The sequence below is a fragment of the Perissodus microlepis genome, chromosome 17 (genome assembly GCF_051167445.1).
Source record: "Perissodus microlepis isolate ML-2025 ecotype Zambia chromosome 17, ASM5116744v1, whole genome shotgun sequence".
In the NCBI taxonomy this organism is placed as follows: Eukaryota; Metazoa; Chordata; class Actinopteri; order Cichliformes; family Cichlidae; genus Perissodus; species Perissodus microlepis.
Genome location: NC_140477.1, coordinates 24,455,583 through 24,522,008, shown reverse-complemented (window position 1 = coordinate 24,522,008; position 66,426 = coordinate 24,455,583). Strand labels below are relative to the sequence as shown.

The 66,426-nt window shown below is 39.4% G+C and overlaps 1 protein-coding gene across 1 annotated transcript; it reads right to left on the bottom strand.

Moving 5' to 3' along the window:
- Positions 1 to 45,671: 45,671 nt before the first annotated feature.
- Positions 45,672 to 57,594, bottom strand: ntmt2 (N-terminal Xaa-Pro-Lys N-methyltransferase). Its single transcript, XM_084909224.1, has 4 exons — positions 57,399 to 57,594; positions 50,220 to 50,392; positions 47,044 to 47,296; positions 45,672 to 45,928 (listed from the first exon to the last, which is right to left on the bottom strand). Exons 1-4 carry the CDS (start codon positions 57,592 to 57,594, stop codon positions 45,672 to 45,674), a joined length of 879 nt encoding a protein of 292 aa, XP_084765350.1.
- Positions 57,595 to 66,426: the final 8,832 nt, after the last annotated feature.

Sequence of the window (66,426 nt, the reverse complement as noted above, 5' to 3'; positions counted from 1 at the left end):
GATCCGGGCCAGACCTGTTTTCTATGAGCCTGGGCCACATAAACCAAACCATAATCAGGCCAGATGTGGCATGCCATCACAAAAACAGAGCCATCTACGCCAGGGCTGGCCCATATCTGGATGACATAGCAGTTACCATGCCAGAAGTCAGCCAGCAGTGCCAGCTTGACACCAGATCCGGGCCAGACCTGTCTGTTATGTGGGCTGCTGCTCACTCAGCTTTTACTGTTCTGAGATCAGTTATGATCTGCGCCAAATGTGGAGACACAGCTAGCATTAACAAGTAAACAAGCTTCAGTATTTAAGCATCTTAACAGATGAGTGTCCTCTTGCTACCCACATTGGCCACCATGAGTGAGGAGAGGAGATGTTTTTAATAACTGCTTTATTAGATCAGCAAGGAAAAGTCTGATAATATTGGAGAGTGCTCTGACTATATATTATTGAAGTAACTTTATATTCAAGTAAATGAGCTCAACTCTAAACATAGGCAGTAATAATGTTAATCTATTTAACACTGATGGGGAAAATTTTTATGCAAAATATATTTTGTAACTTTTTGTAATGCAGTTTGATGTGTACTGAGGTGTGGGAAGATGGTGGGTATTGTTGCCTTTCTGTAAGTCACCAGATGGCAGTAAACTAAACCGTTACTTAAAAAGCCATCACTTCACCCAGCTATTTGGGTTTCACTTACCACCCCTTGTCTGCAATATTCCTGTGTAATATTCAGTACAATGTTTATCAATGCTGCCAAATGTAACAGTATATCTAGTACAAAACGCCACCGCTGCAACATGGCACAATATTCAATAACACCCACATTCCACGACTTCTGCTACCCACCAACAAGTGCAATATCCTTCTTTTGACAAGTGCAATATCCTTTTTTTAGCAGAACTGTATTTATGTGTGTTTATACTTTTTTTTTTGCTATCTTATTATATTTGCTATTTTATTGTATCTAATTTCGTGGATGAATGATGAGCGTAACCAAGTAAAAATGTATGTATGGTAGTCTGCTGAAACGTAAGCTCTCCTCCAGTTTTACTGTACAATACCCAAGTACCGCGACAATTTAGGAATCTTTATCTTATGTTTATCTTTAGTTATAGGCCAATCTCGAACCTCCCTTTTAATCTCAAACATTCTCTAAGAGCACTTCTCTCTCACACTGCGGGCTTACTTATAAGTAGAATGGGAGGCAGAGCCTCCAGCTTTCAGGCCCTCTTCTACTTTTAAAATTAGGCTTAAAACTTTCCTTTGTTTCTAAAGCATATGGTTAGGTCTAGATCAGTTGACCTTGAATCCTCCCTTGGTTACATTGCAATAGGCTTAGGCTGTTGCGTTGATGAGTATTTCTTCTTCACTCACCTTTTTCAGTCACTGTGTTTTATACATCACTCTGAATTTAGTCATTAATTATTATTAATCCCTCTTCAACAGTGTGTCTCTTATTCTGTCTTCCCCCCATCACTTCCAACCAGTCATGGCAGATGGCTGCCCCTCTCTGAGACTGATTCTTCTTGTTAAAGTATTTCCTTCTCGCTGTCGCTAAAGTGCTTGCTCAGAGTGGGTCGTTTGATAGTTGGTGTTTCTCTCTATCATTGCGGGGCCTTTGCCTTCAGTTTGAAGAGACTTGAGGCAACTGTTGTGATTTGGCACTATATAAATAAAAATGAACTGAATCGAATTGAATATAATATAATGAGTGAGTCCTGGTGAAGGTGAATGCAGTGGTCTGTTGACTGCAGGCAGGGCAAGAAAAGAATTTCAGAACTGCCCTTAAAAGACCTGGATCCACATTTTTGGTTTTAATTGCTTTACTGTACTCATTATCTGAATTTAACATAGTGCAGGGTTTTCCATTTAGCCAGTGTAAAGGCAGAGTTTTTTCCTTGTCATTGGTGAGGAGAAGAATGGTGTAAAAACAATGACCCCTGCCTGGCAACTAATAAAAACTGGCATTCACATCATTTTTTTCATCTGGGGGCCAATTATGTGCAAGTGAAAAGACGAAACACCTCAGGAGGGCATAAATCGCTGGCAGAGTTGAGACAGAGCTGGGTATGGAGGCCAGATGGCAAGGAGAGAATAACTTTGTGTTGGGCTGAGGATGAGACAGCCTTGGATAGCTGATTAGGAAGGAAGGACCAGATGGCTCATTACTGAGATGACCTGTAGAGGCAGTTTAAGGTTAGAGGTGGAGGAAGCATCTAAATACCTCATATGAATGGATAGTAGTGATAAAAGAGAATGGCAAATTGAGTTACCAGAATGACTTCACTCAGTTCAGAAGTTCACCATTTCAGATCTGTCGTCCACGTGTGTCAAGGTTTTCCCAGAATCTGAGAAAGTTCTTCCAGTCTATGACACAGCAAGAGGACATTAATCTGAAGTTAGTTTATACACGACTAATTACAGACAATTTATTTTCTGAGGGGAAAACAAGGCAATGAATTCTGCAAAACCTTCAAACTTGGCTACTTGCTGTAGTTGTTCCTCTAATTAATCAAAACAACAACCCATGAAATACATTTCTTCAACTTTTTTTTCATCGTACATTTTTCAAAGAAAACTGCAACTCTGGTTGAAAAAAAACATTTCTACAATCAAAACTTAAAGGTACATTTGTGTGTACACTGGAAGTAAAAGCCAATTTTAGTAAATTATAATTTCTTTCATGGCCAACACACAGTTATGTGTATTATGTGCAGTGCGTACATTTGGGGGAATTGTAATTTACAGGTTACATTTAGAAGAAACCCTGATCTTATATGTAAATGAGCCAGTTCTGAACAATACTCCAGCTTTGCCACCTGTTGTGTTCTTTATAATATGTTTGGCATTGGACAATGACATTTCTTTATTATTTTATATCTCCAACACCGTAACAATGGATTTTGAATGAAATAATTAATATGTGTGACTGATGTGCAAATCTACAGCTTTAATTCCCTGGGTTCAACAAAAGCGTTGCATTAACTGGTGTTAGGAATTACAGGGAATTCTTTAATATAGTCTCCTTTTTTGAGACGTTTAAAAGTAATTGAGCAATTGAGTGACAAGCTGTTTCATGGCCAGGTGAGGCCTGTCTTCTCGTTATTTCATTACAAATTAGAGATCTGGAGTTGATTCCATTTTTTGTCTAAATAAGAGCTTAAGGAGAGCTGGTCACTTCTTCAAGCACTCTCTGAATACTAATCCCAATCACTTACCCTTCTGCTCATCCTCTGACAGCTCCTTTCTCATTAGACACAGAGACCCGTGGACCTCCTCTCCCCCCTCTGGACAGAGGAGAAAATTGATGACGATTCTACACGCCCGTGATTGGCAGCGGCCATAGAAAGGAAAACAGTCAAATAGTCTTTTTTTATATAAAAAAATTTTTAGATAAAAATTTATATAAAAATTATTGGCCTATCACCATAAAATAAAGTCTTCTTCACAAGGTACTTATGAACACGTTTATTTCCCATATTAGCTTTATTTCGTTCTTGGCAACAAAGGCAGGGGGAGGTAGGGTCAGTCTCTGATCCTGCCTCTCCCCTCTTTATTTCATAATATGGTTTGGTACAGTCTGTACCATACAGACTGGGGGGTGGCTTTGTTAAAAGTAAAGTCTATAGTTAAAAAAAGAAGAAGAAAAGAAAAGAGAGACAGGTAAAACTGTCTAATTGTTTTTGTTTTTCTAGAAATCATTTTTTAATAATGCATTTTAACCCACATAGTTTTTGAAGAAGTGCATATTGCTCTGCATATATTTTACACACTGTATTTGATGTAAGGTGATGTAACAAAAAAAATCTGATAATATTTTTATTAAAAATATTAAAATGCAAAAAATGTCTTGAATTCAAAAACTCTGTGTGTAAGCAAAATATTCATCAGTGTCTCCAAAGTGTTATATTTTTAGGGTTGGCGTGTTTTGAAATATTGAGGTTGGCCCCAAAGTGATATTTTTTTCATGGGGCCCCAAATCCCTGGTGGCACCCCTGTCTCTAGATCTCCCCCCTGGAAAATTACAAGTAAATTCTCCTGGCTAAATTGTCTCTCTCTGGACAATCTCCAAGTATCAATTGTTCAAAAGATCATCTAGGACTAAGTCTTCCCTGTAGCTCACACTTCCTCTAAAATCTGAGTGATTTCCAACAACCCCTCTTCTCCCTCATCATCTCATACAACCCTCTGAGCATGTAAATAAAGGACTTAAAGAAAAAATAATTCTCCGTGGTCCTTGTTTGGGTTCCAGGCTTGAGTGCATTTTTTTACCACTGGTTAAGCCAGTTTATGACATCTTTATGTAGGGCTATCAATGCCAGTGTCTACAATTAAAGGAAACTCAAAGGGTTTACGCTCAAAAACAAGAATACCAGATTAGACTGTGTGAGAAGATAGCCTGTCCAGTTCTGGAAACAGAAAATCTTTGGATAGACAAAACCAATATGACCTTGTACCAGAATATGTACAGGAAAAGAAAAATATGAAGTCTGAGCGAAGCCGTGCATGGTCTGAAACATGCCACATAAGCTGTCAAATATGGTGATGGCTATGTTATAGAATAGTCATATATAGCTGGCAGTGGAACATGACCACTAGTGTTTATTGATGATGTGATTGCTGTTAGAAGCGACAATATGGATTCTGAAGTCTACAGTGTTATACGCTGCTTGGATTCAACCAAATGTGAAACTGATGGGACAGAGCTTCACAGTGCAAATGGAATATGACTCGAAACATATTGAAAAAGCAAACCAAGAGTTTCTCAAGGGAAAGGAATAGGATATTTTTCAGTGGCAAAGTCAGTCACCTGATCTTACCTCAATAGAACGTGCTTTTCAGTTATTGAGGAGAAAATTGAAGGCAGAGAGACCCAGAAACAAAAAACAATTGAAGACTGCTGCAATAAAGTCCTAGTAGAGCATCTCAAGTGAGGAATTGGATGATGTCCATTGATTCTAGACTTCAGGCAGTCATTGACCGCAAAGGATTTTTATGCCAGCATTAAAAACAATCCTTACATTTAAAATTAGTTTGTGCAACTGCTTTTGAGCCTTTGAAAATTGAGGACTATGTATAAAAATTGGTGTAATTCCTAAACTGTTACTGCAATACTTTTGCTAAACCACTTACATTAAAACAGAAAGTGGGAGAGCAGGTAGAGAGTGAGCAGGCCGGTGAGTATTTCAGGTAAATCCTTCTCTTAGGTTTCAGGTATTGTCATACTGGAGATTGAGGCAAGGCTTCTCAGAGAACCAGACAGAAAATCAGAGTTGGAATCGAGACTAAGGAAATCAGTAAGGCAGATGAAACAAGGCAGACGCCCATAAGCCTGAATTTCAACATCTCATTTGAAAAGAAAAGAAAAGAAAAGAAAAGGCAAAAAATAACCTGGGCTGCCCCAACCATGACATTGGGATGATTTCCTACAATGACATATAATTCTGTTAAAAAAGACTATCATTGAAGGGGTGTCCAAATATTTTTGGCTTCACTCTATACATAGAAGTGTAATTTGTTTTGATTGGAGGGCTGCCCGTGGCAGATAGAGCACCACGGGACACATGCAGTAAGTAATCACCTTTGCTCTGTAATGATGTCCTTAAAATCACACAAGCCGTATTGCTCAGTCAACAGAACAGGAAGTGCAGGTCTGAGTAGAATCAGAGCCTTGAAGAAACTGAGGATGATTAAAGTGTCAGGCTGTTGCCATGGTTTTGAGCTGAAAGGTGATAGAACTTCCTTCTAATTGCTGTTTATAAAAATGACATCCAGTCCACACTGATCCCTCAGTCATCTTCCCTTTTAAAATGGCTCCTCTCTCCAGCTAGCTGCTGTTCAAAATATATTAACCTAATTTCGAATCGCTGAACTTGTGGTAACATCTGCTGCCAATTTGCTAACCAAACAGCCTGATGTCATGTACACTGATTTCCTTTATCACCTTTTTAGAAAGATTGAAACACAGAATCTAAAACTCGCACAAAGACCATGACATCACCATCATCCCCATGTTTTCCAGACCTCGCTCTCAAGCCATGTTTTACCAATGTCATGGCAAGAATCGGTGACTCAAATTGGTTTTTAAGGTTTCCATCAGATGGTAGTACCTGGTACCAGGTACTTTATTAGTATCTGTTTGGCCGGGTTGACCAACGTGAGGCCATCCGAAAATGTGACGTCAACAGATTGCAGCCAATGATTGGCCAGTCAATGGTGTCACTCAATGAGTCATGAGAATGACACATTCACAAAAATCAAAACCGCCATTTTTGAAACCTGGCAAAGAGGTAAATGGGTGCACAAGAATCAACACCGTGGTCGATTAATGACTCTGACAAAAACCCATAGACCAAGCAGGAGGTATACCATCGCATTGATGTCCACCATCGTTGTGTTGTGTTTGTATCTCATAAAAATGACATCACTAGACTTTGCTATTATGACACCGTACACATTGAGGTGGTACTCAACTGTAATGGAAAACGACCAAAACCGAATGGAGTCAAGCCAAGTTGAGCTGAGTGGGCACAAGTGGAAAAGAGGCATATGTGACTATGGATTCCTTAGCTAAAAATTACAGAAATTGCTCAGTCATTGTAAGAGACTAAACTCAGCAGCTCTCTGCCTCTACAAAAAAATTCTGGTTAGTGTGAGACAGAAGTTGATGTTTGCTTTCTGTGATGAAAACAAAGCACAGTGTCAGAACAAGACTTCCAGGGAGCAACTTAAACTAATTAACTTTTAACTTTTTTTTAGTAAAGTACAACAGAATGTTAAAAACAATGAAACCTGAAATCATGCTGCCTGTGGTTCTCATGAGTGATTTTTTGTCTTACCTTTGAACCAGCCAGGATACTACCTGCAGTGTTGGGGAGTAACGGAACACATATACCAGCATTACATATTTAAAATACTAAATATGAGTAACTGTATTCCGTTACAATTACTGTTTAAAAAGGCGGTATTCAGAATACAGTTACTTTGTTGAAATGAATGGATTACACAGCGGTCTTTTCCTGTTTCATATGTTAGGCTATGCCCTCTCTACTTTTGGTAATTCCACACTGGTGGAAACCCAAACACGCATTAAGAGGCTCTAATGCCTGTGTCTCAACCTCGCGTCACTTTTACTTGCGGCCTGCATAACGACGTAAAAAAATATTTTTAAAAATTATTCAACTGTACACTGTGTTCGTGTTTTCCTCCGAAACAATAAGCCTTTCAACACCTCTCTCTGTCTCTCACTAGCAAAGTTGACCCAGACAACAAAGTAAAGCTAGTTTTCGGCTACGAGCCCGACACGGAACCCGACATACCAGCAAAAGGTCCCTTTACTATGGTTCGGAGCCACGGACCTGTTTTATATATGCGTGGAAAAGTTTTCTATACGAGATCGCTGCAAAAAGTGCAGCCTTACCTAACATCCACCCTACTGTTACTCATTTTATATTAAGATTTAAAAATCTAGTTGGTATTGGTATGGCGAGTAGCCTTCAGTAATAGTAATAAATCACACAGCAATAGTACATTCATGTAGCTGTAAAAAGGATGATAATATATTAAGTAATCCAAAGTATTTAGAATACATTACTCTCACTGAGTAATGTAACGGAATAAGTTACAAAATACATTTTGGGGCATGTATTCTGTAATCTGTAGTGGAATACATTGGAATTTGAAAAGTAACCTTTCCAACACTGACTACCTATGCATTATGTCATTGCTGACAGTCTATAGACTACTTGTTGGGGGACTGCAGGACTACAAAGATGGTCCCAAAAAGGCCCATGTCTTTCTTGAGTTATGTGATTACTGAAACTTACAGGGACTCGAGACAGTTGCGGACACAGGTAGGTTACTGACTAAGCAGAAGTGTGTTTTGACTTTGTATTGACCCCAACCAAATCTGACTAAACAGAATCAGAAAGTTTAGGACATTTTAAACAGGCAATCAGATGTGATGACAACTGATTTATCAGACCTCAAGCTTTGCCCAGAAATCCCCATAAAAAGACCTCAATCGAAGTCTTGTAGAGACTCATTAGGAGGGAAAATGTGGTCCCGCACATCAGAGCTCAAATAAAGATACAGCTGTCTCCAGCATGGCTTAGAAAAATTTGGCCGCCAATTCAGATTCTTAATCAAATTATTTTTAGCTATGGCACATTTAATCCACTGTTGTTTTATTCATTAGCCATTCCACAAATTTATTGTGGCTCTGGCGGCCTCGCTGTCTCTCATCTTAGCTGTTTCCCAACACACACACATCTGGACCTAATCAAGCAAAGGGAAAAGGAGAGAATGTCTGTTAGCAGTTTCTGGCATAGGTATACTTTGTGAATAGTGGTGCCCCATCTCCACATGAGATTCTGGTAGTCCTGCAGTATATGTAAGCTCTTGCTCTGTTTCCATGCTCTTATTACCTGATTACATTATGACGGGAAGAAAATGAATAGGAGTCATGAGCTAGGTATGGACTTTTCTGGCAGCGCTGGAGGTAAAGAAACCCTGGTGAGAGCAGAGTATAGAGATTTATAGCACAAAAATGTCAAGGCTCAGCTGAGCTAATCACATTAAATTGAAGTATGTTTTGTGTTTGTGGATATGCAAAGCAATAATGACTCCTTGTTCCAAACAAAAAAGCTGTGATAATTAGACTAATTTATGACCTCTCCTTGTTAACTCTTTTATGTTCTTCATAAACAGATTTGATTATTTCGAAAATGAAATTTTATTAGACTTACTGGTTCAGAGACATCAACAAAACAAATGTGGGTTGAAACAAGAGGTTACACGCTTTAAAGTGAACACAAAAGAGATGGACTGAAAGCATTCCTGTAAATAGACTTTCAGTAAAATATAAGTTCGTTTTTGTTTTTGTTTCTCAGACATCTGTTATAATTTTAAAGTATTTCAACTTGTTTGGATTTTTTGTGTACTGAGAATCAACAGGCAGGCAGGAGTAAAAGATCAGGAGATAACAAGACCTAAATCCAAAGAATAAATATTTTAATGTTCATGAACTCTCAACCCCCAACACCAAACCACAACCACGTACGTACACAACAATTCATTCCAAAACCCCCAATCTTAATCTAAAGCCAAGTTTAACCTTGGCTCTTTGGGCAAATGAACAATGGAAAAAAGCACCTTCATTTCCTGGAAATGCCTCCATGTTGAATAACATCTAGCAACATTTGGCAATTTGGGCAATTTGGGCTTCTGGCACCTGTTCAGCAGGGTGGGGTGGAGGGTGGGTTGGCTGCCTGATTCTGCCAGTTCTTTCTGACTTGCCTCTCTGGCTCTCTCTCCTTTCCTCTTCTCTTTTCCTTCATCTGCCCCCATCTATTGCGCTGGCCTGTTTATTGCAGTCCTGGGGTGCCTTGGGGGGTGGGCCGTGGGGCCTGGGTTGTGCTGACCGGTGCCCTGCTTAGCCTTCGGGTCTGTTTACTGTCCCTCGGCTTCTGCGCTGTTCTGGGCCATTCACTCTGGATGTCCTTACTATGTCTGCAGGACTGAGATGTGCTGGTTGATTTATACTAGATCTTGTGTGGGCTTCTGACACTGGTGCAGACTTTCATGTATGTTTCTAACACAGTACACTAGTGCTCTTGGCTTCTTGGTCTTCGCTATTGGTTGCCACTAATTTGGGCTTCTGGGCATTGTTATGATGTTTGCATTCTGTTGATTTGGGTGAGCTTGATAGGGGTGGAGATGTTCTTACAGTAGAACTTACCACATTACCTGTTCTCTATGCTAGTATGAATGTTTGGTTTCAGGGTCTCATCAGGGTGCACTTTTAGAGGTGTGGTTACTATGAAGACACAACCTCACAAATGTGCGGTTACAAATGTAAATATAGTAATAAACATAGCTCACACACTAGCTAACATAGCTCACAAACCAACAGCATTTAACTTTGATTCTTTTTTTTTTAATTCTTTCTATATTCCTGTGACAAAAGTTAGAATAACACATATTCTTTTCCATAATTTTTTTTTGGTACGTTCAGTTTAACTGTCTATATCTTTTTTTTTCCTTCTTGGATATATTTAAATCATATTGGTACTTGTAGCTTCCATAAACATCTGTCTTCCACGAATTTGTCTACTGAACAAAATCAGAGAAGGTTATCTAAGGAAATGATAAACTGAAGGAGTACATTGTAATAGAGGCACACTAATCAAGATATCCTCCCACAAACACAGAGTTAATCAGATCCAGGGCACAGAGCCATAGAGTTTTTTCCCTTCAGAAACCAACTCCATATTTTATGGCCCCATTGTAAACATCATGATGAAGTTTGCTCATAGTGACAGTTTCCTGAGCTGCATTGTCAAACCACAACAGACAAGTTGATACTGGGGAACAGAGAATGTGATGGTATTATACCATGTGAACCAATGCAGGCAAATTACACACGCTCATTTAGAATGATGCATACAATAAACCAAAGTTAAGCAGGTGCTTGGTCAGGTTATATTTTTATTGCTCATGTAAATATGCCCACAGAATAAAAGTCAAGTCAAATCTGGGATTTTTAATTTCTTTTTAGTGTTGTAATCATATTCTAGCTTTTTTAAAAGACATTTTTGGTAGCTTAATAACTTTTGAATGAATAATAATAAACTGTGGAAATTAGTTTTTTGACTACCAAAATTGTAGAATGACAGGAAAAACACAGGAGGAAGGGTACGATAAGCACAAGAGTTCATCAGCCAAGAATGTAATCGTGAATCTATTTATTGTTATATTTAGAACGAATTATAGTGTGCACATTGATATGTGATTCTGAAAAATTGACTGAATCGGGTGCTTTTAGATGGGTTTAACAATGTGTAGTATTCTTCAGCTAAAGCCTCAAAAAATAGTAATAGAAAAACAAATGCAATAAAGATGACAATAGCCAAGATGAGACTAATTGAATGATACACCTGTATTAAGTTTTATTGTCTTATTGCCTTTTATCTAGGTCTGGGTCATGTTGGCATAAATCTAAGCGGAGATTTCCAAACCAACTCAGCTGGCTCCTTTCAGTCAGGGATGTTCACACGTATTCTATGTGCCACTGCATATTAAATTAAACGCATAGTGTGAAGGCTGCAGTTAAATTTAAATTTCACTCTGGGCCTCTGGAAGATGCTGCACTGGTGCAGCCTACTACATCACCTAGATGCTCAGCTGAGCCACAAGAGCCTCCTGCATCAGCAGGATCTTGCTCCACCTGCATCTGAGGTTCAGCCCTTCCATCAAGACCAGTAGCCAGGCAGACAGCCTGAGGGATCCCATATCGTCCGTTGACGTCTGTCCTTTCAGACCACTCGATGGTCTCCGCCGCTGACGGTGACCTCTAGTCCAGTTCCTCAAAAGCTCTGCAATAAAACTGATTTTGAATTCAACCTCTGTGCTTTGGAGTCCTGCATTTGGGTTATAAACGTGCCTGCCACACATTCTGACTACAACACTATAACCATGAGCTTGGGGAGTGATTTAAATAACAAGATCGCGGATACAAACGGCAGCTGTTTGGTTTTTGTTTTTTTAAATTTAGATGAACTTAGTCATCTTAACTGTACTTAGTTGTCTTTTAAGGCAACAGGTTTGCACAATTTTTTAAAGTTTTGGGAACTAAGAAGATTTTACAGTGCATATCCTGAGTCAACATAGGCAGTTTTTTTTACTTCCCCTTTCTCAATGACAAGAAAAAAGCAGCACTCTAGGAAAAAAAACATGGAATATATCAAGTCCACACATATGGGACAAGCCCAGGTTGGGATTCAGGATCCACTTGTTTAGGAACAACAGGTATAGCCAGTGAGCTACTGCCTGTGAAACAATCTCTACTTTATGCTGTTTTTTTGTTTTGCTTTTAGTTCTTATCTATGATAAGAGCTTATCTAGTTCTTATCCTGGCTGTAAATCATTTCAGAGAAAAATTCCTGCATATCTAGTAGAATGAAAGCCTGTTTTTTTCTGTCCATACATGTTTGAAAACAAAGCTAAAAATTGTAGAAAAGAAAATCTAAATTCATCTCCATGTATGTTAACATGGCTTAGACCTTCTTCTCCACTACACCCCTGAAATCTCTCTCTTTTTTCTCACAACACACAGGTCCCATGGAGCCACATTAAGAAGCATCTGTTTCTAATTATCCCTGTAGCCACCAGTGACATAGAGGTGCCCTGGCACAGAATCACTGGCATCTAATACCCTACCTTAATTTCTGTGCTCCCTCCTAACCTACAGCACCCCACCATGCCAACCCCTGAACCAAAAATAACTTAATGAGGAGCTTTTAATGCCTTTATTATGGCAGAACTTGGCACCATGTACCAAAACTAATGCCACATTGTCCTCATCCTTAACTTTCTAACAAACTGCCAGAGGTAATGCAGTATGGGCTGCATGCCCTCAGGAATGGGGAACAATTAAAGGCTGCGTTGCCATTGTGTTTTTAATATGCTAACCTGTAACCACACACTCCTGCACGCACTCACTGTTGCAGGCATTTTGCTTGGACACAAAAAATGCATTCATGCACAAACACAGCTGTGCAATCAGGCATCCTCAGGGGCGGTGATTTAGTATCTGGGACTATTTTATTAATTTAATTACACATTTACAATCATTCTTCTCAGAGGAAAACAGGGAGAAAAGTGCTGCCTGTGTGTTTTTTTGCGGAGGCAGCCAATCTTGTTTTATTTTATGGCCAAGAGAGAAAGATGTTGTTTTATTTTATGAGTGGCCTCAAGGTTCCCTTAATGTGTTAGAAACACTAAGGGTGTGTCCTTTAAAGCAGAGAATTTTGTTTGTTTGGTTTCTTCTCTTTCCACTAGACCAATGGGGGAAACAATCACTCACTATAAAACAAACAGGGATTTATTCCCCCCCACCCCTGCACCCCCGCCCTACGCCTTCTTAATTTTAACTAATTTTAACTAAAACTGTAAGAAAATATTGTTGTGAAGGTCAAGAAAATAATACTTAATAATACTCACCTTCACACTGAATCAGGCGAGGAACTTTTGTTTTTCCCATCGTGTGGGCTGTATATTAGAGGTCTCGCTGCATGTCGAGAATAAAAATGAGTTTGGGCATAGAAAGCTGAGAGGTCAAGTCTGTCAATTCCATCTGGAAAGGGGAAAAAACTGCTAAAAAGTCATACAAACAGTGATAAAATAAAGCATTCAAATGGGTTGTTTCTGAATGTCACCATGGCTAAAACCAGGGGTGTCAAACATAAGGCCCAGAGACCAGAATCTGCCCAGCAATGACTCCAATCCAACCCACTGAACATCACTGGAAAATGTGACAGAGGGCATACATTTTGAAATTCTAACTATATTTTCACAAATTTTACAGCTTATTCTAGTGATAAAAGTCCACCAACAGCAATTAATATGATACTAAAGTAATTAAATAATAGGTAAAAAATTAAATGAAAAGAAAGGTTCCTGGTTTTCCACTATGTAGTATTGAAATGTCTATTTTTCACAGTAGATCCCCAATAAAAATAAATAGATAAAATTATATGTATCTATAATTTTATATATATATATATATATATATAAATATATATATATATATATATATATATATATATATATATATATATATATATATATATATATATATATATATATATATATATATATATATAACTAAGTTATATTGTTGAAATTGCTCTTCTTTTTTATATTGAGACATTGCAGAAATTAAATGGGCCGTTAAACTTCTTTACACTACAGAGGATTTTCACTGGTTTCACTTGAAAACAATATGAACTGTATGTGGCCCCACAAAGTAAAATGAATTTGCCTCGCTGTTATAGAGGAAACCTTTGTAACATGAAGATTTTACAAAGTTTTTTATATGAAACCCTGATTAATCAGGTTTTCACCAGAGAACATGCTTAAGGAAATAAAAATGCTGCAGGTACATAATAACTTAATGAGGATAATAGTAAAACTCAGAGCACTAAAATCTAATTGAAAACATCTCGTTGTAAAAATCGTGTACAAGATTGTGTAAGTCAAAGCCTCAAAGCTTCTCTTGTCAGGTAATCAAAAAAGAGACCAACTTTGCTTTACTTTAAAATTTCAGAAACATTGTACACCTTCAAAGCTTATAATTACTTCCTTCTTCCCCCTAAATCCTCACTTCAAGCTACTCATATTAGCGTGTACTGATATAACAACTGGATCTGACAAAAAAAAATTGTAATTGTTGAAGACACAAAAGTCTCCTGCATAAAAGAGTACAAGAGAACTTGTGGGGTATGCTTCTTATCGTCTATCCAGTTTGCTGAAATATTAACCAAAAAAGTGCAAAATTTCATTACTTCACTTGGTCATTACCCTGAGCTGAGAATTTAGTGACCTCATCACCTCTCACTGCAGAACCTAGTCAGAGTACTATTTGCACGAATGGATCTGTCATTAGCATGTGGCCTTCAGCTGTCAGTGAGATTCATCAGCAGTGGAAAACATCAGTCAGCCTCAATGTCTGACAGAGCTCATTACTGACGTTATCAGCTGACGATGGCAAGGAGCCTCAAGTTTGAGTCAAGGCATCCAGCACTGCTTGTTATTTGGGCCCTAGTGCGAGGGCAGAACACACACACACACACAGGGCTAAACACAGCCAGCGTTGACACCAGGAATGTGTTTTTGCCTTATTTCTGTTGATGCGTGAGAACAGCAAAAGTGAAGCATCTGTCTTTATTTTCCTTGAAACTCTATATATGCAGAACAAGTCTTAATTCTGTCATTACACATACTGCCTTATTGCTGCAATCCATAGCCATGAAATCTGTAATAGATATGGCTGGCAATCACTGTGTATATGTCTGATGTTGAATTGATGTTTTACATCAATTCAGTGCAATTTTGTTTTATTGACATAGCTCCAATAACAGCTGCCTCAAGGTGCTTTACGGTAAGGTAAATAGTATATAACGATATAACAGTAGCGAGAAAATCACCTCTTGCTCTATGATGGGTGGATGGATGGATGGATGGATGGACTCTTTTAAGCAATAATGATGGGAGGATGTGTAAAGAGCAAGAGAGTTTGTTAACAAATGCCAGTGATAAACGGAAAGCTGCAGTTGCCCATTGTTCATCAGTGGTGCTTCTTTCAGTCATTGTACAAAGGTACTGTTTATAAGGTTGAGGAAACCTGCAGTCAGCTCAGACTGAAGAAGTCGTTTGGATGAGTGACGAAACGTTTCTCCCACTGAAAACGCTACGTCCAGATGAACAGAATCAATTTTTTGGATTTTCATATCTAGATGATTGAGCATGCATCAAGACATTTCTGCCACAGGTGGTACAAGCCAATACATGGTCATGGAAATTTCTTTCTAGAGAAGGCCATCAAGATGAACATTTGAGCTAATTTCGAGGTGTCAAGGGAATTTTGCTGTATAGATCCAGTGAACGACCTAAGACACCACTGAAAATGAGACATACAGTTGGGGCGTGGGCGGTGGTTTAATGAGCTTAGCAGATCAGATTTTTCAGTCCTCCAGGTAACAGCTCTGATGGGACAAGAGAGTCACCTGCTTCCTGTCCTGTCAGAAAGCAGGTGATCCACTGATTGTGATCAGGATGTCTGGGATGACGGTCTTGAAAGCTGAGTTGAAGTCCATGAACAAGAACCTGGCATCCGTCCTTGGTTTTGGTTTGGTCTTGGATGCATGTTGTGGTGCTGTCCCATATTGATTGCATCACTGCCCAACCCGTTTGCCCGGTAAGCAAACTGAAGGGGTCCAGCAAAGGCCCTGTGATGTGCTTGAGACATAAGGGCAACAGGCCTGTAGTCACATAATCCTGTGATGGTAGACTTATTTGAGACTGGGTTGATAGTGGAGCAGCTCCAGAGATCTGTTAAAGATTTGGGTGAAGATGGGCGCCAGTTAGTGAGGACAGATCTGCAGGAGGGTGACAGACCATCAGGTCTTGGAGCCATCCTGGAGCCTTCCTGGTGTTCTGTCTCTAAAAGAGCAGACACACATCCTTCTCACAGATCTTTAGAGCAGACAGTGGGTCAGAAAAGAGGGGGGTGAGGGCTCCAGGTAGTGTTTATGTGTAGGTGTGAGTTGAGTGTGCGGAGATGGGAGGTGTAAATGGTGGTCTTTGTAATCTGCAGTAGAAGTTCTTAAGGTTGTCAGCCAGTTGAGGATTCACCACAGGATTGGGGGATTGACTCCTGTAGCTTGTGATGTGCTGCAAGCCTCTCCAAACTGGTGCTGAGTCGCTGGCTGAGAAGCTGTTTTCTAACTGCTCACTTTACCTCCTCTTAGCTACCCTGAGCTCCTTGCTCAGCTTGTTTCTGGTCTGTTTGTACAGGGTCCGGTCCCGCTGCTCTAGGCCTCTTCCTTGGATTGGCACAGTTTACTTAGATTAGGCTTGAACCCTGGGTTGTTATTATTGTATGCACAAAAAGACATGGTCTGCAAATAAGTCCTTACAAAAACTAATGTATGATGTCACAGTGCGAGTGAGTTAATTTAGGCAAGCGGCTGCAGCTTCAAAAAAAACTCACATCTGTGCAGTGAAAGCAGGCTTGTAATTCCTGCTTTAACTCCTTAGAAAACAAAAGGCAATTTTTGTAACTGTGGCCCGAATATTGCCCCCTCTGATAATCACAAAAATATAAATACATAGGCACACACTGAAGTAATTACACCCAAATACAAAACCTGTTAACATTCACATCGGTTAGTGTTCTTTTCTATGGCCCGAAATCTCATGAAAAGAAACCATTTCAATCCATTACCCCCTCTGCTGCTGAGGTTTGTACAAGTTGACTAACTTCTGGTCTGCAGGAAGCAGGTTATTACAAGAATTTACTTTAATGAAAGCAGACACATATTAAGCCATCACAGTAAGAATGACTTGCAATTGAAATTACAGCATCCTCCATGAGTCAAATGTGTGATATGCTTCGTGAGGATGAAGGAAAACAAAAACATATGGGTCCACTTTGATTTATAAATTGAGGACCTATTAGCTTAGCAGCGTTCTAGGTAATAACACATACACAAACACACACATACGCACACACTCTATTCTCAGTTTAAAAAAGAAAAGAATGTGCTACAACTTCTTATCTTATTATGAAATTATAATTTCATAAAATTACTGTGTGGATGTGTGTGTGTGTGTGTGTGTGTGTGTGTGTGTGTGTGTGTGTTTTGGGACTAGAGGAGAGTGTAACTGAAAACAAATCCACAAAGCTTTTTGGAGCTATAATGAGGTTAAGTCATTATTTGCCTCTCCACCCTGCCAGTCAGAGTGAGAAATCATGTGAGACAGAGACATGCGAGTCTTTGCCCGACATCTTGGCAGGCCCTCTGTCATGGGAGAATAAAGCTAACATCACACTTCATCCATATTTTCGACTTCTGAACAACTGCCACACATAAAAACACACACAAGCATCTACACATTTACCGACAACAGTGCACAGACCTGACCCAAGTCATTAGGAATATGTCCATCCACTCCAAACTTGCAAATGTGCAGAAACTAACTGAAATGAAAGAGAATACTGTGATAGTGTTAGTCGGGTTGAAAGTTAACACAAAAACATTTAAACATATTTAAACAAACATTTTTTATTTAAACAAATTTTTTGTACAAGAATTGTTACAGCGCTATAATCTCCAAATTTAATGAAGAAAAACATTTTTCATTTCTTTGGGTGTCTTGGTGATCAAAGAAGTTACGTTGTTCTCTTAGCACTCGTGCAACTTTTTTTGCACTACAGTGTTGCTGCTATTTTATCAAAACTGACAAGCAAAGCATATGCTTCAGTTTGAAAGAATGACAAAGCCCATATAATGACGCAGTATGAAGACTGTCAGACTGACAACCCGACAGCCAGAAATACAGTTTAGTGTCATTTTCAGTCGTTGTTTGCTTGGGTTCTTGGGTTCTCTCCTACTTACTTAACAGTAAGGTATGTTGCAGATGCTCAAGCCTCCATATGTGACATGTTGGAGGTGTACTGTCTTAACGTGTATACGAGTAAACATAATGTTTTTGTGTGTATGTGTGTGTGTGTGTGTGTGTGTGTGTGTGCATATGTATCCATGTGCATTGCATGTAAGCTGAAGTAAAACCACAGAAGAGTGGTGGGAGATTGTTCCTCACCAAATCTCCTTGGTGTTGGTAGATCCGCCACTCAGCGATATTAAACCCTGATGTGGTGCATCATCACGGAAAACCTAAAATGTCTGGCAACCATGCAAAGCACAGCAGTGCCTCCTATTATAACAGAACAAAAGCTTTGCACTGTCAGAAAAGCACCCATCTGGAGCCAAAGAGAGAGGCTTCATTGTTCTGCCTCCCTCCATCTCTCCTCCAGGACCCCATCTTCCTGTTGTGCTGGCTTGGCAGCAAGAAGGGGATTTTTTATTATGGTTTCTCTGCTGGAGGTCAAAGTTCCCTGGGATGTGGAATCAGAGGAGACATTGCCATGTTTCCCCTTGCTCATTCTTCAACCTTCCCAGCAGCTCCTCTGGGATCGAGAGCAACACATGTCATCTTCCACAGCAGCAGCCTGTGCAGATGAGGCGGCACTGATCTGTGTGATCACGCAATGTGCTAAAGTCTGTAAAAGTGCGCAGTCCGATGTATAATGTGTATATGCATGTTAGCACACAAGCTCCTGCAGATGACTTTATACATACTTGAATATTCTCCAGTGCTGAATATTTCTATCAATTATGGAAGCATTTACTGTATAATCATCAGCTTCAGAGTAAGGAAAGAAAGGATGAACCCAGGAGATAATCCCCCACAGTGCAGGGCCCAGAAATGCACCACATTGCGTAGTAGACACACATTGAATAGTGGGCTGTCCACCCAGGCTCTAATGTGTAGTGTCCACATGTGTCACATTTTATTCTTGTACCAGGAATGACAATGATTGTCACACGTATTTCTTTTTTCGTATCTGTCAAACAAGTTAGTCTATGGCCTGACAGGGCAAATTGTGCCCTTGCCCATAGAAAACATATGGGGCTCCAAAGGGTAAAACTGCTGTGGGCTCCATGTGGGCACACCCAGTTGGTGCCCACAGTTCACCCACAGCTACTCACTGTGGGCTTACACATGCATGTTTGCTGGAAAGTCTAGTCTACAGTTGCTCATGACAACTTTAATCATTTATCCAAAGCTCTCTTTTTAGGAGCATGAACATCGACAGATGCATTTCCAAACTATTCTGAACTGTTGAGATGTGTAAATGAACTGATATTTATATAGCACTTTTCTACACTGTCTTGTAACAATGCAAAATTGATTTGAAGTCAATCATGTGGCCGATAACTGAAAATGTTGTGTTCCTGCGTCTCTGCAATTAAGCTGCCTTTATCATAGCCAATAAGAATGACTGAAACTACAGCAAACAAGTTTACAAAAACAGGTGTGTGTGTGTGTGTGTGTGTGTGTGTGTGTGTGTGTGTGTGTGTAATTATATCATTATATTTTCATTATCTTTACCAAGCTGACTTAGAAAAGGATTTGAGACCCTTTTCACTAAATCTAATCAGAGGAACATTCATCACAGCAAAAGGCCATTTTCTGTTCTCCTTCCTTTTTTTGCTGCAGTCTTTTCTTTTGACTCAGCGGAGATGTTTTGATGATAAATCTCAACATAATGCCATGGACATGAATGTGCTGCAGATGTGTCCACTGTTAGCAACAGTCGCAGCAGAAGCCACAATGTTTCTGCATTTCTGGATGACAGCACAGATGACTCGCCCTTGTTGTTGCACAGCAGAATGATGAGTCATTAAGTGTTTTTAGGGGCCTTTTCAAATGTCTGCTTTCCTCCCCAGCCCTCGTGCCTCTCTGGTTCAGCCTGGTTGTTCATTGTGAGTTAGGGGGTTTAATATTTTCCATGCACTGTGTCCAGGACATTTACAGTTGGCGTCAGGGTACGCTGTTGGTCTGAAGCGAGGCACTTTGAAGTGTTTGCGGTTTCGCCACATCTGCAGGCAAGATGTGCGTCCAGGGCTTGGGGTATGGGGAATTCAGGGGAGGAGGCGGAGAGTTTCAATCCGGGCTCCCAATGTCATGTGACAATGAACAACATCCCTTAACTCTTTCCCAGGATTGCCTGGTAGATCAGAACAGCTCTTGGTGGTGCAGTCATTAAATTCTACTTCTCATAGGGAAAAGCGTACACGTTTTTTATCGAGTGCTAAATGTGGCAGGCATCGTGTGTTTGTATACAGACACAGAGTCCATGGGAAGAGAAGGATCATGGGGTTGAACCAAAAGAGGGAATTTTCCAACATGTGCTTTTTATGCTGTCAAGGAGGTGTTTTTGCTATTAATAAATGCAAATTACTGCAACATTCAAACTCCAAATAAAAAACCTGTCTAACTTGATTCAGTGCTTATTAGTACATTTTTGTAGAAGGATTATTTTTAGTTGAACTGAATAGGCTGTAAAAATCATTAACATTTTGGTAGGAGTGGGGCCTGTTGGAGTGGGAGCTGTCCCATTAAACCATACCACAGTACCTGTTAAACTTCCTTTCAGACATTGGTTGTCTCATTCCACTCTTGCTCATCAAGGGTGGAACGTCATCCCGAAAACCTCTGAAGTAAAGTGTGCCTAAGCAGAATTAAGTCCCTGCTGCAGGGACATCAATTTAGTTGTCGGTTTATAGAGCTAGATTTCACTGAGGCTGCGGTTGCTGTGTTTTCACATTTCATTAGTTTGCAGGCTTTGCCAGGGTGGGGGCAGATGCACAAGGAGGTGGTGGTAAACTGGTGCTGATCCCAACATAAGAATTTTGACTTCTTTATTTTCCACTCTTTAAGTCCCGCCATAGTTCTCTCCCTCCCATGCTCCCAGACACCCGTGCTGCCATTTGCAACCATTATTAAAGTCATATTTCACAGCTTAGTCCATAAAAATTACCCAACTTGCTTCAAATTAGTAGGCTAGCTTTGCCGCCACCACCAAAGCCCACTCCACCCTCAGCCTCTGTTTCCCATTGGTTACCCTTACCAAACGTCAGAAAATGATGGGCTTGCAGTGGATTTTACACAGCTAAACCATCACTTGGAATTCACACAGAAAACTCTTCAAAGTTTTTAAACTGACCTTGTGTATTAAGCCATTAAAGTTTGGGATTACTCAGCTCAGTTTAGGTTTAACTCTTGAATCCTGTGCATATGCTGAACATGTCCCACTGTTCAGATATACTACTCAAAAAAATTAAAGGAAAACTTGGAAAACACATCAAATCTCAACAGGATAAAAAACATGCATTGTCATAATTGATGGAATACTCTCGTCATGGCAGGGTCCAGAGGACAGAAGCACCCACTCTCTTCTGGACTGAACTCCTCTCTTTCTGACCTGGTGTGTATTTAGGTACTGGAACACAAAGGCAGTCTGCCGCTGTTTGTCTTCCAATGACATCTTAAGTTGACCGGGTGGCCCTCCAGAAGCATCTGCAGCAGTTCAAATAGTGCTGGATTGACAGTTCAATTCTGTCTCTTTAGATGGGAAAAGGGGGAAAGACTAACCTGTGCAGAACTTCGTCCACACTTTGGATGTGAACCAAGATGTCGTCAAGATAGACGAAGACAAAGATGTTCCTGAAATCCTGGAGGATGTCATTAGCTAATGTCTGGAAGACCGTCCAGGAAGTTAGTGAGGCCAAAAGGCATTACCAGATCCTCAAAGTGGCCCACTTTTGCCCTCCTGAGTTCTGAATCAATGGCAAGCATTCTTGTGAACTAGTTTTTAGAAGATGGTGGCTCCCTGCAATAACTCAAAGACAAATGACAACAATAGCAGCAGGTATTTGTTCTCAATAGTAATCTGATTGAGCCCCTATGATCAATGCAGGGCCGTAATGACTTGTCTTCTTTCTCAATGCAGGAACTTCTGCAACACTTAAATGGAAGAGGAACAACTTTATTGACTGACTAACGCGTTTCGGCTTGTGGCCTTCATTGGACCCTGATGAAGGCCACAAGCCGAAACGCATTGGCATCTGACACTGACAAAAAGACATGAGGTCGAGCTAGAGCTGGCAGTGCTGAAAAAAAGATTTTCATTGGAAGTGACCAGGATGGACAGGATTAGAAATTGGTAAACATTTGAGCAATTTGGAGGCATTAATAGGCAAGGCTGAGATGGTTTGGATAGGTGCAGAGGAGCGATAATGGATATAATGGACAAAGGGACGTGGAGCTGTTAAGCAGGAAGAAAAAAGGCTGTCCTCCCATTAGGTTTATGGATGTAGTGATGGAGAACATGCTGAGGGTTGAGGGATGAGATGAGGATGATGCACTGTTGCAATGCCTAAAGGCAGCACCTGAAAAAAGAAGAGGATTACAGCATCTTTCTTTCTTAATAATTAGCTTTACACTTAGTGTCACATATTATGTTAGCTATACTAAAAATTTCTTGTAATATTTCCTCCACCCTGGAATGGTTTCCAAATGCGGTTCAACATACATTTAGGTTTGATTAAATATGTCACTCATGTGATATATTCACCCTCACATCTCAACCACTTGAGTGTTGTGGTGAAGATATTGTTTACGAAGCCAAGAACATGACTGAATAATGTATCCCTCATTATATCCCTTCATCATGAACTTCTTTAGTGGGCTCTTGAAAGTTCACACCATGTCTTCCTTAAAATGCAAACGCTTCACGTAAGGTTGAAGTGTTAAGAAAAATGCAAAGGTAGTTAAAAGATTCTGCTCTGCTTTTCTGGGTGGGAGGAACAGACACAGGAATCATTGCAGACTGAAAGAGGGATTTATCGTCTCCTTTCCCTCTTTTTGTTTAAGTGATCGGTTAGAAAAAGGAAATCTCAAGGAAATGACTGTTGCTTCAAACTTAAAAAAAAGTAAACTTGAACCTTAAAAACATGTTCATGTTTATGTGGTCTTCATGTGAAGACCAAGCCAGAGAGAAAGATGGGCTATCAGTCTTTAAGACAAAAGACTGTCAACAAAAATGTCCTGCAAGATACAAGGGAAAAGCTATAACGAAGCGTCTGCTGTGTTCAGCATTTAAAATACCAGGCCAACCATGGAGACTATGCCCTTTTCAGTTGGCTACCACTGAGATGCTCTCCAAAAGAGGAGCTGACAACCACATTAAGATAATCTGGTGAGGGTGACTTGCGTGACCACATTGCAGCTCCACACGTGCCATTGGGACAGTCTGGGCTTTTACAAGGGTCTGCCCACAACCCCATGGTTAAAACAGACAAAAAACTGGTGTGTTTCCCTAATGGTCTGGGTGTGCCTGATATAATCTGTCAAGACCCGGACAGGGTACAGAGCAGCGCTACCTCCTAGGCCTCCTAACCAGAATTGCATAATGCTAAAATAAAGCAATTTAATCACACAATTTTTTTGAGGGGTCGTGAAAAATAACTATTTGAATGAACATAAAAAAGCCATGCAAAGGATTTCCACGTGATTTTATTGCTTCATTTTATCGTTATACAATTTAGTTATTCCAACTTAATGATGAATCAACTTATATAGCGCAGTTAAGTCCAACTTAATTTATCTCAGTTGATCCAACCCATGCAAATTAAGTTAGTCCAACAAACATACTTAATGCTTATAGAAAGTCATTTATTAATGTGCAAATTCTTCCTATGATTATTTTTAAGTTCATTTAAAGAGTTGTTTTTTGTGTTCAACAAAGTCTAGAGTTTGTTTAACATAAACTTTAGTGGATTTATAAAAAACTTTCACATAGCTGCCACTGCCAGGGTCACGGGGTTGGGGGGTTTACTGGAACCTATCCCAACTGACATAGGGCAAGAGGCGGGGTACACCCTGGACAGGTTGCCAGTCTGTCACAGGGCTAACACACAGAGAAGACAACAATACATACTCATATTCACACTTTGGGGCAATTTAGAATCGTCAACTAACCTAATCACACTAACATTATTTTGGGAGCAGGAAGAGTAACTGGAGAGAACCCACCAAACTTCACACAGGAAGGCCACAGGCAGTTGGTGGATTCAAACTCAGGACTTTTTTTTCCTGTGAGGCAACAATGCTAACCACTGCACATCAAGCCATCAAGCTTTCACTCCATACTTAAAAAAGTAGAAAAGCTATGATTACAAGGCTTGATACAGAATTTCTTTATATTTTTGTCCTTGACAGGTTAAACCACAATAAATAGCAATATCATAAACGTGGTGTGTGTATGCTTTTCTGCCTCTTATCACCCCAGAGTCCAGGCAACCACTCCTGCAAGCTTTTATCGTGTCATCTCAACAAGAATACATTTAAAAAGTGTTAAGTTGTTGAATTTTATGCAAATAATATATATGATTTCATCATAGAAACATAAAATCATTTTGTTCAAAATACAAGTTAGACTTTTGTAAACATAACAACTATTCAATTCAATTTTACTTATACAGCACCAAATCATGACAACAGCTTTATGTTACAAGTTAGACCCTACAATAACACATAAGCATGTATGTTATACATACATTTATGTGTTATTGCAAGCCAATTTCATTTTTTAGTGCAATTGTTAAGAAATAAATCAGCTGTAATTAACATGAAGTAGAAAAACTACAGAACAGACAGAGTGAGAGCTGAAAACTCCCCCTGTTTTGTCAAAAGAATGCAAAGCAGTGGTGCAAAGATCTCGAGGAGAGAGCCTAGGAGAAAGTGCTGCAGGCCTGCTAACCAAAGTGATCCAGTGTAAGCTCAGGTTTCATGCAAGTGTTTCTCTCTGAAAACCGTGAGGTAATTTAGATAAAAGAGTGGAGGAAGAACGGAAATCAATATTCTTTTGATCTAAGAAATAACTTTTCTGATAGAAAGCGCAGAGGACTGTGGACTGGGTTCTGAGGATTAGGATTCAGGTGCAGCTCAAGATTTATCCTGAGGAGAGCTGCATAATTACAAACTTCTCAACCACATAAACCTGACATCTGTGTGGAACAGCTGACCTATACAATCTGCAGAAGAACACAAAACTTTATGTACCATCAGATCATGAGCTATCCCACATACTATGTTACTGCGTCACATACATGTATGTATGCATCGCTTTTAAGTTTTAATAGCCCATTGCAACATTCAGGCATTAATCTAAGAAAGTGGCACTTTTACTTTTTACAGATTGAGGAGAGAGAAGTCACTCACTGTGTGCACAAAGCTGAGCAAAGTAAGCTCATTTCAGTTAATTTCTGCTTTATTTCATTAAAACAGTTATACAGTCATGGAAAAAATTATTTGAACCCCTGCTGATTTTGTAATTTTGCCCACTAACAAATAAACGATCAGTCTATAATTTTAATTGTAGGTTTATTTGAACTGTGAGAGACAGAACAACAACAACAACAAATCCAGAAAAATGCATTTCAAAAAGTAATAGGTGGGGCTTCTTTTTAAACACTCAACATGAGGATTGAGTGAAGTTTTAGAACAGAGATACAGTTTTGGCACTGCAGTAACAACTCTGAGCCATTACGAGTGCCAGTAAAAAAAAACTCAACTGCTGCATAGTCATGCTATAAACATTCATCAACCACTTTATTATGTATGCCTGTTCCACACTGCTCGATACAGTAATCCACTCATTCTTATACAGCAGTTTTCTCTCTACATGAACACAACAAGTGCTGATACAACGTAATTTGTCTCCTTCACACAAAAACTTGAAACACATGAAAGTGCTTTTCTAACAGTCACACACATTCATACTCTTCATCATCAGGGAGCATCTTGGGGTTACAATCTTGCCCATTTAGCATACACCAACACCCACACCAACCTTCCAATTATTAGATGACCTCCTCTACAGCCAGCCCAAATATCTAATCAGCCTTTCACATCAACAGCAGCTCAAAACATCCATCTGCTTATCCTTTTCAGGGTCACGAGGGACTGGAGCCTATGCCAGATATCTATCGAGAGTACACCCTGAGTAGGTCGCCAGTCTGTCACGGGGCTACCATATAGACACAGACAACCAAGGGCAATTTAGAGTTTCCACTTAACCTATCCATGTCTTTGGACTGTGGGAGGAAGCTGGCGCACCCAGAAAGAACCCAGGACATAAAAGCTCCACGCAGAAAGATACCAGCCTGATGGTGGAACTGAACTCAGAACCTTCTTTCTGTGTGGCAACAGTTCAAGTCAAGCATCTCAATAAGAGAGAAAGTTGACTTAATGTGGCTGTTAATGCCAGACAAGCAGGTGTGAGTATTTCAGACAGTGTTGACGTACTGGGATTTTTCCACCCAACCAGAAACTATCCAGTGAGCAGCAGTTTCTGGATGAAAATACCTTAATGTCAGAGAAGACAACACTTACTGTCCTGTTTATTGTGGATTACTTTAAGCTGCACCACTAACTCAAATAACCACTCATTACAAACAAGCAAGGTAGACCTGAAAGCTAAACACATCTGATTTTGAAGCAGATGGGCTACAACAACACAACACCACACTGGGGGCCACACCTGTCACCTAGAAAGAAGAAACTGAGTATGCACTCACCAAAATTAGTAAACCAAAGATTGAAAAAAGCTGTACTCCACAGTCACCAGATCTCAGTCCAGTAGAGCATCCCTGGCATGTGCTTGAACAGGAAAATTGGATGTGCAGCTGTGACAGGAGACTGAAAGTATCTATTTCTTATTTGTTAAAAGTAAACCTCTGACAATGTGCTATTGTGTTTGCTCTTTGATCCACTTTAGAAAAAATGAATTTGACTAAAAACACTGATGCAATGTTGGACAGGAAAGTGAGCGACCTCGAGTTGTGATTGAAAAACTGTTTTTGATGAGTTATCAGATTCAAGTGAGAAGTGCACAGTAACAAATATTTTAGTAGTGAAGTATGTGCAGAAACAATAGCAGTTTAAAAACAATGAGAATATCTAATGTGAGTGAGGAAATGCATCACTCATTTTTGAAGCGCAGCTCATGAAGTAGAATAGGTCATCTGCTAATTTGAAGGTTGGTGGTTCAATCCCTGGCTGCCCCAGTCTCCATGCCAAATTTCTTTGTCAGGAGACTCACCCAAGTTGCTCTCTGATGCATCCATCAGAGCAGGGGTGGGAGAACTCCAGGCCTCAAGGGCCGGTGTCCTGCAGGTCATAGATGTGTCCTTGATTCAACACAGCTGATTCAAATGGCTGAATGACCTCCTCGACATGTCTTGAAGTTCTCCAGAGACCTGGTAATGAACTAATCATTTGATTCAGGTGATGACCCAGGATGATATCTAAAACCTGCAGGACACCGGCCCCTGAGTCCTGGAGTTCCCCGCCCCTGCTTTAGAGTTTGCATATTATGATTGATTTTTACAAATATAAACCTGGCGCTCCAGTTTCACACAGAGTGTGTCTTTTAACCTTTATTCCTACTGCCCAGTGTTGTGTTTTATCTTGCTTTAGTTGAAGAGTTGAATTCTACTGTTTACCTTGTGTTTTTGACTTTGACAAAACTTTAAGGTTGTTGTTAAAATTATTTTTTTCTCTGAGCCTGCCTCAGGAGTCCTATATTTGCATCCTCTTTCTGCTACATGCCCTGACATGTTCTGTGTTTGTACACATTGCAGTTTTTTCTACACAAACTTTACTACTAAAAACATTTTGGTACTATGTTCTGATCTGAAACTGACGACTAACCAAAGCAGTATATTTGTCAGAGTTACAGATCTCTTAATGCTGTCTAGCACTGCATTAGTCTTTTCAACCAAATGGTAGAACTGAAACTGCCCTTCAACTAAAAGCAAAGAGAAACTTACATTCTCAGAAGAGGCTTGGTTGAAACAAATAGGAACACACAATGTCTCTTGTATCACAGGTGCATGTCAGGGCACTGTTAATTACACACCAGTATATGTGATACATGTAATGAATGCGTTATGACTTCACTGTAGTACACAGTTCTTGGTCTTAAAGATTGCATTTTTTTTATTTGTGCCTTTGCAGATGCACATAGTTTATCCTGTATCGTTTTAGTTTTCTTTATTTTCTGTTTCATTATTTTATTTTTGTCTGAAAGCTTTTTACTCTGCATTAGGGCTACATATCTGAGGTACTCTTTTCAAAGTCAGAGCTTCTTGTAACTATAAGAGGCAAAACCACTGTTTTGGCTAAGTGATAAAACAGTGGTGAATTGAATGGATTTGACATGTGAAGAAGGTTTTAGCTGTTTTAATATCTTTTACAAAGACAAGTATGCCTCAGCTGTTTTTAGAACTACATTAAGATGTGAGAATTGCATCAAAGCAATCAAGAAAAACAGGAACTGTGTCACATGTTCAAGTGACATTGATACAGGGGAAAAAAACACCATTAACGTTTGAAAGGATGAGAGTTGTGTTTAAACATAAAGTTATTTGCATTGCATGTTGTATGTGTGCTAAAAATGAGTGGGTTTTGGCACTGAAATGCTTCTTAAGCACATTATATATCCATGTACACGTGTGTGTTTGGCCTTGTTCTGGTTGAGTTGTGATAATTCATGAGAATGAGGGCGGAGAAACAGGCCCCACTGCTGGAGCCATTAGTTGCTCCAGTAAATCTGCTGGGACCTGAAAGTCAGTCCTTCAGCAGGTATTTCCTGCCTCTTGATCTAGGAAGGCAGTGCTCATTTTTGCTGGTGGGGGTTCAGCTTTCATAATAAGTTGTGGTTTGATGCCAACAGTTTATTATTCAGTTTCATTTTGAGGACAGTTACGTGTGTGTGTGTGTGTGTGTGTGTGTGTGTGTGTGTGTGTGTGTGTGTGTGTGTGTGTGAGAGAGAGAGAGAGACAGCATGAGTATCCTTTCTGGTGAGGGTCCAGCCAATTTGCCAACTCTAGTTTCTTGATGATTTCCTAAAACTCAACATTATAGCTATAAGCAATACTTTTCATCATTTCCTGCAATTTTATTTAAAACAAATGTCATCCAGTAATACTGTAAGGAAAAGTCATTCTCATTATTCTAAAGCAGTTCTCAAATCAGTAGTGCATTCTTGTGGTTTTTAGACACACACTGCTATTGTTTCTACATACACTTCACAACTAAAGTCATTTGTTAGGGTGTTGATGCACTTCTCACTTGAAACTGACAACTTATCAGAACAGTTTGTACTTTTGTCAGTCCCAGGTCTAGATTGCTCACTTTCCTAAATATTTTCCAGCATTGCATCAGTTTTTTCAATCAAATTACTTCTAACTTTTTTCAAATAAGTATGAAAGAGCAAATACAGTAACACACTGTTAGAGGCTGACTTGCAACAAATAGAAATACATACTTTCAGTTTAGTGTCACAGCTGCTCATCCACATTTCCCATTCAATCATCTTCCTTCCTTATTCTGAGGTGTGAACTTCAGCAGGCAGTCTTGACCATGTCTACATGACTAAATGCTTTGAGTTGCGATGCGAAAGGATGATTAGATATTAGAATTACTGTAATTAGCATTGGCTCAGGCATATCTAATAAAGTGGCCGCTGAATGTATGTAGTGTGACTTTACTGGATTAAAATAGTTAGTTGGTGCAATTTTCTCACATTGTATCAATATATTTTTGGTTTGTTTTCTGATGCTTATAGGTTTACAAATATTATTTTTGCTTTTCTCCATTTCATCAAAGCCGCTCTCACCGCACTAAATGCAGATCTCAAAATGGTTTTACACAGAGTCACCTTTGCAGAAGGCACTACAACAATCAAAACCTTTCTCATATTTGTTAAAACATAAATAGTCTGTCCGTCACCACTCCCTGATGTTTATTTCTCAAAACCTTACCAACTCTTGAAAGACGTTTGTAGGCCTAATGCGGAGCAAAAAAATAAATAAATAAATTCAAAAACAAAAATAATATGTGAGGGGTTTTTCTTTTTTTTAAAAAAAACTTTACAAAAAGGAAAAAATGGAGAAAAGCAACAAAAATAATTCAATTCAATTCAATACTTCATTGTCCCACAAGGGGAAATTAGTTTAGCAGCAAGGGCAACAATAAGAATAAACAAAACAATGATAAAAAAGTCCCAAGACAGTTATTCACTGTTAAGGAGACGGATTGCAGTAGGAATAAAAGAAACCTGGAGTCTTTTGCTCTTCCTCACAGGTACTCTAAAACGACAGCCCAGAGGGCAACAAATCAAACTCACTGTGAAGCAGATGATTAAAACAATTAACAATAAAATGAGCCTTCCTCAGTACATGCTTGTTATAAATGGCTAAAAGCCCATCTTACCAACTCCCTGAGATTTTGATGGCAGTTTTTACCAAAATTCCCAACTGATTCTTGTTTTTCAGAGTTATGTTACCAAACCAATAAACGATACAGAAAGAAATAACAAATTCAATAAAACTTCTGTAAAACAAGGACAAAATTTCAGATGAGACATTAAAAGATTTCATTTTCCTTCTAAAGAACAGTCTTTGCTGAACCTTTTTGGTAGTGGCATCAGCATGAGGCTCAAAACACAGTTTGTGGTCGAGAACAACCCTTAAATACTTGCATCAGGAAGAAGAAAATGATAATATATATACAACTGGAGAACAATGCAGCAACCACTGTATAGTCCAGTAAACTAACACTACATACATTCATTTAGGGATCAGACAATGTCTCTAAGGAGATGGGGCTTTGAGGGAGTAACAGGAGGAGATAAGGTGCAGAGAGGGGTTTAAGACTCCACCTCTGGTCCCTGGTCCTCATTATGGTCACGTTTTGGGTGGCTTAATAAATTTGGCCAGATTTCTAGAAACGAGAGCTGCTCCATCCAAAACGGGCTACTTTTTCTCACAAAAGTTTCCCATTTATTTATAAAGCCCACAGCATTTTTTGGACATCACTCAGACAACCAGCAATTCAAGAACAAGTCTTCACCATTAAACTTGCTTGCAACTTTATGCATGCCTTCCTCTTGGAAAAACATCAGACTTTCTCCTCTGAGCTCAAAGACTCGTGTCAGCACTTTACCTCGTGAAAGCCACCTTGCCTCACAGCGTGAGGAGTCTTTCATAGACTCTTCATGTTGAGTCTGAATCTGCAGAGGGTCCCAGTGCTGTGGAAGACACCATGCCTCATCCCTGTACTAAAGACGTCACGTCCGAGTGGCCCCCAGGAAAAATTCATCCTGGACCAGCTCCAACCCATAGTCAGACCACATCAGGATCCCCTTCAGTTTTCTTACCAGCCCCACCTCGAAGATGAGGACACCATCATCTACCTGCACAATTGTGTCTACACCCATCTGGACCAGCCGGCGAGCACTGTGAGGGTAATGTCTTTTTACTTTTCCAGTGCATTCAACACCATCAGGCCAACCCTCCTGGGTGATAAGCTAACAGCGATGCAAGTGGATGTTTCCCTGGTGTCCTGGATTGCTGATTACCAGACAGGAAGACCACAATATGTGCGTCTTCCACATTGTGTGTCTGACAGGGTGATCAGCCACACAGGGGCACCACAGGGACTGTCCTCTCCCCCTTCCTCTTCACCCCCTACACCACAGACTTCAGAACCTGCACAGAGACCCGCCTATGGGCTCAAAATGTGGTCATAAATATTTTGTACTTGTAAAAAAGATTTGTATGTGTAAAAAAGATTTGTGTGTGCGTAAAAAAGATTTGTATGTGTAAAAAAGATTTGTGTGTGCGTAAAAAAGATTTGTGTGTGGACTTAGCCCAAAAAAACCCTGCAAGTTACAAGTACGAATTTTGACCCTATTTTTCTTCCTTTCATCTGATTGGTCAATCACAAATGTAACAATCCAATCAGAGAACAGATGGGTTTAGCTGTCGGAGGGGCGCTTTTTTGAACTGCAGGTCTTTGAAGGGAATAAATGCCCTTTTACATGCCAACCCAGCGTTTTCCTTCATCACCACGAAGGAAAACAGTCTGTGGTCGTCCGAGTTTGGTGATTTTTATGTCACAGGTCTACGTGTTTAATATAGGGACTTCCACAGCCTTTTCAACAGCGCTGCGGACCGCGGGGTGGGGGCGGGCAGTGTTTTGGAAATGACAGTCTTCATTACAAAGCTTTCTTCGTTATGAATTAGCATACATGTTTTTATTGAACATTTGAAGAACCAGCAAAAAAAACAGAAACTCTTATAGAGGACATAAAGTCAGAGATAGAAAAGACAAGGAGCAGGTGCATCTAGTACAGGTAGAGCTGCTGCAAAAACCCACAGAGCCCAGCAGCCAGCGCAACAAATTCTGGATCCTTTGCTTTTAGTTAGCCGTTAGCATTAGCAGCACATCCTGCGTCAGATGTGAAAGGACTTTTATGCTGCGCACTGTGACTCACAGCAATGGTCCCGGGTCAGCCCTGACTTTGTGTTAAACTAATCCTAAAGTAATAATGGTATTTCTAACCACTGATATAGCACAACTTTATCCTTTCAACAGCTGCTGAAAGTTAGGGGACCTAGCTGCTATCGGATATTTATATAGAGATCCTCCAGTTTCAAACTGTATTACCCTTCAAGGACCTGCAGTTCAAAAAAGCGCCCCTCCGACAGCCAAACCCATCTGTTCTCTGATTGGATTGTTACATTTGTGATTGACATGACATTGACCAATCAGATGAAAGGAAGAAAAATAGGGTCAAAATTCGTACTTGTAACTTGCAGGGGTTTTTTTGGGCTAAGTCCACACACAAATCTTTTTTACACACACACAAATCTTTTTTACACATACAAATCTTTTTTACACACACACAAATTCTTTTTACACATACAAATCTTTTTTACGCACACACAAATCTTTTTTACACATACAAATCTTTTTTACGCACACACAAATCTTTTTTACACATACAAATCTTTTTTACAAGTACAAAATATTTATGACCACATTTTGAGCCCATACCCGCCATCTTCAGAAGTTTTATGATGACTCACATCAACAGGGGTGATGAGTCAGAGTACCGGGCTGTGGTCGACTCCTTTGTCACGTGGTGCAAGCAGAATCATCTCCAGCTCAACGTGGCAAAGACCAAGGAACTGATTGTGGATTTTAGGAAGACCAGGAAACCCTTGATCCCTGTTTCATTCCAGGGGGTCAATGTGGACATTGTGGAGGACTATAAATACCTTGGAGCCAGAGTCGTCTCTATTTTCTGAGGCAGCTGAGGTCCTTCAACATCTGTCAGGCAATGCTCAGGATTTTCTATGAGTCTGTTGTGGCCAGTGTTATCCTCTATGCTGTTGCATGCTGGGGCAGCAGATTGAGGGTCGCAGGTGCCAACAGACTAAATAAACTGATCTGCAAGGCCAGTAATGTTGTGGTTATGGAGCTGGACTCCATTTGGGTGGTGTCGGAGAGCCAGATGTTGTCCAAGATAAAGACAATGCTGGATAATACCTCCCACCCACTCCATGACGTGCTGGCTAGCCACAGGAGCACGTTCAGTGAGATTACCAAAAAGCACCACTGAACGACACAGGAAATAATTCCTGCCCGTGGCCATCTCCCTGTACAACTCCTCCATCTAATACAATGTAAACACTGAAGTAGTTACACCCTTTTGCACACGCTCTTTTCTACTCTGTAATATTCCTGTCAATATTCTTGATATTTATTTAAAATCACCTCTGTTAATCCTTGTATATATTAGTGCTATTTTTTAATTTGTAAATCTGTAACATATTGTATTGTTTAATTAGTTTACTCTGTTACTGTTACTGTATTGGAGCAACTATAGCCCACATAATTTCCTTAGGGATTAATAAAGTATGCTGATTCTGATTCTGATTCATTTGTTGACCCTCATACTGTCAGCTGCGTTTTCAAACATAAAATACACACCAGTCTCTCCTCATCTCCTATAATCACTGTGAAAACAACAGCAAGATGCGGTTCATCATATTTCCTTTTTGGCTTATTATCGCCACTTGCCTTGTCTGTCTCAGATGCAATGCATGGTTTTCTTTTTGTAACTGTCACATATCTCTTTATTTTGATGACCATCCAAACCTGGGGCAGCAGCAGATGTGCATATTATTAACGTACCTGCCACAAATGACTTTGTTCCGACGTAAAAGTGATTCAGATGTTAAACATTAGTTCCACATGATTTTTGTGCCAGGTAACTTGCGTCCCACCTGTCAGAACTCTGCGCACCACCCATGGGGCACGCCACACACTTTGAGAACCACTGGTCTAATGGATGGGGCCATACAGTGTTGAATGAGAACTCTCAACCAGAAAACTGGTTCTGGTTGAGGGAAGGAGGTTTTGAGGCATTGACATTCTGACAGTGTCTCAAAACATACAACATAGGCAACAACTTTGTGAGCTAAAGAAGAAGTGCAATATGGTCGTGGAGAAGCCTAGCCAGTGTTCAGCCCTCAGTCCTATAGAAAATCTGTGGAGGGAACTCAAACGTCAAGTTCCCAAGCAGCAACCAAGAAATCTAAAGAATTTAAAGTGTTTCTGTAAATTGCAGTGGGACAAAATTCTTCCTGAGATGTGTTTAAACCTTTTTCACCAACTACAAGAAATGTCTTACGATGTTGGCCACAAAATAATTATTTACCCCACGGTATGTGATTCCCTCCAAACACATATGACACATACACACACACACATACTAACATGCTCCAAACTTCTGCCTCGCCTGGCTCTCTGCTCTGACTCACATAGGAAAAAAAGGTTTAATCATTGGAGTAAATTGGCTCGTTGGAAAAATGATTCGTCGGGGCATAATGTGCATGTGTGAGCCATTTTGAGTCGTTATGCTGTGATCTGAAAGGTTATAGAATTGAAACCAGCATGAGGCTGGAGCTTCCAAGGGCACCTAGAGCACTAGGCCTCGAGAGCGGCTCCACATGTTGCCAGACAGCACAATACCACAGCAATGCGGAGGAGGGGGACAGCTGCATGTACTGTGGGAAAACCTAATTGGGTGACGCTGCTTTCAAACCTCACTCAGAGCAATAAAATGAGGTGTTTGTTGTACCACATCACTCTGAATTAATGTATACACTTGTACTTTACAAACACACGCAGTCATGATTCCATCACTGTAGAGCACAGCACTGTAGCTAACTGTAAGGTTCCTCATCTTCTCCTAACCCTTACCACCACCTGCCCAACCCTAACCTAAATCTAACCATACCCAGTCTAGCTTTAGACTAGTTTCAGTATTATCTGGGAGTGAGAACCAGATAAATAATATTGTCAAAATTATATTGTTCTCCAAAAATAATAAATAAATACATTAATGAATCACATCATTGCATGGCGACATGTTTCTTCTTGAAAAATTTGAGCACTATTTTATTCGGACACAGCAAATTAATCACCAATTCACAGATTAGTACAGATCGATGTCAGTCCCTTTTTTACTGTGAGTCTGAGGTCATTGAACATTCACAGACAGATATAGTGCCGTTGACGTTACATAACTTCCTTAGTGTACTTTTAGAAATGTACATATGGGACTGAGTTCGCCACAATCAGGTATTTTCTAGCAATAACATATGCAGAAAAAAGAGACACTTAAAGTTCTCCAAAAAATCTAATCTGTTGCATGAACTGTGTGTGAAAATCCACAGTGATCTCTGTCTATTGATAAAGGAAAAGTACTAATACCACACTGTAAATGTTGCTTATTAAATCATGGCATTGTTATTCCTCTTATATGATAATGTAAAAGCAGGATTTTACTGCTTTACATTAACGTATAAAAGCATGCTAATGTAAATTGCTTTATTTAAACTGCAGGCTGAAATGAAATGAACTGCTGTGTCGCTCCACCGAGGTCCATCCCTGAATTTGTCCCTGAACCCGTCCTTGTTCCCAGGATGAGGGCATCTAGAACTTGTGCTCATTGCCTTTGTCAGAGAAAACCAGAGCATCCACACAGGCACATTGTTGCTGTGAGATGACAGGGTTACCCACTGAATTGCAAACAGCTTTTTCGAGATCTGAGGAAATACATAACCTACAGAAGGAGCTGAAATTGTCAGAACTGATTACAATGGGAGAACGGGCGTCCGATGAGGTAAGTTTGATAGCTGCGTCTTAAAAGAGCACTAGGAATTGTGATGAAATTTTCTTTGGATATGGAAGTATTTTATTGAGAGATAGATAAAGAGATTAATGTTGCTCACAGTCATATGAGCTCAGCAAGCAGGTGGACAGTGGTTGCCTACGAACTCTTACTGGTTTTGTGGGGTCCTTATTCAAGGTTTCCACTAGGAGAGAGACATCAAAGTGGAGTTTTCCCGAAAGCACAGTTGAACTCATTCACATGCAACCCTGATTGATACCTACCTGTTACTGGACTCAAATGGTTGGATACCAGCTGAACTGGTGAAATAGTATGAAGTCGTGACATTTCCCTTGTCTTTTAATTTTTTATTATAGTTCTTTCTGAGTAATTCTTTATGCATTAATATGCTAATTGTGAACAGCTGTTTAATGACTGACCACTTGAGGTCTCTGTTTGTTTTTAAACAGGTGTTCGGCATTGGGAAGGCCAGTGGTTTATTGGGAGTGCTGACTGTCACTGATGAAGCTGTGCCCAACTCTCTAAATCCTCTGCACCTTACAGATTTTACTGGCAGACATCTGGGGAGGATGTACACTGGTGTCCTGCAGCACTGCAGCTGTCTTTGCAGCACAAAATCCTCCTGACCGATGGGCTTGTGGAGCTCCGGAATAACACTTTGAAGGATGCAGGGTAGGTTATCACAGGAAAATTTGTTCCAGGCCCAGGAATGTCAGCAGTGCCTGTACAACAGTCACTAGGCACAGACAATTTACAACAGGAGATCAAATACTTGTACTGCTTCTTTTGTCCAGCTCAATTACTCACCAAGTGGTAAGGACCCTTTGTGGTCACACGACAAATGCGGACTTTGATTATGAAGTGGTGTGGTTGGACCGGGGAAAAGCCATACAGGTTTACCACCTCAAACTCTTGCATGGAAAGAGGCCGAATCAAGATGAGCTGGCGCCTGTAATGCCAATTTCTACCATTCCCGTCTCACCCCATTACTGTAACCCTCTCACACCACCCCAGAGAACAGATCTTGCTGCAGTGCAACAGTATTTTGCAGATGCGTTCTTCCCTCCGCCCGGTTACACCCAACTCATAAAGCCCAATTTTAAAAACTGCCCCAACAAAACGATGCATTCACAGACCCATAGGTTACCTGAAAATAAAAGGCAAATAGTTTGGAAGGAATTGGCTGCTATGTTGGAGATGGGAGTGTTGGAAGTACAATGCTTGGTGTGGCTCCATATTTCTTTTGTTAAAGAAAGATGGGTGTATAGGTTTCTGTGTGGACCACAAGGTAAATGAAGTGTCACAGTTTGATGTTTGTCCCATGCATGCACTGCTCATTTTTTCACACTGGATTTGACCAGGGGCTACTGGCAGATTCCAAAGAAAAGATGGCTTTCTCTACTACATACACTGCATATGATACAACCTACCGGGATAATGTCATCATCCACAGTGACATCTGGCAGAAAGTTACTGAAGTGCTAGAGTCCTTGAGCCAGGCGGGGTTCATAACCAGTAGCGGTTTTTGATACGGGCGACACGGGCGGTTGCCCGGGGCGGCATCGTGGTGGGGTGTGGCATCAAAAGAAAATGCACATACTCATGCTGCCCTGACGTCATGCCAGCGCATATCGGGAATGGCATAGGCACCGATCGGTTTTCTATCACCCATTTGCTGGGAGTAAGGGCGCCCTCCGTTTGCGAGGTGCGCCTGCTGCTTGCGGTACAGGGAGGAGAGGGTGGGGCGGCGGGGGATTCTCTGACCGGATGGAGCAGCATCTAATAACCAACTCGCAAAATAAAGCAAAATAAAAACAAACCAACAAACACAAAAACACCAGACATTATGATACAGACTTATAATTTGCACCGATGTTTTTCCTCGGTGCGCCTGCTCGCTGCTGAAGTCAAAGTAAACTTTATTGACATCTCCGCTAAATACAGTCCAGTATATAGAGAGACGAGACGACGAGGCTCCAGTTACAGCAGTGCAAGTAAACAAACAATATATATAAGAAGAGTAAGAAAATAAATATACACTTTAGGACTCGAGGTAAAGGGATCAATACCAATTTAAAATTTATAATTTACAGTTTGATGATTTAAAGTCTCACACACAACTTGTCGAAAGGGGAGGGGGGGCGGCTGCTTCCAAATAGAGCACATTTCATTCATAATCGTGGCTCAAGAGTTGGGCGTTCGCCTTGTAATCGGAAGGTTGCTGGTTCGAGCCCCGGCTTGGACAGCGTCGGTCGTTGTGTCCTTGGGCAAGACACTTCATCCGTTGCCTACTGGTGGTGGTCAGAGGGCCCGGTGGCGCCAGTGCCCGGCAGCCTCGCCTCTGTCAGTGCGCCCCAGGGTGGCTGTGGCTATAATGTAGCTTACCATCACCAATGGGTGGATGACTGGATGTGTAAAGCGCTTTGGGGTCCTTAGGGACTAGTAAAGCCCTATACAAATACAGGCCATTTACCATTTACCATAATGATGTAAATCCAAGCCAATTATGTATTCATGATTTGAACCCTGGGTTGCGCGAAATCCCAGAAATAAACCCAAAGTGAATATGTGAACTAAGGTGTAGGTTGTAGGGGATGGGTGTTCATACTGGAGTGCAAAATTAAAACCAATGGAAGATGGACAAGAAAAGTTCAAAGCCATCAGGTCCTCAGTTTAGAAAAAAGAGAAAAGAAGAGGAGGAGAAACGAGCAAAAGATACAGGTAAGCAGATGTGTCATTGGATAATGGCAGGTCATCCTGAAACAATCAGAATCAGAATACTTTATTATGTTCGCCCAGGGCACCAAACAGGCTAGGACCGCCACTGTTCATAACCAACCCGAAAAAGATTACGGTTGGATGGAGGGAGGTACAGTATCTGGGGTACCACTTGAAGGGTGAGCAGCTGCACTCTCATATAGAAAAAGCAGGAGCTAGTGCATCCTGCCCATGTTCCAAGACAACAAAAGAGGTGAGATGGTTTTGGGGGCGGGCTGGGTACTACCACAGGTAAGCATGTTGGGCCGGACTTCAGGGTGTGATTTGTAGCTCAGCTGCAGGGGATGGGTGGCACAGTGGGTTCAGGGAGCAGTGCCAGGGGAAGCTGACTAACACTGCTGGCAGACATCAGCCAATTCTGCCTCTACCATTTTACACAGTAGTATGCTGGGACTGATTTGTGTGGCAGCAGATGACAGTGAGGAGCTGGGGACATAGACTGGAGCCAGGCAGGCAATGGCACAAGCATTGCATAAAGTGAATAATAAAGAGTTATCCTGAGCTGGGAATGCCGCATCCCGTGCGTGTATTAAGGGTCCAGATCAAGGCTAATGTCACAGAGACCTGGACTGGAAATACGTGAAAATGCAGCCAATGGCCAAAGAAAAACTAGACATTTAAGGAAGAGTCCTTCAGAAGCCATTTAACCCACTTAAAAAATAGAAGAAAGGCTTGTACATAACATATATGCTGTTATTTTAACTGTTATACTCATTTTGTTATACTAAAATACATTTGAAAGTAGGTTGCTGAAATCTAAATCTCAGTGTCTCGTTTATGGCCAAGAACATGACCCTGCATTGCTCCATTATAATCACAGTGCATCAAACACACATATTCCATGCCGTTCATGCCAGTTCCAGATGGGAAGAAATTCCTCCTTATTTTGTTGTTATGAGTAATGTTTTCCATCAGGCTCAGCAGGAAGGTCATTTTTTGGGAAGAGAAATTATTCTTTTTCAGTCAACACAGTTGCAGCAATCTTTGGGTGTATTAAGCAGAAGTTAAGACATTTTGTATGTGTTTTAAAACAGGCAGGATATTGTAATTTTTCATTCTTTGTTCAGTTTGGAGAATTAACTATTATGATCAGCAGCATCTGATCTAAGCTCCAAACCTACATTGCTTGATGAGATATTACACGCTTAGGACTGTGCAGATACAGTCTGCATAACTAATCCCTGTCCTGTGAAGTAGTAAGAGCCAAGTGGGGGGGGGGCTAAGATAATATCGCACCTTATATTATATATTATATTATATATATATTATATTTTATTGCAATACAATAAACCTTAAGGCACCACCATGCTACTGCAATGCTACACAGAACTTTGCAGAAGTAGAACAGAAGCAGTGACATTGTGTTGCTGTGTTGTTGGTCAATTTACTTTGACCCTCCCACAAAGTGAGAAATCATAGTAACCAAAGAACTTTGTTCTGGTAAAATGAAAATATTAAATAAAATGGCCCAAAGAGAGGATTCTTATTGTCAGTGAAAGTGTACCAACACAGACCACTGTAATCGGCACCCGTTGGCTAGGTCTTCTCTGCTAATTTAAGTAACTAAAATGGATAGCTCCACTCTTTGTGCCTTCAGCAACTTTTAGAGCATTTTAAATAAATGATATGATACATTTTAGGGCTTCTATGTGGACATGTTTGTGCTTCAGTTTTGGTGAGTGAGATTCTAGTATCTTATTAATCTTTTACTTAGAACTAGATGTGCGACCATATACATTTCTTTTGCTAGCATTAGCTAATAGCTAAATACAAAAAGAAAGAAAGAAAAGAAAAACAGTTGGGCAGCAGCCAAAACTTTAACATAAAGGCTTTATGAAATCCTTATTCAATGTTTCTCACAGCCATTGATGAAAAGGAAGTTATTGAAATTGTCAAACAAAGTAAACATCAGAAATCATTGGACTGTAATGATATTGATATAATAGTGGTTAAAAAAAGCTTTTGAGGCTATTTTAAAACCATTTACATACATCTGTAATTTATCATTTCAGTGAAAATACATTTTGTGGGGTGATAATAGATGAAAAACTTAACTGGAGAGCTCACATAAGATATATTCATTCCAAAGTATAAAGAAGCATTGCAATCCTAAACAAGGAAAAGCAGGTTCACTTCATACTCTCTACTATTCACTGGTTTCACCTTACTTAAGCTATTGTGCAGAGGTCTGGGACAATAACTATAAAACTACATTACGTTCACTTTTTACTCTTCAAAAAAAGTGGTTCGAATCATCCACAACGCAGGTTATAGGGATCAGACAAACTCACTTTTCTTGCAGTCTGAAATATTGAAATTTGCTGATGTGAAATTCCAAACAGCACAAATTCTGTTCAAAGCAAAAGATAATGAACGACCAGGTAATATTCAGAGTATGGGCTTTTTTGGGGGGGAGAAGGAAATTATAATTTAAGGGATGGGATGTACGTACTGCCAGAAAAAGCTTTTGTGTTTCTGTGCGTGGAGTGAAGCTGCGGAACAGAGTGTTGAGTTGAAGCAATGCCCAAACACAAAACTGTTTAAAAAGAGTTATGAAGAAAGGGAAAATGTTGATATTCAGTGAATACCTCTGTTTAGGAATTTTATGATGATGTATATATTATATCAGACATATGTTCGTTAATATTACTGCAGATTATATCAGTAAGGAGGCTGATTAAATATTGATCGATAACTTATGGTAAAGGGGTGGGATTAAATAAGTGTGCACAGCTGACGCAATGTTGAAATGTATTAGCTTTATTTTGTATAGCATTTTTTCTCTTCTTTTTTCTGCTCGATGGACTTTGCATATTGTTTACATGATCGAAATAAATTAGAACAAACAAACAAATGTGTCTTATGTTAGGGTTTGTGGGTGGTTGTAGTTTGGGAGATAAAGCGGGTCATCTACTAATCAGAAGGTTAGTGGTTGCTCCAGTCCGCATGTCAAAGTATCTGTGAGCAAGACACAAGTTGCTCTATGATGGATACATTGGAGTGTAAATGTTAGGTAGCAAGAACTTAAGTGGAAAAAAGTTCATGTTGTATAAAGTGCTTTGATTGCTCAAGCGGAGTAGAAAAGCACTATATAAGAATCAGCCTATTTAAAAATCAAAGGGTCCAATAAAAGAGTCCAAAACCATTTGTCTTCTTTTATATAAAGTCTATTTTCTGGTGGGGCGGGGCAAGGACTGTTTCCTCACAGCAAGACAGTTCTTGATTAAATCTTCTGAGCGTGCAAGTTTTGTTTGTGCCTGTTTTGGTTTCCTCCAGGTAAAAAAGAAAAAAAAAAGATGCTAGTTAGGTTAATTAGTTATTCTAAATGTTCTAGATTAGATGTGCAATAGATGAACTCGAGTTTTTGAGCTGTCAGTAATACTAGTCTAGACTAGACTAAGAAGAACTCCACCAAGGTGGTTATTGGACTACAAGCTAGTGCTAGGTTTTAATAAATCTTTTAGGTGTTTTGTGTGTGTGTGTGTCCCATAGACAGAATTATGTATTTGTGTTGCTTTAAATAACAACAAAGGTGTAGTCCTTTTAAATTAACAAGACTGGACAATCTCTTGTCTGTGCATCACTGGACAATCACGAGAGCCCAGGTTTATTGTTACTACAAATTGCGTTACAATAATTTCATATTTTCTTTGGGCAGTGCAGTATTGAATCATTCCCATCAAGTTAGCTTATGTTGCCCTGAATGCAGTTATTGCATCCAACTGTGCTCTCTGTCTTCCCAACATGCTCTCAGCCTGCATTCAAGCCCAAAGCTCTGCACTGTTGATGTGACTGGACAAATTAGTGTTACTCCAACTAATGTATTCAAACTGCTGCCGAGTGGCTGCAGAGGACATTGAGCGGTATTAGAAATGATCGCTTTGACTGTGAGCGACGCTAACCACTCGTGAAAAGGTGACAGCACATTTGGCTGCTATTTGCTAGGGGAAAGAAAAAATACCTCCAAGTTTAACTTTGTGGTATTTTAGATATTTAATTCATACAGGATGTGGAAAATGTGTTTGGTCTATTCACATCTTAAAAGAGTCATTCTGACGAGAGAAACATGCTACAGAGTTCATCTCATGCCATTGCCCCTTGAACACTTTAATGATTCTGTACTTTCTCAGTGCCAGCCTACTCACTGACAAACTATTCTTTCATAAAAATCTCTGGATGGCCCAGCTCTGTACCACTCCTGTTGAGCGCTTGCACACACAAATATTAAATATTTGTGGTGACTCCTGGATGTGTCTTAAGCAGACAACATCTGACAGGCCTGAAATGAAGCCAGGGCAGATATGAAAACAGGCACTGTCTGTCAAAATCAGGAAATAACCCCCACATTCACCTCAAGGGCCCAGCTGAAAATCATTAGTTTAAAACAATGTGCTGCTTCTACTGTTAGTCTGTTGGCTAAGCTACTGTTAGCTTTCAATTTGACGTTTTCTTTTACAAAAATGGTCCAGCTAAAACTTGTTTTCATCGTTTCTTCCTGTTAAAAGGGAGTTTTTCCTTCCCACTGTCGCCAAAGTGCTTGCTCATAGGGGGTCATATGATTGTTGGGTTTTTCTCTGTATCTATGAAGCGCCTTGAGGCGACTTTTGTTGTGATTTGGCGCTATATAAATAAAATTGAATTGAATTGAATTGAATTGAATATCAAAACAAATATACAGTATGATTCACTAAAAGCATGGAAAACATGACACATCTATTAATCTGCAATATTACATGATAATTTATTTTAAAAAAAAATACACAAAGGCAAAAATATTTACAACTGACTACACACTGAACAGAAGAAAAATGGTTTTAGTGGTTGTGTTTGATAAATTTTGTACTTCCTAGAGAACTCTAGTGTGTTTGCCCAGATTTGGTTATAAAAATGAATTCAGTTTATTATTTTTTAATAAGGATTTTAACAAAGAGAGGAGGTCTAAAAAAATTTAAGGACTGTAAATGTCTTGCAGTTTGCAAGCAGATTACAGTCAGTCCAGCCAGACCAGATCTGTGGTGATATTCAGAAATAAATAACTATGATCGAGATTTGGAGAGCTTATCTGATTCTGCCTCCTTCCATTGAAACTGTTTGTCAAGAAACTACACAGATGAGCCCTTCCTACACAGAAAAAACAACTAGCATCTATAAAATAGGATCACTTGAGGGAACTCTCGAAAGTCTGCAGCAATACAATACAACAGAAAAAATGAGTATATTACACTAGATTTCCATGTTAACAATGTTGACATCAGCACAAATGATCTATGAAACCAATGCAGATGTCATTATTGGGGACCAATGCTAACATCACCATGAAATATCCAAGTTTTAGTATTACCCTTGCCCTTCGGGGGGAGTTGCAATCTTTGGGTGTGCTTGTTTTTTTGCTTTTTTAAAATTAATATCTATTATTATTTTTCCCCAAAAAATGACTAAACTGTCTCCACATCAGCTGTCAACATATGCTGTAAGAGTCTATGTAATTTCAGACAGAGATCTATCATCCCTGTTTTACACGCAGATCACAATGACTAATTAAACTGAGAAATTAAAATACTCCCAGTTGGGATGTGATTCATTTGTAAATTTCCACTTTGTTATAACAATGTAGCATTCTAGTTTGGTGCTGTTTTGAATGGCATACTGCTCTACATTTATAATATTACTTTATGCAAACAGTCAGCTTTGACTGGACTGAAACTATGATAAGGTTAGCTTGGCTAAAAAGTTAAAAACTGTTCTGAGGAATAGGCTTGCCCAAGCTAGGTGTCTGACCTCTACAGCATTTTCTAGTTCTGCCAGTGCTTCTTTATGGTGGCCCCTAGAGACAAAGCAAGTACAAACTCAGAAGCAAGTACAAATTCCAAAACACAACAGAAGAGTTCCAGCACAATAGGGGCAGTGTTGAGCTTCTCTCTGAGCAAAGCACACTGACTGTTAGTTAATGTCAGATTTGACTCCACCTTAAGCTAAGCGTTCATAGTAATTAAAAACAAATTAAACAAACAACAGTTTGCATATTACCTTTCTTATAAAGCGTGGTTGTTCTATCCTTGCAGGTGTTTCCCGCCGGTATCCAACTCCATGTGTTTGCAACAAACTTGCCATTTATTTTGCAAATCAAGCTAAACACTGCCCCTAGCATCATGGAGCAGTTTGTACGTGTTTTGGAGTTTGTACGTGCTTTGTCTCTAGGGGCCACCGTACTTCTTAACTGTTAAGCAATCCCAGAATACACAGTATGATGACATACTGAACCATCCCAGCTGTTTGCTGTCAAGTTTTCTAAACAAGCTTTTAAAAGTTAGTTTACACCTTAGCAAAACCAATTGAAATGGCATGGTATCTGTATCCATCCACTGCATGCAACAAAAATAACATATTATTAACAAAAGTAATATGCCATTTTCCAGACAATGTATCCAGCTATATATTACAAGTTTGTGCAACGTTTTCTTTTAAATCTTACATGATTCATATTTGGTGTTGATGTTTGATTTAGTTAAAAACTAGTCTGAACCACAAGATCAAGATCATTGATGTCATAAAGATATAAAGAGATAAAAGTATGAATCTGCTGACATACAGGATGCTTCTGTCTTGGGTATACTGTGGCCTTAAGAAAAAAAATGCCCCAGTCTCCATAAAATCCCCTTGGTTGCCATCATGCTGTCCACATTGCTTTTTCAACATTTATAGATGGATTACACTGCTAAGATTTCTAGCTATGTTGTTCTGCTTTTCAGCAAAACAGCAGAAAAAAATCCTGAAATATCAAGTGAACTCAGCTATGAGCTGAATTTTCCTTTGTGTTTTTAAAGCAAACCACAAGCTTAAGCTGTTTGCACTAAAATTGTCTCTTCTATTTCATAGCAATCATCCAGACAGGCATAATGATCTCAGGGAAGCCTCCCTGTCTCTCAACAGCCAGGACCTCCAGTCCAGCCTTGGCAATGATGGTCTTCATGATGTCCAGGTGGCGGCTAATGCTGCTATCGATGGGGTCCAGCTTGCAGCCTTGCCTAGCCATATTATCCTTGATTATGATAACACCATTTGGACGCAGACTCTTTTTGCAGCGAAACAAGAAGTTCATCAGGTCTTTGTCTGTTAGGTGGCCTAAAGGGAAAGACAGGAAAAATAGTCACTCCTAACTGATTTATTAGGCACTGCAGAAATCATTTTCATGTGACTGTTAAAGTCCCCCAATAGAACTATGGAAGTCCAGTGACTGTGATCTCACCCAAATGCAAACACCTTGAGTCAGAATAATCTTAACAAAAGTCACGTCGTTTATTAAGAAGATAATCCATTAACAAAAAGCTAGACATGAAATACAAAAGGAACTGAAAACTTCAAATTACACAAAATAAACTGGGAAACATACTATGAGGTACGAGGAGCTTGGACACATTAGGCAAAATGAGCTGACGCTCAAGGACAAAGGGAGACTGACACAATATATTCATACAGGAGGGTGATTAGGGGAGCAGAGACACTGTGATACACAGCAGTAACAAATTAGACATAACGAGACGGGGGGACATAAAGCACACGAGACAGGGGACTATCAAAGTAAATCAGGACGCACAAACACTGAGAGACTAGGACAATGTGAGCTTGACGCAGACAAAAAGTAAAAAAACATGGAGACATGGCAAACTTAACATGAATGACACTAAACTACAAAATACAGATATGAGACTAAAAGGACAGAAAGGGGATGCCAAAGGGAACTAATAAACCTAAAGTTATCTAAAATAAACTAGAGATACATAATATACAAGGAAAACAATATGAGATTAGAATAATTCATAAGCACAAATATAAAAATAGAACCTAGGAACAATTTTTAAAGAATTTTAGGATCTTCTGTTTGAAAAAGTGCAAAATGCATCAACAAGTTTGCAGAATTACAACAGGATGCAAAATATTTGGAAAAGTTTCATTTTGTATCTGTATTTTGTATCAGCCAAAGATAAGGTAGATAAAGTGCCGAGGGTATAAGTGCTTTCTGTCAAGGGTACATGGGCAGTAACTTAGAGGACAGCAGTTAAGTGACAAGCCATTGTACCTCTAAGTCTAAAAGTATAAGTATAATGAGGTACTTAAGAGTATACTGTATCTTCATAAGTATACAATTTGAAGCATCACTGTACAATAGATGACAATTCAAATATATCAATACACCTGATCTTTCATGAGCAGAGTGTATCGATAACCTTCATACTTACATGCCACCCATTGCATCCATATGACATCATACTTGTTTTGTGGAGGTGTGAATTCTTGCAGATTGTAGCAGTAGTAGGTCTCAATACGGTCAGCATCGTCACCCAGGTACTCCTCATGTGCATGGAGCAAGAAGTGCTCCATCATGTCTGCCATCTCCAGTTTCTCAAACACAGGAAGGAGCACACCTTTGGCTACCCGCCCGATCCCACAGCCACAATCCAGAGCACACTGTGTGCCCGCATTACCGGGCCCCTGTTGTTAAAAAAAAAGAAAAAGAAAGGATAGACTCATATAACTTTAATCAAATTAATTCTGAAGGATACTTAGAGTTTAAACTTAGGAAAATGCAGACTGTCTATAAAGCAAATGTAGTCATAAAATGAGATTTTCAATTTTACAGAAAACAAAAAGATGCTTAAATCCTTCTTGTTCTTCTAGTAGTGCATTATTATCATGTCTAAATCATAAAAAGTTCTATACTTTATGTTTTATGTTACCAGGTGTCAAGCTTTAATGCTCAAAAGTACCAAACAAATCAACCCCAGTTGCTTAGGGTAACAAAGCAATGAACTTTACCACAAGGGAATAAAAAGTCACCTCACTTGACTTGTGCTGGTTTTCTTCCTCTTCATTTGGTATTCTGACCTCACTACAACCCCTCCACATCAGGGACCCCAGTTTATGATTGTAGGAAAGTATGGGGGCCCACAGGAGCTCTGTTACAGGAAGCTTCTTGGTTTCAGTGAATTACTGCCATATTGCTGTGCGCTTATGTAGCTCTCTTTAATCTGGATGCGTTCTAAATCTTTTCCTGCCACACTCTTTTTTAATGGAAATGTCAGGTGTAAACAGAAGCTGTTCACAGCCAGGGAAGAGACTTTGGAAGAGAATAATGATATGTAGCCAGACACACACATAGATTTTTTTACTCAGTGCCACGATAAAGAACCCACCACACAGCAGTGTAGGTTGAGTGCTTTTATTTTCAGAATGTCCTTGCAGCAACTTTCCAGCTGGCCTCCTCCTGCTTTACGCCACACACAGTGGGGAGACATAATCAGATGATGCAGGTTATGTGTGTGAGAGCCCTCCCCCAACACCACACCCTGAAGCCACTGATCCACCCCTGCAGCTAAGCCACAAGCCACACCCTGCCACATACCCCCATCGCCAGACTGGAGAGCCATCTAGGCCTAGCCGAGCAGGAGAGGAAATCAGTGACAACCATCTCCATCCCTGGCCTATGGACCACCTGGTGGAGAGCCAGATGCCACCAGGTGATCCGACGTTGGCATCCTTCATGCGACGGAGGCACTGCAGTTCCATCACCCATCCGAACACAGGGTGAAAAGGCAGCCCAGGAGGTAATAATGGAGCATTGTTGATTGCCCACTGGAAGACCAGGCACTCTTTCTCTACTGTGCTGTGCCTAGTCTCCCACTCCGACAGTTTGCTGCTAATAGGAGAATTGGCTGAAGCGGCACTATGGGATATTTGTGGCTGTCCCCATGCACACATCTAACCTCCACCCACTCTGCCTCCAGCAATGCCCCAGGCCAAACCAGGGTTTGGTGGGGCAGGGTCTGCATAAAACCCGAGTCCACCATAGCCTGGTGGACGCATTCAGACTCCACAGCATTCCTTCTGACATCATCTCTAACTAGTGGCTCCAGTTCAGCTCTCGTGTATGGGAGTTTTGGACTGAGGTCCCTCTTCAGTGCAATGTCTCCTCCAACCTGTCAATATGGCACTCCAAGCTGGTGTGGGTAGAATACGCCCACAACACCATGACCTCTGCTGCTATGGGCCTATTAACCTTTGAAGCATGGCTTGGCTAGGAGCCACCTCATTCCCAGCCACTGAAGGTGAGCTCACTGTACCCTCAGATGTCCCCTCCTATGAACATTGCGCTCTGTATGGAGTTGTTAGCAGAGACGGGTCTTCTAGCAGAATCTGCATGAATATTGAAGATGCTTATTATCTAGACGGAGGAATAATCACACGTGGGGCATCGGCTTTTACCGGAACATTCACACCAAAAGGTGACTTTGTTTATTGAACTCTCGTGTATACTCCGCAGCATAACAGGAAGCATCCTTTCAAAATAAAATCACAACAGATGACAATGAGCTTAACTAGCTCAACAGGAGTCCAAAAAATTGGCTCCCAGTTTCATTGGCCTGTTTGAAATAGAATAAATCATTAACCCTATCTCTGCCAAGTTGAAATTGATATAGAATGTGAAAATTCACAATGTTTTCAATATCTTCAGTCCACTGTGTACATTAATTTTTAAATTGCTGTCCCAATTTCCCATTTTCTTTATGCTTTTTGAGCATTATAATTTTATATGGTTATATTACTGCTAGAGAAAGGATGCCTCCTAATTGTCTGTAGTTCCTTTTAAGCAGTCTTAGGAGTTTGTAAATAAAGGGCATGTAGCCTGACTCCCCTGTCTACAGCAGCAACACACACACAGACAAACCCAGAACATTAAAGAAATCCTTTCCTTGTCCACTGTACAGAAGTTAGCGCTGTTTTTTAAAAAATAAAAAATAAAAATACCATAGTACAAAGTGATTACCAGCTGTTGGCTCAGCTCACTCTGTGTGGGTGTTTATGAGGCTGCCATCACGACTCCAGTATAATTAGAATTTGCACTGAGGCGCCATCATCATGAAACAATAATTTGTTTTGTACAATAAGGATGACAAATTTCTCACCAAAAATAGATTCTGGCATGTACACTAAGAGCTACATTGCAAACTGATATACTACAGGACAATATGCAGAAACTATGACAAAGTGCATGCAAAGCATATACTTTAAAGCTTAAAAGCTATTTTTATTCATCTTTAGGCATGAAAAGATGAATAAAAACACTTTTTAAAAAAAAGGTTGTCATAATTCATGCATGACAGGGTTAAGTAACAATAATTACAATGAAACACATCAGAGTAACATTAAACGATCAGTGGGTGGCAGGGTATGGAGTGACACATCAGTGTCCAATGGGGTGGTTTATGTTCAAGTATACCATCAACACTCACACAAATACAAGAATACAGCCTTTGACTAGCTGCCCACTGTAGTGACCAGCATGCGTGACAATTTCCCAGATTTGTTTTTGCCTGGATTCTATTAATTGAATGTGAGGTACTAACTTTTGACTTACCACGAACCTCTTCAAAAACTGAAGGGAACCTTCCAGATCAACATTGGATATTTCTACGAAATCTCCCATCATGCCCTCCTCTGAGGCAGGAACATCCTCGTAGAACTTCTGAGCTCTGTAGTAGAACTGTTTCTCTCCTTTGATGTACTCACAGGTGACTGGGAACAGCTTCACTGTTAGAACACATGGACAAACATACCTAGGTCACCATACCGGGTGACCTATCATAAAACCCAGAACGTCATTTGAACACAATTGTCTGGTGCTCTATTGTCACTTGTAGCCTGCAACACAAAACTTGTGATGATCAACTACACAGACTGTTTATTACTATTCAATGACAGTCACAACACTCATCCTTTAATGTGTCTTGTATTCTGTATGAGATACGAATATTATTGAGGACCAGAATTATGTGAGACTAAACATTTAAACATTTGGGATAAGGGTGCAGGACAGAGAAAAAGTTCTGGAACTACACTCACAGCTTTCCCCATTTTTAGCAGCAACTGTCACAACCGCATCAGGCACAAAATAGGCATGGTATTTCACTCTAAATATAGTTCAGTGGCGCTATAGTTAACACCAACACCTCACAACAAGAGCTGATGCCAGTAAATTATAAACATTGCCAGTGCTTATTCCTAGTTTCTGTTTTGTAACGCTTATCCACTAATATTAAATTGTGTTCTGCAAAAATCTATTATATCCACTCAGTTCTTTCAGATTACCTAATCTTTTCATGTAACGTGTGGTTACTGTGGAAGCACCCTCTGAGGTGTTTGTGCCCTTGGTTGAGGGTGAGTGAGAATGTCATTGCCACCACTTCAGACTTCAAACTTGTGTTAGTTTTTAGACTTCACCATTTTGCAAAATTATGCTATAGCGATAACCAATATCTTACAATCAGACAACACATTACATCAACACATGTAATGAGCTATAGTGGGAAAGTGTTAAGAAGTTTACCAGATATGAATTTATAAGAATGATGTCTGTTTTAAATAATGATCAATTAGTTTGATATGATTATTTTTGACTGGTTTGAGTTTTTCCAAAGCATTACAAAGATGACACCAGACTGCTCTGTATGAAGATGGTTTCAGTCCCATAGGAAATGTAGAATGATAATTTGATCACTACTATAAATAGGGATGCGGTGTAGTATTCCTACACTCAGCTCAGCTGTTATATGGTACATGATAACCCTGTGGTTGATTCAAGTTACTGTTGTGAATTTACAAATGTTTAAAACAAATAAGTTTTATTACTGGGAGGCTGATAATAGAAATGTATACAGTGTTGAAATTTCGATATTGCCTTTCAAGAAACTTTATAATTCGCTTTTTAAACTATCCCAAACTTCCACTACTTCAGCTCTACTGAGCTGCAAATAAATTCTGTAATAAATGAACATATTTCTTGTCACTGACTTCGTAACAAGTTGTTTCGGGGAGGAGGCTGAGGGAAATGTGTCAGTTTGATAACTAATAGCATGATTCATGACACAGTGGCTTAATCATGCTGCACCTGGCCAGGCTCACTAAAATAAGATGTAAAAGGAGTGTGGTTATGACCTAACATTTTTCTCACAGTACCAGCTTTGATCAAAGCACCTACAACTGGTGTTTACTTGTCATGTTATCCCTCAGGACAGCTTTCAGAAGAAGTGTAAGTATAGAAACGTCGAGAAGAACGGAGAAGACCTGAAGACAGCTTGATAGCACACTTGTCTGCCAATCAAACTGTACATCTATCTCACACCTTGAAAGTGCACCAGCTCATTAGAAGCTGATCTTGGACTTTCTGTGTAACAGAATACTTGCTTAAATGATACAAGGTATGAGGATTAATCTGTCACGCTGTTAGTAAATGACCTGACTGCAGCCGTCTGATGGTAGATCAGACGGCATAGCACTGTCTGACATGAGTAAGTGCTCTCGTGTTTGATATGTCATTCCATTAATGGTCCTTGTATCAAATGGACGGTAAGAAAATAAGACACGTTTGAGCCAGAATGACTAACAGCTCAAGATCTCCTGTTGCTGCTGTTCAGCCCATGATCTCGTGATAGACATGAGTGCACTCTGGAGATGATTAGCTATTATTTAAACTGTTAATGCACTACAGTGCTTCCAATGACACTTTTTATATGAATGTACTAACCATTAATGATTCATATATGTCAATTCACTCACTAGCATTAACACTAACAAATCGCTATCCTGTAACTGTTTAATGGTATAAAAACAAAGCTACAAAAGAAATTTTACTTTGTTTCTGTTAATAAATATTTCATTACACATATGGTTCAGCACTTGGAAGAAAGGCTAAGTTGTTGAAAACATTTGGAATTACCAGGATTTACAACCAATTGCTCATCAAATCCAATCAACTCTCCATCTAAGCCACAATTACGGACAAAAATCCTGTCTGGTTACACTGATATCAGTTGTATTTGCTGCTTAAAGTCAAGTGACCTCTTGAATTTAAATTTGGAGAACCCCCTTAAGCAATAGATATGGCAATAACCTATATTGCCATATCTATTCACTCATCAATCCAAATCATTAAAGTCAAGTTTTTCAGTCACATCCATGGCCGCAGGTGTATAAAAGAGCAGAGCAGTCTGATGGCTGAGTCTGGGTTTGGTGGTTGCTAGGAGAACGGTACTTGCTTGGGTGGACTGTGCCAACCCTAAAGTTTGGTAGAGGGGGGATTACGATGTGGGGTTCTTTTTCAGGAGATGGGCTGAGCTCCTTAGTTCCAGTGAAAGGAACTCTTAATACTTCAGCATAGATAATTCAGACAATAATATGCTCCCATTTGTGGATCCGTCCCTTCCTGTTCCAACACTTCCAACAGACTCCTCTAAACATTGTGGAAAGCCTTCCTAGGAGAGTTGAAGCTGTTGTAGCTGGATCAACATCATATTCAATCCCGTGGATTAAAAATGGGGTCTCAGGTTCATATGCATACTAAGACAGATGGGGAGTACATTTGGCCATAATATTGGCAATATATACTTTTCTATATCGCCTATATATTTTCTGTAGCTGCTTGGGAAACTAACACAATGATAAGAAGGCATTTTATATAAATTCTCCATCAAAATTCTTTATGTTCTCTCTGTTGTTTGCCACATCCCTATTGAGTTCCTGATGAAGACTTTTAGGGTCCTGTTGATCTTGCATGGCTCTAGACATTTCAGGATCCTTTCTTGTAGTCAATGAGTAATTTTATTTTTTTATTTCAAGTAACATTACCAGGAATTTCTGTTTGCTAATAGTATAAGTCTTTCGGATAGGCTGGAAGCAGAAATGTGCAGGTAACACCACAGCTTATTGAACAGTGGTGTTGTTTGTTGTTGTTTAAAAGGGATTCACATGCTTTTTATCTTTTAGTGATAGGCAAAGTGCAATATACTGGAGGTGTATGCAGCAACTCTAGTGTGACCATTACATGAAAATATCCACATCACCTTTCTATCTAAGGAAAGAGTTGTACTATTACTGTCCACTTTATTAGGTACACCTTGCTCTGTTAACTGTAGAGGTCATTTAAATACAATTAACTCAATTTTATGTTCAAGAAACCAGGCTGAGATTGTCTGAGCTTTTTGACACAGTGCATTAATCTGCTGAAAGCAGCTGTTAGAAGATGGGTCTGGTGTGGATATTAAGGTATAGAATTTAATCAATGCTCACTTGATACTAGGGGCCCAAAGTGTGCCAAGAAAATATCCCAAAATATCATATCACATCATTACCGCACCAGACTGAACTTTCTGAAACAAGGTAGGATGGATCCAATGTATGTACACATGTTGTGATAACTTGGACTATTTCATTACAAATGGCATCTGATATAAAATAAATAAGTTAATACATTTAAATAGTGCCAAATTACATATGTATTCCATCTGCTGTGTCAACCTTTTAGGAAATAAGGTAGCAAAAGTAGGAAAAGAGCTACTTAATCTATATAGAATAAAGGGAACTTAAAATCTTTTATATAATATATATATATAATTTTACATGTTTAAGTTGCATTCACACTTTTTAAAAAAAAATGTCAAAGTATAGAAATGTACAAGGACACAATGTCATGAACATGCACATGTGAGAATGTTTAAGTATTTGGTAGGTAAATATAACATTTTCTATTGTAATGCAATTAATGCAATTAAATTTAATGCAAATAAATGACTATTCTGGTTATACAGTCACTAAACATCTATTTAGACTATATAAAAAATATAACAAAGGAAAAAGAGCTATTGTTATAGTGGACACTGCATGTCCTGCAAACTATACATCTGCACTAATCAGTCATAGGAAAAATTTATCTTTAAGGGGTTTCTCCCATAAAGCCTGAAGCCTATAAAGCAAACTTAAATGAGCTGTGGGCCACTGCTGGCAGTGTAATCTCATTGGAGGGCTACGTTAGTGCTCAAGTAGTACAAAAAACAAACAACTACCAAATAAACAAACTGGTACTCTCTTTCTGGTAAGACACATGGCAGCATTTCTGCTATAACCTTTTTTGTATTTAGCAAAATAAAAAATCAGACATATGTGTACACATTAGTTTTTGACTGCTAGTGAAAATTGTTTTCTTTACAAATATCTCCCTTAATGAACTGACACAGCCAATCCCTCAACATGTTTATACTCTCTGCTTATACTGCTTTCATATTAAATCATTTTTTGCTTTTTAAAGAATTTATTTTAACATTGAACTCAACAACAAACAAATCCTCCCTATCAAAAAAGGAACTTCAAGGGCCAAATTGCATTATATTTCTTCACGTCACTACAAGTAGGGGTGACGTGGGCAGCAAGTGGTCCCCGTGCCGCAAGTTTGAGACCCCTGCTATAAAGCATCTCTGACCATGAAGGTGATTGTCAGAGTTGCAAAAAGATGTACTGCAATGGTTAAGTAGGGAGAAGACCCATATGTAGACAGTCAGTTAGTCAGTCCAAAATAAGAGATTTATGAAGTCAGACACGTGCTTTCAGTTACTAAGTCAACAAAACAGTTATCAGAAACAAAAACAAAAAGGTGAACTAGTCCAAAACACATAAGGAAGAAGCCTATGAAGGTGAATGCCAAAGCAATAATCTCAGATAATCTGAGAAAGCAAGAAAAACATCTTGAGAATGGCTAGAACACTTGACTGCAGTAATAAAGAAATTAAAACATAGATGTCCATAAATTAAGTTGTGTGTAACAATGAAAAATCGCACAGGGAAAAAAATATTGAACACCTTATTTTAATTTATTTAATACCTTGTACAGAAGCCTTTTGTGGTGATGACAACTTCAAAACACCTCCTGTATGGAGGAACTACTCGCACGTATTGCTCAGGTGTGATTGTGGCCCATTTTTCCTCGGTCTTCAAAGCCTTTAGGGTCAGTGGGAACCTTCTGTGAACTCTGTTCAAGTTCTTTCCAAGACTTTCAACTGTACTCCGGGCAGGCTGCGCTATTCTAGCAGCTTTATTTTCTTTCTCTGAAGCTAATAGAGAGCTTACATGCCTCTGTGTTTGAGATCATTATCTTGCTGAAACATCTACCCATATTTCATCTTCATCATCTTGTTAGATGGCAGCAGATTTTTATCAATAATGTCTCGGTACATTTTTCCTTTAATCTTTCATTCAGTAAAATGAGGCATGCCAGTGCCATATGCTGAAAAACAGCCCCACACCATGTTCCCAACTCCAAACTTTCATCTCAGTATGGTGTTTTGGGCTAATATGCAGTGCTGTTTGACCTCCAACCATTATGGTATCCAAAGAATTCAATTTTGGTCCCATCTGACTAGAATATATTCTCCCAGTATTTCACAGCCTTGTTTAAATGTTGGTCAAAAAACCTTAAATGCGCTTCAACATGCTTTTTCTTCAGCAATGGAGTTTGGTGCATACAGGCCATGGTGGTAGAGTTCATTACTTATTGTTTTTCTTTTTAAACAATTGTGCCTGCTGATTCCAGGTCTTTTGTAAGGTCCTTGGGTCTGGGACAACTATTCTAATAATTATTTTCATTCATCTCTCTGAAATCTTGTGGGGAGCACCTAGTCATGCCCAGATTATGGTGAAATTATGTTTTTTCTACTTCTGGGTTATGGCCACAGCAGTGCTGACTGGAACCTTTGGTAGTTCAGAAATTCTTCTTTAACTAATGCCAGTATGTTTTACAAGTTGCAAAGGTCTTGAGAGAGCTTATTAGTTTTACCCATCATGAGATGTTTCTTGTGGGAAACCTTGGTAATGAGACATTATTTGATAGGCCAGCTATTGGGACAAAACCAGCTGATATTAATTTGCACTAAGTGACAGGATTGCTTTCCAATTCCTGATAGATTTCAGCTGGTGTCATGACGTTCCATGTCCTTTGTGTTCAGTGTTCATTATTATTCACATTCACATTATTAAACATAACTTGATTTATGGACATTCTTTGGAGTTCTTTGCATGCATGAACTGATTGTGTTGTTATCAACATCAAGTGAGAATTTCATATCAATTATATATATATATATATACATATATGGATACAGATAAGGCAGGAAATTGCAGCAACTCAATAAAAACTTGATGTCAACTTAAGCTGAGTGATATCAAAATAAAACAGGAAGTGGGTACACAGTCCAAATCATTAAATGTTTTTCCAAAAATTAGGAAGTAGTTTTGCTGGCTACGTTTAACAGCTACAACATCCTTTTTTTGGTGTGTGTGTGTGTGTGTGTGTGTGTGTTTGTGTTTTTGTGTATGGACATACTGCAAATCAATTTCCCATTGGGGGCAATAAAGTTACCATTGAACCATTGGAAAGACATAAGTTAACTAAATCTGAGAACAAGCCATAGTTAGAGGTAAATCCTGGCATTCTAGGTAAGTGCAGTGGTGGTGATACAGGATTTAAAATCATACAAATCAATATTTACGAGTAACCGTCTAGATACCCTCTAAGAATAAGGATCAGCATTATCCGAAGGAGTCTGTAATGTGCCGTGAGGTGCAGTAAGAACAACCTTTTGTTATTTTAGCTATTTCAGCAACCTGACTTTGGCAAAACATGGGTATGAAAAGAAGAGAAGAACACATCACACCCTGTCATGAAATCAACATTCAAGAAAAGATTTTAGTACATTTCTATGACCCATCTTACCCAGTGGGACCTTCTCTAGCAGGTACAGGTAGCTGGCAAAGAACTCACTCCTCAGTGTGTGGTGTAGGTGAAAGGACATGCTGTGGCGACACATGGTGTCATCTGTCCCCTTCCAGCGGTCCCTGAATGCCTGGTGAGCACCCTTGTACTCAAAGTTTGAGGAGCTGTTTTTGTCATTTTCAAGTGTAATCTCCATTTTGTCCTGTTGGTCTTTTTATCCAGAAAGATCTTGAAGAGCAATGGTACAGCAGAGAAGTCTAAAAGACTGAATACTGTGGTGCCCGTTTAGGATACTGTTTCTCCAGCTGCTGCTATATCTGTCTAGCTGAGTGTTCAACAAGTCTCTGCCAGTGTTCAAATAACCGGCAGAGATCTTTTTCACAGGAAGCACACAGGAGGTCCCACCAGATTTACAGATCACCTGCTAGAGACACTGACTGTAAAGAAGTGAGAAGGGGGCAGGGCATAAATGAAAGGACTTATTTCTACAGGAACTCATGACCAGTAAGCCCACAGAAGGTGACTGAACTGCAGGGTTTAAATTCCAACAAGTCCTTACACCCATATTTATGACTTGATCCTAAAAACAGCTTTGTCTTATCAAGTTTGTATACTTTAGAATTAAAATACCACAGTTTAGACAACAGGCAGCAGTTATTAAAAGCTCCAAGATTCTATGAGTAAATATGACCAGACAGGAATATTATTTATTATTATGAAATATGAATTGAATGCCATTTTTATTCAAGGTCATTTATTCAAAACTTGGAATAAATATTAATTTAATTTAATTTAATTTATAAAGTTTTCCACTTTTTTAATACTGTTGAAAAAAATTGGGAATAATCTAAGTTCAGACAAGTTAACAAAATATGTGTTAGTATATCTGTGCACCCAAGTTGCAAAATTACCCTGGAGACTGTCCAATACAGAGTAACAGGATGTAAAACGCAAGCTGGGACATCATACTCTAAGAGGCACAAATGAGTGGCTGGGGCAGTGTGCAGGAAAATTTGTCCAGCATATAGATTAGAAGTCCCCAAGTCCCCAACACATCCAAAGGTGGTTGAAAACAAGAGGGCTTAGGTCCTGTGGGATTTCCAGTTCCAAACCCCAAAACTGAAAGTGTGGCTCCATTCTTCTGATATTGTAAAGATGGGGATTTTAACATGAGATTCTATGGCAGGCGTGCCCATAGTCCAGCCAGGGGGCCAATCATGGCCCTAGGTCAGATTTTATATGGTCCCTGGCTCCTACCATAAAATGTATTATTTATAGTCAGCAATCATAAACAGAACTAGAAAGTGCATTTTCTGAAGAAACTGCAGTGTGAATGCTTGAATCTGAATGTATGCACTGAAATGAATTAATTGCTGAATTTTAAGTTACAAATGTTGAATGAGATGAAAAATACAGAAATTTGCACCTGAAAACAAAAGTGCTGAACTGCTAAAAACTGACAACCACAGAGAAGAAGTTGGAAAATAGCTGAAAATGTTTTAAATGTAAATTAGAAAAACCTAAGAAATGAGGAAAGAAAATTTAGAGTCAGAAAACATCTGAATGAATATTAACAGTTCATATACTTTGAATCACTGAATGACTAAAATGTGATCCCTCCACTTGGATCCACACAGTTTAAAAAGTTTACATTTCTGAGCTTTCAAAGACATTGTGTTGGAAAGAGAACAATGATGGCGACGTTTTGAGGGTAAAATGATGGCTGTAGAGCAAACACTGTGGACACAGCAGCAGTTGAAAGAGAAGTGTTTAAGATGAATCTTGGCACAGTGGCAGGCAGAGCTCGTTAAGCAGGCAGGTGTGAGCCTGGTTGCTATAGTGACTGCACCCAATGGCTCCATACACACGGACACAGACATGCACCTCACTTTTGCTGCTTAAAATGAACAGAAAAGTCAGGCCGAAACAAATCGTTCCCAAATGAAAAGTACAAGTCGTATTGACAAAATTCTTTCACCGTGAGCGCCAGCAATGTCTAGTCTACTGAATTCTCAGTTTTCATGCCTGTGGAGTTTATTATATGGACGTGGTGACAGTGGAAAGACACCATGCTCTTCTGATTTTCAAACGAACCTTCTGAGCCATTTTAACATTAGAGTCTATGGAAGAGTTGGAGGGAGGAGGCTGTGCATTGGTGACATTTATGAAAGAACCATAACACCCAGTACAATAGTAAACACATTGGATGAAAGAGGACAACGATGGCTACGTTTTGAGGGTAAAATGATGGCTGTAGACCAAACGCTGTGGACACAGCAGCAGTTTTAAAAAAGATTTTAAGATTAATTTTTTTGCTCCTCTCACTCTAGCAGTTGAGCTGTCTCACTCTAGCCCCAACATTCCGTCCCATACACACCCATTATAAACTCTGAAACGGGTGAAAAAACATCATGAACTCTATGTCAATGTATGTGGAAGTAGATACAGTTTAAAGAAGAGGAAGTTGAATGAGAATTTGAAGGGTCTCTCCATTGAAATACATGGGAAATTTTTGTTGAAAAAACTTGAATAAAATTAAAAATATAAATGTTAAAAATGAGAAAAATAGAAGCAGTCATGTCCAAAAGAAGAGGAATCTAATGGTGTTTGAATGGTTTTTCTAAGTTGAACGGTTTTGAAGGAGATAGAGTACAAAAAACGTACGGAATATATAATAAAATAGAAGAATAAAGATTACAACAACAATACTGTGAATGCTTTTACAAGCATTCACACTAATTAATAAAATGTAATTTCTCTTTTCACCATGAGTTGGAAAGTGAAATTACCAAGGAGTGCATAGGAGTTTTCTACACTCACACAATAAACACAATAGTAAGTGTCATTTAAAATAAACCTGAAATGCTGATATTCAGCAGCTTCACTGAAGTTTCAGGTATGCCAGAGAGCTCAATCTTTTTTCTTTTTTTTACACAATGATTCATTGATTTTTTTTTTTGGAACAATACAAACAGCAACAAATCAGCACAGCCAAATACAAACAAGAAGAAGAGGAAGAAAAAAACAAATACAGGTACATGAGTTACAAGTGTACATGTCTGGGTCAAAATATGTACAGTGTTCCACATTTAAAGTCAAGGGAAAGAAGAAAAAAAGGGAGAAAAAAAGAGGGAATACAGATATTAATTATTATGTTTAAAAACAAAATGTGGTCCCCCTTTATGCAATAGCACAGCAAGGTCACGAGGTAGGTGATCAAGCAAAGGCTGCCATATCCTACAGAATGCATCACAATTGCCCTTTATGATGGCACTAAGGCGCTCCATTGGCAGCACCTTGAACGTTTCTCTGTACCATTGTGTAACAGTGGGGCGCTGTCTCTGAATCCATTGAAACAGTACACATCGCCTCACTAAATGTAAAAGTTTACATAACAAAAGCATTTGTACAGAAGACAGAGAAAGCTCTTCTAGATAGACCCAAAACGAACAGGACAGGGTTCAGTGGGATCGTCTGGTGAAAGATTGAGCGAAGCTCTATAGCAATATTCTTCCAAAATCTAGTAATTAAAGGACATTGCCGTATGCAATGGTAGTAAGTCCCCACATCCATATCGCACATTACACAATGAGGAGAAATCTGAGGATGAACTTTATTTTAAAACTCTGGGGTACGCTGCAGTCTATATAAGATTCTGTAATGGCTTTCCTGGAGTCTGTTACAGGAAAACAATTTCTTGGCAGATCTAAAAGTTCTGGACCATGCTTCTGCACTAAGCTCAACTTCGAGGTCGGTTTCCCACCGAACCCTGGCCCTTATCGGTGGTTACAAAATTCAGAGACAATGATTTCCAGAAACATACAAAGACAAAACTAATTTAAAGACAAAACCTTTAATGAGCCAAAGCCGACACAAATGTGTTTTATCTACTTTCTAATCCATTTATCACAAATGTAACAATGAACATGTTTAGAAAGTTGGCACATACATGTAATTTTTCATCTTTTTATGCATCCATCTATAGAACGCTGCATGTTATATTCTAAATCTGCCTGTTCTTTTTTAGAAACCTGCCTGCAAAAAATAAACCTAAAGTATGTAATACATCAATGTAATCACTTTCAAGATGGAGAAAGCATAAAGTTTGTCTGTAAGTGACAATTATGGACACCTAATATGATAAGGAGATTCTGCAGGTCAATTATCAATGTATAAAACTAAATGTATTTTAGTGACACAGGACACAAACACGGAAGCAAGATATATAATTAGGATTATTTATAGTAAATATGAATAAATTATTGCAATTTCTTTAACCATCGAGAATGACTAAATCCTTCAGGACAATATCATATCAATGCACTGAACTCACTATGTTATCCATCTAACAGAGTCTCCACATGTTCTCACTGTAATTTCGCCCTCATGACTGAATTTATGCTTGCGCTAATCAATCTGAATGTTCAGGGGGGATCAAACGCATTTTACTCGCAGTACTCAAGTTGACTTACCTTTTTTTGAATGATGACATACTCACAACGTGGAGGCTTAAAAGTAGGCAAATCTTGTACTTAACCATTGGTGAATTGGCTGTGTGCCTCCAGAGATTTATAATTGCGAAATTGGCTTGCCGTGTATGCGCTGACTCCAGAGACGAGGTATGAAAATATATCAGGGTAAGTTAATAGCGGTTTGGTCTTCGGGGTTTCTACTCCACTGCCATATTTCATACAGGTCCACATTTCCAATGCACGCTATTTTTTGCAAGTACCGTCTCTTTGCATCCGGACGCGATTTGTCTCAATACCATCCTTTTTCTTTTGAGCTGCTTTTAAGCATGGTTCGTAGCAATCTTCCTTCCAACACAGTTTGTTTTGATTCGTGGCCTTCAAATATGGCACCGAACTCCATCCCTAGCCAACTTTGTGTTCCATATAGGTGTGTCTGGTAGGACTATATGGAACACAAAGTTGGCTAGGGATGGACTGTACATAATAACAAGCACTAGTATGAGTGTGACAATCTTTCGTGAGTCATATCTCATAACTGGAGGGGGGGCTTTTCAATACGAGAGACATACCCCCCCAAAACAAAAAGAGGAACAACAGGTGGGGAAGGTGGCTGGTACATCTTTATTGAAGTCCTCTTATTTGTACATAGTTAAACTAAGTTGCAGTTTGTTAATGAAAATGTTTTATTTAAACAAGGGTTCAATGGGGTGCCTGTGAGGGTCTCAAAAGACAGCCAGTAAATCACAAAAGGATAATGCATACTACACATGAAGAAATAAAGTGTATGTCCTTAATATTGATGGCATTGGTAACCCAGTTAAAAGAGCCGAGATTATGACTAAACTCAAAAAGGAGAAGACACAGATAATTTTCATACAAGAAACTCATTTATCAAAAATAGAACATGAAAAATTAAGGAAATTTAGGTTCAAAAACACCTTCTACAGCTCTCATACAAATTCTAGGAAAAGAGGGGTTGCAATTCTGATAACTAATTGCCTTAAGTTTGAATCTCGCAAAGAAATAAAGGGTAAGGAAGGTAGATACGTTACGTCCACACGTACACAGGTATTTTTGAAAACAGAGATTTTCCGTTTTTGTTTTTTAAAAAAAATATTGTCCACACGTGCAGTTTTGAAAAATCTCTCCGTCCACATGTAAACGGCCAAAACACACAGTCAAAGGTTGTGAAGAACCAAATCCAAGCCGTGTAGAAATGTTGGCCAATTAGAAGTCTAGAAGCCTGGGAGGGAAAGAGTAAACAGGATTTTATGCAGTACTACTGAAAAGTTTTTGTGTTCTTTTGGAAAGACAGATAGTTTTGTGCAGTGTTGAGTGTAACGCATTACTGTTTATTTTTCTAATTATTATTATATTTTTTTATATATTGTTTTTTCTTTTTTCCCTCTATAGTTCCTATATTAGTTCCTTAAGTCTGGGACTCTCAGTATTTTATTTCTCTGAAGAAACTGTATTTGTACTAGATAGGAGAGTTGTTCAAATAAATAAAATTTTAAAAAAATTTTTTTAAAAAGCCGCAGTCTGAATGAGGTGGTCATATACTGAGATCAGATTATTAAGTGTTTGTTCAAAGATATTCTTCCTGGATCATTCTCTGACTTGACCTTACTCAGATCTATAAAAAGTCTTTATGCTCAAAATTGGAATTAAACTCACATTACTTTTAGAAGACAACCCATGAAGTACTGCAAACCTTTACTTAATGACTGTATTTAGATCAAAATTGCTAGAACTCACTAAGATCTCAGTGTTATAGCTCCTTCACTCTGCTACTCTTTGACTTGGGAAGAAAACAGAGCTCAGCTCCTACTCGTCTCCCTTTCGTGACCAAAAGCCCTTTTTTTCCTTTAACAGCATGTATCCATCATTGCCTCCATCCTTTGTGAGATGGCACAACTTCATTTGTTTCTGTCATAAAGCATTGTCTGCTCACTCCATCTGCCACGCCACATCAGGCAGTCCAGTACTGATAAGAGCCAAGTATTCATGTGAACCGAGACTCTGGGGTCAGGGTGGAAAGAAGAGATGAACACTGAGACATATGTTGGATGTGAAGCACCCACAGGTCACAATCCCCAGTAGCAGTCAGCATGATCACATTACCCAACACTCTTTTAAATTAACCTCCAGTTGCACTTTCAAAAACTCTGCTTTTCCTTTCTTTTCCTTCCTCATTCCTTTATTTTGTCTCCTGCATATGCATTACACATATCTATAATGACTCTTGTTTACCCGTGTGTTCCCAGAAACTGTCCTTAGAGCCTTGGCCAGAGTCCTAAGAGAAGACTGGAAGTAGAGTATGGACTTGGCAACAACCATCATCTCTGTCTTCTTCTGTTTCTCCAGGTAAAAAATCTAATATATTGTTTCAAGAGTAGTAATATAGCAGGGCTTAGAATTGGAGATGGCATTCAAGCCACTCTAGAATAAGCTTGGTGTATCTACAATAGAGGCAGGGAGAACAGTGATGTGGTTTGCTCCTTAACTGCATACTGCTCCAGCACGCTGCTGAAATGGGAAGCAACAGAGGGATTAGCTCATGTACAAGAGATGTGCCAGTCACCTCACCTGTTGATGGCCCTGAGCCATCCAGCTCCACCTCCCCCATTTGGAGCTGACCCAAGACCCCACCTCAACACCATAGTTAGATACATCTTTTTATTAAATCAATTTGTATGGATACCCCTAGCAATATACTCACTACATGGCCAAAGGTATCTGGACATCTGAACATACCAGCCATATGCATCTTGTTAATATATTGTTAAATTATTTATATTATTATATTTCAGTTGTCCTGTTCCGGGGTCATGTTCATGTTTATCTGCTCTCTCTCTGTCTCTCTCACAGTAATCACCCATCTTTGGCAGCAAAGTTTTAGTCTTTAGCTGTGTGTTTTGAAACGCTAAAATAAGCCCTCACTAAAACAACACATAAACGTCTGTCAGGGCGAATTTAGGCTTCAAGATGTATGTCTGAAAACTGATCGTCATTCTTGGCTTGTCTCCCTGTCCATGTTACACTAATTGGCTAGTGAAATGGCTCAGGTTGGGCTGATTATGCATCAGACAAGGACATACTGTTTGACTGGATGTGTTTTGACTTTGTCAGTTTGCTTTGTAAAATATTTCAGGGGTGACCGATTGGGTAATTTCAATGACAGCTGGAATCCCAAATTTGATTAAAAGAAAAAAATAGTTTTGAAAATTCACTTTTGGATAAATAGTAGTTTTTTACTTCAGTTCCATGGAATGATCACACATTTCAAGATTGGGTCCCTGTGTATGAACATTGAATATGAGCTGAAGAAGTATGACCTTTGGCAAGATGAGCTGCAGAAGAAGGAGGCTTATATCCTTTTATAAAGAGTCAAAAACACTTGATTATGTGTTTTTTGTGGTTTGTATTTATTTGAGTTCCTTGACTGTTGCTACATGAAGCGCTCTCTGAGGACGAAAATCTAAAGAAAGTAGAGGAAGAACACAAGAAGTCTATGTAGACTTAATTTTAGTGGGTGATTAGTTCAGCTGTCCTGTGGCTTGTTCTCCGTATGCAGCTATAATTGTTGATAAATTTTGTGCGATTCCTGCTGTTTTGGTTCTTTGAGCCGTTGTTGCTCCAGAAAATTAAATCAGCTAAGTTTATTTAATTTCACAGACATTAAATGATAACTTAAACTGCATCATTTGGCCATAACTGCAGCACTTTTGTGAGTTAAAAAGTGGCCAGAATAATTATTTTATCTGAATTGAGCACTAAAGTCAGATAAAAAGTCAGATCGATAGAAATCGGGTAGAAACTCTGAGTAAGGCTCAGGTAGATGATGGATAACAAATAAAAAATAAAACAGTTTTTTGAGGTTTTCAGCTAGGGTGGACAAGGCTAAGCGTCAGGCTTTCAAATTAAATAAAACTCTGTCTGGGTCTTTGGTTGATTAATAAGCTGGAGTGGAAGATTCCCTCCTCGGCCTGTGCTTTGAGGACTCTGGCAATTAGTATGAGTCGGGGTGTAGATTTAAACTAACATAATCATCCTGCTGTAACCAGGTTTCTCTAAGGTAGAGTGTTCTTCACTTTGATTTTCCTCTATGCAATAGATCTTTGGTTTTATTTGTTGTTCCTAATTATGCTTACCGTGCTGTAAAACTAGTTTCAGTAACAGGATTTTATGTCCTTTGTGGGTCTATTTTGCCTTCTTTCTTAATTTTTTGTCTGTGATTTTACTTTTAATATGAATCATCTGTATAAATGAATCCATAATTCTAGATGATATTTTTGAAACTATAGGAAAAGTTCAGCTTTTCACAAGCAAAGATGTGCTCTTTTTCTTGGTCATAGATAGTGAGGTGGATACTTTGGGTGCTATACTGCTGATCAGACAAAGAAAAAACCTGGGGTTGCTTATCTTCACTGTTTTAAGGTTTACATGAAATTAAATGAAAGATTAACCAATAATTAACCTAATCACTGGTTACACTTAAGAAGCATATGCAGTTAATCTGCTTGAGGACTGCTACAAAACAAAAGAATGTGATT

Coding starts and splice junctions, on each gene's coding strand:
- ntmt2 (XM_084909224.1), bottom strand. CDS start 57,594: ATGGAGATTACACTTGAAAATGACAAAAACAGCTCCTCAAACTTTGAG. Junction 47,297..50,219: donor AGTTTTTGAAGAGGTTCGTG/GTAAGTCAAAAG, acceptor TTTTAACAACAG/GGGCCCGGTAATGCGGGCAC. Junction 45,929..47,043: donor ATGGATGCAATGGGTGGCAT/GTAAGTATGAAG, acceptor CTTTCCCTTTAG/GCCACCTAACAGACAAAGAC.